Below are 55,488 nucleotides of genomic sequence, written 5' to 3'. Positions count from 1 at the left end.
TTTGCTTATGCACCCATTTATCTTCAGTGGTTGTTTCAGGGAGGTGAGCACACAATGATATGATTATTTTTGTTCTTTGATGCCTGATAAGTGATCCCTTCAGCATCTCGTGGTCACACAGGCTGGTGTGCTTCTTCCATGTGAACTTTATTGCTTCTGAGTCAGATGACCGCTTGTTTACATTCAAGCCTTTAAGACCCCAGACGCTATGTCTTTTGATAGCCGGGCACCATCAGCTTTCTTCACCACATTTAGTTGCATACCCACTTTGTCTTCAGTGGTTGTGTTGGGAAGGTGAGTATCATAGAATTTGACATTAATAGAAGAAAGTATTCTTGCATTGAGGGAGTACTTGAGAGGAGGTCCAATGTCCCGCTGCTACCTTAGTACTAACCCTATAAATATATGCACATAGATCTATTTCTCCATCCTCATGTATAAATATATTTGCATATGTACATGTCTTTATCTAGACCTCTATAAATGCCCTCTGCCTCCCAACTCTTTCCTCTATTTCCTTTGACTTCCCTCCTGTCCCACTTTCATGCTCAGTCCCCACCAGGGTTTCAGCATTTCCTCTTAGTTACATTACCCTTGGTCATGCCCAACCAGACCTCCCACACCCTCCTCACCATCGATTTGGATCACTTGTTGTTCCTTTGTCCCTGGGTTTATTAACACCACTACATTTCCCCCAACCTCCCGTCTCCCATGTCCCCATGGAACTATTGGTCCCGTTGTTTTCTCCTCCAATTGTTCATCCAGCCTATCTTATTTAGATACACCTGCAGAAATAATAACATGCACAAAAACAAGACAGAGCACAATCAAGCAACAATATACAACAAAACAACAGCAACAAACCAATGACAAAAACAAAACAAAGCAAAATACAACACAACAAGAAAGAAAAGCTTGTAGTTAGTTCAAGGATTGTTTGTTGGCCTTTAGGAGTGTTTTCCAGTCCAGGCTGTTGGGGCACCATGCCCTGGCCCCAAAGTACAACTTCAGCATTCCCTGGGGATCTCGCTGCTCCATTCCCTTGCTGTTCTGTTAGACCCCCTTCGTGTTTTGCAGTGAACAAGGTCTTTAAGAGCTGCTGGCAATCATCCCAGGTGGGCTGATGGGTGTAAAAAAACAGACTCTAGGAGAACACTCATGGCTTGGGGGTCCTCACTGAAGGGGGGGTTTTATTTTTCCAATTATAAAGGTCAGAAGTGGTAAAGGGACGTAGACTCTTAAATTTCGCCCGCGGCTGTCAACTTCCCCAACCTTGCGTAGTGGGAGTTGGGCAGCTGGAGGGTTGTCGCCAAAAGGGGCTCCTGGCCGGATATGGGGAGGACTAAGGGGATCGGGTTGGGTGGAGTTGGGGGAAACGGCTCAGGTGGCAGTGACTGGTGTACGGGTTCCCGGTGTAGCCGGTCTTGGATCAGCATATGGGGGAGATATGTCCCGACGGGCAACAGGGGGATCCTCTGGGGGTGAGGGCAAGACTGGTTTGGAGGCCCGCCCTCGTCCTGGCAGTTTTCCGGCCAGAAGGACTGGCCTTCGCAGGTGAGAGTCTAAGCGGTTTGCTGGGTACGGTGGGCACCCACAAGCTTTTAAATACTTAGGGTTATCATAAATGATATCAATCCAAATATCAATATAGGGAATTTGATCTGGGTGACCTGGAGTGCCATAACAAATCCGCTGGACTGATGAAGCTTGGAGGGGATTAAAAAAGCCCTCCGGGGGCCAGTCCACTCCAAAAGTGGGCCACTCATATTCACAGAATTTTCTCAAATTGAGATCGTTTACAGAAACACCATATCCGTCCCCTCGGCGCCTGAAATCAGAAAAAAATTTTAACAAACATTCAAGCGGGGTGGGCGAGCCCCGCACTAAACATTCACGGGTATTATCGGAACCCTTAGAATTTCCCTGGCCCATAATTAAGCTTAAAGAGAAAAATAATACAGACAATCCTAATAACAAAAATGACAAGCTTCCAGTCAGACAAACATACAAACTTCCTATCAGCATTCGTGGCCGGCCACATTCACTCTCACTTCAAAATTTGGGATTTCCAATAAATCAAGACCTCCACAGTCATCACTGTTTTGGTCAGACTCCCGGGCCCGCGACGGCGTCCCATCCCCCATAAGTCTCATTGTGGAGCGCTCCTAACCAGGAATCAGGAATGAAAACCGGCCTGACTACGGCGCCCTGCAGGCAGTAACCGGGCTGCTGGGTCTGGACCCTCCAGGAGTGAGTTGCAGGCAGGGACCCCCGTCCCTGGGGTCTGGGGGATCTCACTGGGGCCTCCAAATGTTAGCGAGCGAGACCCTCACCCAGACCACTCACTGAAACAGAAATGGAAACAGTAAAGCTTTATTCAGACAGATTCGAATCTGGGCTCTCACCAGCAACTGAGGCAGGCTCAGTCAGTAAGGCGAGAGCCCCGAACAGCTTCAAAGGGAAGTTATTATACATCCTTGTGGGGCGTCTTGCCAAGCAAGGGGAGGGGGAAGGCAAGTTCTTGTGTGAAACTGGCAAAACATTCTCAGAAAAGTGAAACAAAACAGTTTTTAAGTCTAACAAAGTAAGGTCAGTTTGTCTCCAGTGGTCTGCCAAACGATACTGTAGGTAGGCTAGGCTGTTTCTTGGAGTGTAAATATCCTGGGCTAGGCTACACCTGTTTCAGGCTGCAATTTTAAAATTTTCCATTTCTGACCAGGGGGTGACCTGCCTGTTACTGTTACAGGGCACCCATTCCTGACTGGGCAGGGGGGTGAGCTGCCTATTATTGTTACAGAGCACCCATTCCTGACCAGGCGGGAGGGTGAGCTGCCTGTTAGTGTTACAGGGCACCCATTCCTGACTGGGCGGGGGGTGACCTGCCTGTTACTGTTACAGGACACAGTGTCACAAAAACATTCTCCAATTCCACAACTTCTACATGTATAATTCAGTGCCATTGATTATACTCTTTATGTTGTACAGCCATTATTGATATTCTTTTCCAAATTATACCACCATCATTAACATAAACTGAATGTTCCCTAAGCAACAACTCTTTCTTATTCACCCATGGTAACCATTGGTCAAGTTTGGTTTGCTTTTTTCTTTTGAAGTATTTTTGATATAATATTCACATACCATACACTTCCATGATTAAATCACTTTTTAAAAAAATTGTATGTACATCATCACAATCAGTTCTAGTGCTTCCTCCCCCTCCTGGATTCATTGTTTGCTTCTCAAATCCCTTCACCCTCTCCACCACCACCCTCATCACATCCTTGATAAACCTTTGTATCAGTTATTGTCTCTATGCATCCATTCCTTCTGTGCTTCACAACCTGGAAACCCAACAGAAACAATAAGAAACAAAAAAACAAAATGGCAAGAATAAAATAATAATAATACAATGATAAAAATACAAATAAAATGTAATCCAGAAAAGACCACCAACAATACTTAAAAGGCCAGAGAAGAAATTTATGTTCTGGAACAGATGAGAAATACTTCAGCCTAGAGCAAATTCAGGTTGGGCCAAGAGGGAGGTCAACTAACCAAGTACATTATACCATGGTTCAATCCACCATAATGAAGTTTACAATAATCTCTGTCTGATAGTAAAGCTGTTCCAGCCCCTTGCCTGTGGCTAGTGGGGATCTGCCAGAGGCTTAATCTGACTAGATAATCTGCAGATGATGAATTTTGGGCTCCCACTGTCCTCCATAGCCTTCTACAAATTGGGTGTTCAAAAATTAAGCTCTGATATTTTTCCCTTCATCATATTTGGATTTTGTTATTGTCATCTATGGATCACACAGGCTGGTGTGCTTCTTCCTTGTGGACTTAGTTGATGCTTCACTTAGATGGCTGCTTGTTTGAATACAAGTAAAGTGAATTTCAAACTTATCAAGGGCATTTAGTCAGCAAAAACAAACCCACAGCCTGGGGGCTTAGGATCATATCTCAGGTCAAAAGTCCACAAAGACAAGATTTTGTATCCTATTGTAGTAACTAAAGACTGGGTCTTAAAAGGCTGTGAATAGCTATCTAAGGTACAATTTTTGGTCTTTCTCTCCAAAAATCAAAGACACGAGGAAACAATTAGTCCAAAGTATGACTGAAACCACATAAATTCCAGACTTTCTGAGACAAGAACTAGATGGTGCTTAGCTCCTACTGTTAATTCCTCTGAAAAGGATCACAATAGTAGGTCCTTGTTGAGTGGGAGGAAAATGTAGACCAAAACTATATATATATATATATATATATATATATATATATATATATATATATATATATATATATATATATAATGGAGACAGCTGTCATTAGAGACTAAGGCCCTTAGACACCATTCAAGCCTGGAACCAAACTTGCTCCCAAGGCTTAAAGACATCATCTAGATAGATAGGCCTTTAAGGTGAACAGTAACATCTGGGAGAGATACGAATTCCTTAGAATAATCAACCGCATACAATTAAAGGTCAGCAGAAATATTAAGCACAGGAAGTAGGGTTTGCATTAATGCCACAGATCAAAATGTGAAAAATCAAAATTAAAAGTTTAAAAATAATTTAAGAAATAACACTCAGAGCTATCATTATCCTCAAAGGAGAACGATTGAGAACATTCCACTAAGATCAGAAACCAGTCCAGGATGCCCACTCTTACTACTGTTATGCAATGTAAGGTCTAGCTAAATCAATTAAGCAAGACAAAGAAATAAAAGGTACCCCAATTAAGAAGGAAGATATAAAACCATCCCTTGTTGTAGACGACATAATCTTATATAAAGAAAACTCCTAAGCATCCACATGAGAGCCACAAGAACTAATAAATTGTCAGTAGAGTGGTTGATCAGTACACTAAAATCAGGAAAATTCTAATACACCTAAATGGGCAATCTGAAAAAGAAAATAATTCAGTTTACAATGACATCCAAAAGAATAAAATGCCTAGGAATAAATTAACACATGGAAGTGAAAGATTTGTACATAGAAAAATACAAAACATTATGGAAAGAAAATTTAAAAGACCTAAATAGATGAATGTACACTCTAAGATCTTGGATCAGAGAGAACAACATGGCTGGCCCCACTATGAGAAATGATGCCAATCAGTGACTAAGGGCTATTCAGGGGACAACACCGGAGACACAGTGTGGGAATTGCACCTGACCTGATCCCACCACACCGAGGCAAAGCACTGGGGGAGTGCAACGGAACAGCAAGGGAATGGAGTGGCAAGGTCCCCAGGGAATGCTGAAAGTGGACTTTGGGGCCAGGGTGTGGTGCCCCAACAGACTGGACTGGAAAACACTCCTAAGGGCCAGCAAACGATCCCTGAACTAACTACAAGCTTTTCTCTTTTGAAGTGTTTTGTTCTTTGTCAGTGGTTTGTTTTTGTTGTTTTGTTGTCTGGTTGTATACTGTTGCTTTGTTTTCCTCTGTCTTGTTTTCATGCATGTTAGTGTCTCCACAGGTCTGTCTGAATAGGACAGGCTGGATGAACTGTCTGGAGGAAAAACAACGGGACCGACAGTTCCGGGGGGACTTGGGGAGGGGGGGGAGGCAGGGGGTTTAAGGAAGTGGTGTTAACAAACACAGGGACAAGGGAACAACATGGGACCCAAAATGGTAGAGAGGGGGGAGTGGCAGGCCTGGTGGGAAATGATCAAGGGTAAGGTTGCTTAGAGAAGAGGTATACTCTAGCCCAGGTGGCGACGAAGCATGGTAGTAGGGCAAGAGGAATGTCAAGGGAGATGGAGGAAAGAGCTAGGAGTCAAAGGGCATTTATGGAGGTCTAGACAAAGACATGTACATGCAAACATATATAGGAGGATGGGGAAATAGATCTATGTGTCTATATTTATAGGTTAAGTATTAAGGTGGCGGAAGGACCTTGGGCCTCTACTCAAACACTCCCTCAATGCATGAATACTTTCTTTTATTAAATTGGAACTCTATGATGCTCACTCTCCCAACACAACTGCTGAAGTCAAAGTGGGTGAACAAGTAAATGTGGTGAAGAAAGCTGATGGTGCCCGGCTATCAAAAGAGATAGTGACTGGGGTCTTAAAGGCTTGAAGATAAACAAGCGGCCATCTAGCTCAGAAGCAACAAAGTCCACATGGAAGAACACACCAGCCTGTGTGATCATGTGGTCTCGAAGGGATCAGTTATCAGGCATCAAAGAACAAAAAATCATCATTGACTGCACACCTTCATGATAGGATCGCTGAAGACAAATGGGTGCATAAGCAAATGTGGTGAAGAAAGCTGATGGTGCCTGGCTATCAAAAGAGATAGTGTCTGGGGTCTTAAAGGCTTGAAGATAAACAAGCGGCCATCTAGCTCAGAAGCAAAAAAGCCCACATGGAAGAAGCACACCGGCCAGTGCGATCACGAGGTGCCAAGGGACCAGGTAAAAGGCATCATGCAAAAAATATATATATGTGTGTATGTATATATATGTATGTGTGTATATATGTATATAAATAAATAAATATATATATATATATATACACCATATTGAATGAAGGGGGAAGTGCAGAGTGGAGACCCAAGGCCCAAGTGTCGGCCAATGGAGATCCCCTCATAGAGGGGTTTAGGAGAGGAGATGGGTTAATTAGGGTGTGAGGTAGTACCAATGAAGAACACAGCTTTCCCCCAGATCCTGGATGCTTCCTCCCCCCAACTACCATGATCCGAATTCTACCTTGCAGGGCTGGATAGGGCAGAGGTTGTACACTGGTACATATGAGGGCTGGAGGCACAGGGAATCCAGGGTGGATGATACCTTCAGGACCAAGGGTGTGAGGGGCGATGCTGGGAGAGTGGAGGGTGAGTGGGTTGGAAAGGGGGAACTGATTACAAGGATCCACATGTGACCTCCTTCCTGGGAGAGGGACGGCAGAGAAGGGGTGGAAGGGAGACTCCGGATAGGGCAAGATATGACAAAAAAACGATGTATAAATTACAAAGGGCACATGAGGGAGGGGGGAGCGGGGAGGGAGGGAAAAAAAAAGAGGACCTGATGCAAAGGGCTTAAGTGGAGAGCAAATGCCTTGAGAATGATTGGGGCAGGGAATGTATGGATGTGCTTTATACAATTGATGTATGTATATGTATGGATGGTGATAAGAGTTGTATGAGTCCCTAATAAAATGTAAAAAAAGAAAAGAGGAGAAAAAAAGAAAATGATTAGGGCAAAGACTGTACAGATGTGCTTTATACAATTGATGTATGTATATGTATGGGCTGTGATAAGAGTTGTATGAGCCCCTAATAAATTGTTTTTTTAAAAAAAGATCTTGGATCATAAAACTTAGTACTGAGGTATAGAATTATCTATAGATTCTATGCAATCCCTATCAAAATAACAATAATCCTCTTGCAGAAATGGAAATGCCAATCTTCAAATTCACATGGTATTACAAAGCACCTTGAATAGCCAAAACAATGTACAAAAAGAACAAAGTAGGAAAACTCAAGGTTCCCAATCTCAAAACATACTAGAAAGCTACAGAAATCAAAACAGTGTTGAAGAAAAAACAAAACATTCTGGTACTGGTATAATGATAGGCATATAATCCAATGGAATAGAACTTAGAGTTCAAAAATAAACCCATACATCTATGATTAATTTCTTTTCAACAAGGATAAGTGTAGGGGAAGAAAACACCTATTTAATAAATGGTGCAGGGACAACTGGATCTTCACAAGCAAAAGAATGAAATTGGATCTATACCTCATGCTATTTATGAAAAGGAATTTGAAATGGATCAAAAGCCTAAAAGTTTGCTGTGAAAAGAAAAACTTAGCATACACCAAGGAGTATATAATGCCCCCCCAAAATGGAATCCCCCCGAAAGAAAACAATTAAAAAATTTTTAACAAAATAACCTTATCACTTTTAAAGTACTCTCCATTACACTTAATGCATTTGTCAAATCTGTGATTCCATTCTTTTTTCTGATTTAAAAAAATTTTTTAAACATTTTATTAGGGACTCATACAACTCTTATCACAATCCAAACATACATCAATTGTATAAAGCACATCTGTACATTCTTTGCATCAAGTCCTCTTTTTTCCCTCCCTCCCCACTCCCCCCTCCCTCATGAGCCCTTGATAATTTATAGATTATTATTTTGTCATATCTTGCCCTGTCCGGTGTCTTCCTTCACCCCCTTTTCTGTTGTCCGTCCCCCATGGAGGAAGTCACATGTAGTTCCTTGTAATCGGTTCCCTCTTTCCAACCCACTCACCCTCTACCCTCCCCGCGATTCTTGGATACATTTTTCAAACTCATCTTTTTGGATGGCTGACAGCACCTTCCTCGTTGTTTTTTTTCCTTCACCTCTTCTATGTCATCAAATTGCTGTTCTTTCATGTCCATCTTCACTCACGGAAACAAAAAGAAGTCGCATGGAACCAGGTCAGGTGAATAAGGTGCGTGAGGCAAGAGAGGCATGCTGTTTGTTTGCCTAAAACTGGCACACTGAGATGGCTGTGTGAGCAGCTGCATTTTCTTGGTGGCAAAACCAGTCCCCCATCTGCCACAAATCAGGCCTTTTTGTCTCACACTGTTTCATAATCTTTTCAGAATCTCTAAATAGAAAGCTTTATTAACAGTCTGACCTGGTGGAGCAAACTCCAAATGCACTACAAGTGGACATTTTTGTTCATTTGGGAAGTTGACGGATATCCAGAAAGAGGTTTGTTATCAATTGACATTTCACCTTTTGTGTCCTTATAAGCTGTGTTCAACATCACCACCATTTCTGTGGCATTTTTCCCAAGCAAGAAATAAAAATTCACAGCCACACACTTTTCTCTTAAACTAGCCATCATTAAAAAGAGAGGTTCGAGTGAAACTGCTTTTATGAAAAAATTCACTGTGATCACAGAGAATCTTCCCAGGTGACACCATTGGGTGCACTAACTCAGAGCAAGTTGCTTGATGCTTGCCTAGCATGAAAAAATGCGTACTACATAAGCTCCACTCTGCTGAGCACAATTCCGGTTCTTTTTGGGTACCCCCTCATATATGAGGAAACTTTTAGAAATTTTAATATGTCTCCAATTAGGCTTATCAAAGGCTCTCTCTCTCTTTCTTTCTTTCTTTCTCTCTCTCTCTCTCTCTCTCTCTCTCTCTCTCTCTCTCTCTCTCTCTCTCTCTCTCTCACACACACACACACACACACACACACACACACACAAACACACACACACACACACACACCACAAGATTAAGTGAAAAATATTGATGCTAGGGTTCCAGTGCATACATTTACTGGTTTATTTCAAACAAAACACGTTTAAACACACCTCTGCGATTCTTATCACAGAAGGCTGCAGGATGACTGCAGACAAGTTTTCTCAGTAATACATCTGTCTTAGTTGCCTTTGAATGCCTTCAAAACACTTCCAATCAAAACAGTGGCTTCTGAGAGGATCTGCTGGGCCAGTTAAATTTGAGACCGAGGTCAACTCAGAAGGTTATAGTGACTGTATATAGGGTTTACCAAGGAGTAATCTTGATAGAACTTCCTGAAGACACAGCATAATTACAGGGGCTTATTATAAAGGAGCTTTAGAAAAAGTGAAAGCTTCATTGCTGAGAAAGAAAACTAGCAAGTTTCACCCAGAATTTTTCCCTCCATCACAACAGTGCGCCTGCTTATGCTTCAAGGGTAGCAAGAGTTATCCTACAAGAATTTAACAAGGAACGCTTGCTTACCTCTTCACCTTACAGCTCCAATCTTTTTTTTTTTTTTTACAGCTCCAGTCTTTTCCCTTCACACATTTTGTACCCCTTTCCCAAACCAAAGAACATTGAAAAAGAACACAATTTGAGTCCCTCGAGTATGTGAAAATTGCCATTTTGATAGTATGTATATAGAAGAGTACAGAATTATTTGGGAAAGGTTAGAGAAATGGAATCACCGCTTTCAGAAGTGTATGACCTTAGATAGAAGGCAAACTGAGCAGCAATAGTTACACATTTTGGTATTTTTGTTTAATAAAACTTTCTATGATTTTTGTCACAATACTTATTTACTTATGTACACACACAAACATACAAAAAAGTTTCAAATAGTTCAAGGTAAAATTCCCTTAATTTAAAATTTCATTTTCCACAAATTTTTTAAGCTCATGCATATCGATTCAGTTATTCAGATTCAAAATATCTGAAAAAGAAAATAAATTAAGTGGACAAAGCCATCTTTCAAAGGCTGAGGGCATATGAAGTTCCATTTACATAGTATTTGTTTAAATTAGATGTTATAAGTAATCAAGAGATGATTTAAAGCGTACAAGAGGCTGTGCATAGGTTAAATGCAAATACTGTACCATTTTACATAAGGATTTGAACATCCATGAAGTTTTATATCCATGGGTGTCCTGGTGGCGTAGTGGTTATGTGTTGAGCTGCTAACTGCAAGGTCAGCAGTTCAAAATCATTTTCTGCTCCTCAGGAGAAAAATAAGACTTTCTGCTCTCATAAAGAGTTACAGCTTCAGTAGCCCACAAAGGCAGCTCTACTTTGACATTTAGGGTCATTATGTGTCAGTACTGACTCGATGGCAGTGAGTTTGGGGTCCCTGGAGCCAATCTTCTATGCATACCCCAAATGACTATTTAGATATATAGAAACATATATATATATATATATATATATTTACTTGTTTGTTTTAGTGTCAGGGTCATAGTATAGCAGTTTCTTCATGCACCATACAATTCAATGGTTTAAATATATTGAAATCTCTTTTATTACTCTTGACTTGTAAAAACTTGAGTTTCAGAGATGAAAATCACCTGTTTGCTAAAATCTTTCCTGGAGCCATTTGAAGACATTAAAAACACATGGTGTCGTGGTTAGGCAGACTGTTCCCCTAAATATTTAGTCTGGGGAGCCCAAAAGAGCATTTCTACTCTGTCCTATAAGGTCACTATGAGTTGGAATCCCTTTGTTTCCTTTGTTTGATTTTTGTGAAGACCTAACAGGGCTTGTAGAAAAGGAGCCTGACCTCATAGCTGTAACTTAGCAGAAGCCCAACTCTCCCATCACTTGAACTCTAACCTCAGTGGAACCTCTAGGCATTTAATATCTCACTTCACCAAGATCACTATCTCCCAGTTTAGTAGATCCATCTCGCATCCCACCCTCCATTTCAATGCTACTCTGTCCAGGGCCCCTGCCTCCACTGTCCTGTCACTGTCCCTTTCTGCTCCCAGAGTCCTAGAACACAGCTAAATCAACAGAAGTTCATGCTGTTCAGTTGAACTTGGCTTTTGCAGCTGCTCAGCAACCTTTTTATTTGTTTCATACATTCCCTGGCACTCCCCCACAGAGGCTGTATCAGACTTTTTCCTCTTCTCAAATACTAGCTCTTCCTGTTCCCACTCCTTCAGACTAAAACACACACTTTAATCAGATGTTTTACAACTCAATAGCATAATTTTTAAACTTTTAAAGAATTTAAAACATCTTTAAAAATCAGCAAAATAATATAATAGATCTTCCTTTGACAAACACTCAGCTTCAACTAGTATAAATTTTTGAGCCATCTTGTTTCATTGACTTTCTCCTTCCAATGTTAATTTTTTTTGGCTTTGAGAATTAGAAATTTATTTTCTCACAGTTAATGAGGCTAGAAGCCTAAATTCAGGGCATTGGTTCTAAGAGAAGGGTTGTTTTTTTTCTTCTCTCTCTCTTTCTTTCTGTTGGCTTTGAGGAAAGTTCTTCATCCTCTCAACATCTATTTTTTGGTTCCTTGGAAATCTTTTGTGGTTAAGCATTTACCTTTCCCCATCTGCTTCCTTATCTGCTCCCTTTTTATTAAATTAAAAGATCATTTTATCGGGGCCTCTGACAGCTCTTATAACAATCAATTGTATCAAGCATATTTGGCCATAATTATTTTCTAGACATTTGATTTCTATTGAGCCCTTGGTATCAGCTCCTCTTTTGGCCCTCCATCCCACCCTCATGACCCCTTGATACATTATTATTATTTTCATATCTTATACTGACTGCACCCTTCCCCCACAATTTCTGTTGTTCATTGAGGCGGGAAGTGGGTGGCAGTTATGTGTCGATCATCACAATCAGTTCCCCCTTTCTCCCCTCACCCCCACCTTCTTCCTATACTTCTGGTATTGCTATTCCCATTCCTGTTCCTGTATTCCGTGTGTTGTGAGTTCTTATCTCTTATCTGTACCTGTACACATGCTCCAGATTGACCATGTACATATATCTATAAAGCAATACACTGAGGTATAGGACAGACTTTGGGCCTCTGCACATGCCTTCCCTCAATGCAAGAACACTTTGCTATAACAAGCAGGCATTCTGTGATGCTCACCCTCCTGGCACAGTCACTGAAGACAAAATGGATGCATAAGCAAATGTGGTGAAGAAAGCGGATGGTGCCCAGCTATAAAAATATATAGTGTCTCAGGTCTTAAAGGCTTGAATTTGAACAAGTGGCCATGTAGCAGAGAAGCAACAAGTCCACATGGAAGAAGCACACCAGCCTATGTAATCACTAGGTTTCGCTGGGACCTGGTAACAGGCATCAGAAGACCCATAACAAACAAACAAAAAAAAACATACTGTTGAGAAAGAGGGAGATTGGAGCAGAGACACAAAGCCCATATGTTTACAATGGGACACGGGTGACAGGGAAGGGATGAGTCAATCAGGGTGCAGTAAAGTACCAATGAAACACACAATACTCCTCTGATTCCTTGAAGCTTCCTCATCCACCATTATCATGACCCCAATACTGCCTTTCACTGTGGGCTAAATCAGAGTATCTGCTTACTTTTTATTATCTTGCAAGAAATTGATTGGAGACACGCCCACACCATTCATACATTATTAACATGACAAGGAGAACCTATTTCCAAATAAGATTATAACTTTAGGCATAGAGGTTAGATTTTTTCTTTTTCTCTTTTAAATCATTTTATTAATCCATACATACACCCATTGTGTCAAACACATTTGTACATTTGTTGTCATCATTCTCAAAATGCTTTCTTCCTACTTGAGCCCTAGGTATCAGCTCGTTTTTCTCCTACTTGCCCCCCCCCCCGCTTCACAAACCCTTGATAATTTATAAATTATTATTTTGTCATGTCTTACACGTCATGTCTGACGTCTCCCCTCAACCACTTTTCTGTTGTCTATCCCCCAGGGAGGGGGTTATATATAGATCTTTGTGATTGGTTCCCCCCTTCTACCCAACCTTACCCTTACCCTCCTGGTATCGCCACTCTCATTATTGGTCCTGAGGTGTTTATCTTTCCTGAATTAGCCTGTGTTTCCAGTTCTTATTTGTACCAGTGTACATCCTCTGGTCTAGCCAGATAGGTTGTAAGGTAGAATTGGGATCATGATAGTGAGGGGGATGAAGCATTAAAGAACTAGAGGAAATTTGTATGTTTCATCGGTGTTATACTGCACCCTGACTTGCTCGTCTCCTCCCCTCCACAACCCATCTGTAAGATGTCCAGTTACCTACAGATGGGCTTTAAGTCTCCACTCTGCACTCCCCCTCATTCACAATGATTTATTTTTCTCTGATGCCTGATACCTGATCCCATTGATACCTGGTTGATCACACAGGTTGGTGTGCATCTTCCATGTGGACTTTGTTGCTTCTCAGTTAGATGGCTGCTTATTTATCTTCAAGTCTTTAAGACCCCAGACGTGATATCTTTTGATAGCCAGGCACCACCAGCTTTCTTCACCACATTTGCTTATGCACCTGCTTTGTCTTCAGCAATGGTGTCAGGAAGGTGAGCATCATGGAATGCCAGTTTAATAGAACAAAGTGTTCTTACATTGAGGGAATACTTGAGGAGAGGGCCAATGTCCATCTGCTACCTTATTACTAAACCTATAAATATTGCATATAGATCTATTTCCCCATCGTCATATATAAATATATTTACACATGTGCATGCCTATATTTAGACCTCCATACATGCCCTTTGCCCCCTAGTTCTTTCCTCTATTTCCTTTTACTTTCCTCTTGTCCTACTATCATGTTCAGCCTTCATTTGGGTTTCAGTAATTCCTCCATGTTTCATTGCCTTTGATCAAGCCCTACCAGGACTCCTACACCCTCTTCACCATCGATATTGCATCACTTGTTGTTCCCTTGTCCCTGGGGTTGTTAAAACCACTTCCTTTCCCCCACCTCCCCCTCTCCCGTGTCCCCCTGGAACTGTTGGTCCCATTGTTTTCTCCTCCAGATTATTTATCCCACCTATCTTATCTGCAGAGATATTAATAATATGCACACAAAAAACAAGACAGCAAATATTTTGTTGTAAATTATGTGAAGGACTCCCATGTTATTATTATTACTTTTAAAGATCATTTTACTTGGGACTCTTACAACTCTTCTAACAATCCATACATCAATTGTATCGAGCATATTTATATGTATGTTGCCATCATCATTTTCTAAACAATTACTTTCCGTTTGAGCTCTTGGTACAGCTCTTCTTTTATCCCCCTCTCCCCCTTCATCCCTTCGGACTCCTTGATAAATTATAAATTATTATTTTCATATCTTATACCTACTACTGTCTCCCATCACCCACGTGTCTGTTGTACATCCCCCTGGGGGGGCGGGTATGTGTCAATCATTGAATTGGTTTCCCCTTCTTCCCCTCTTCCCCCCACCATCCCCCTACCCTTGTGGTATCTCTACTCCCATTTCTGTACTTGAGGGGATTTTCTTACCTGGATTCCATGTGTCCTGAGATCTTATCTGTACTAGTGTACATGCTCTAGTCTAGCCAGAACTGAAAGGTAGGACTAGGGTCATGATAGTAGGGGATGAGGAAGCCTCAAAGAACCAGAGGAATATTGTATATTTTATCAGTGCCATATTGCGCCCTGGTTGACTCATCCCTTCCTTGACACACTTCTGTGAAGGGATGTCCTATTATCTACAGATGGATTTTGGATCTCTGCTCCGACCCCCCTCATTATCCAAAAATATGGGGGGTTGTTTGTTTGGGGTCTTCTGATGCCTGTTACCTGATCCCATTGATACTTCATGATCACACAGGCTGGTTTGCTTCTTCCATGTGGGCTTGTTGCTTCTCTACTAGATAGCTGCCTGTTTTACTTCAAGCCTTTAAGACCCCACCATATTATTATTTAAAGCAAATCTCAGACATATAATGCCATACCTAAATATTTCAGTATATATCTCAAAAAATATATTATTTTCTTTTTCAAAGAGTTTTAATAGCAGTAAAACATAAAATAAAAAATAGTAATTCCTTAATCTATCAAGTCAGTTTTCAAATTTCCCAATCTCATAAATGTCAAAATTTTTGTGGTAGTTTTCTTTTTGTGTGTGTATAAGAAAGGTGTTGTTTTCTTAACACTTATTGTTTGAATTATTGTTCAAATAAAATCCACGCATTGTAGTTGATAGATATGGATTATATTGAACCCCTTTTATCTTTTTTTTCTTGCAATTTTTTTCGAAGAAGCGTATAGTTTCATGTAGTCTTGATACTTTTGTTTGAATCTTGTTGTATAGATTGACATGTTTCTTTGACTTCTGTATGTTCTCTTTTCCCTTTCTTTTAAAACATTTTTTGTATGTTCTATATATTGGTAAAATTAATACCTTCTTTACAATGTTTCTTCTATACTCACTTTGTTTTTAATGGTGGTTAGAAATTGTCTACGTGGCCAAGAAAATAGAAGGCTTAGAGAGTGACTCAGAAACAATCTAGGACTTCTTGAGCACGACTGAAACAGATGGCTGGGGTCAAAGCTCAAAAAATAGTAACAGAGGCCCAGGAGAGATAAGACCGATGAGAGGCCATGTAGTGTCAGATTTCCACCCAGCTGGTATGATAGCAGGGCAAGCAGGGAAGCAAAACTGAGCTGAAGTTCGAAATGGAAAAGAAGTAGCAGTTGAGGCAGCAGCTAGGATTACTTCTCAGGGAATTGCTTCACTCACTATATCCTATTTTCAAAATACATCTTAATACATTTTCACTTCTGTGCCGCTGTTCAATATATTTCCTCTACTTGGAATATCATCTCCTTTCTTGCTGTCTATCTAAATCCTACTTATCTATAACACCTGCATAAGTTCCCTCTTCTCCATATTTTTGCTTCTGGAATTATGTAAAATATCTCTGGAAGAATAAATAGACAAATAATATTGGTTGTCTATTGGGGAAAAACTGAGTGGCCAGAAGAGAGCATTGGTAGGGAGAAAGATAATACTTATTTGTTGTAGAAGGGAGAGCTGAAAGTACCTAATATGAAATCTGTGAAAGCAGAAGCCGGGGAAACTGGAATTTAGAGAAAGAGGAAATTCTGGAACAGCTTCTGTGCAGAAAGTGCCAGAGAATGTATGAGACAAAACGTTCCAGAGCAGCTGCAAAGACCAAACATGAATTTATACCGGTCTAGCAGTGTTCTGGGACAATTGGGGGCAGGAAAACAGTGCAAGGGCTGTGCAGGCAGTAACACTGAAGTGAATGGCCATGGAGTGTGGAACAAGAGGAATCTAGTGTAACTGGGAGGAAATTACTGATTTAGATGGACTATCATTGCTGGTGGGATTATAAAATGGTACAACCACTATCGAAAAGGAATGGTGCTTCCGCAAAAAGTTGGAAATAAAGTACCATATGATCCAGCAATTCCTCTACTTGGCATATGTCCTAAAGAAATAAGAATTGTGGCATAAATAGATATAAGCACACCCATGTTCTTCCCAATACTATTCACAATATCAAAATGACAGAAACAACCTAAATGCTCATGAATAAAGATTGGACAAACTGGTATATGAGAAGGTAACCCCCAAAACCTGGAATCCCCCTCAAAGCTATGTATTTAATTTTTTTTACAAAACAACATTGCACTTAATACATTTGTCATATCTGCGATTCCAGTCTTAGAAACATTTTTTTTCTCAGAAACATTTTTCAAACTCACCTGTTTGGATGGCTGACAGCATCTCCCTTGTTTTTTTCATCACCTCTTTTTATTTTTTTTAAGACAACAAAGCCTGTTTTATTGCTCGGGGTGAAAGCAGCAGAGATGGGGCCTGGGGACAGAGGTGGCAAAAGCACTTGCCTAGGTGTCCCTGGGTTCTGGGCCTCGGCACCTGGACATGCTGGCCATTGGCTTGTAGGCTGGGCCCTCACTGAAGTCAAGTGCCCTCAATCCTGGGAGCCAGGTCCCTCCTCCTCTTCACAGTGGCCCGGGCGACTGCCTGGAGACTGGTCTTGGACGCGGGGTGTGACACTGGGCTCCACAGTGGGGGGAGCCTTTAGGAGGTCTTCTTGGCAGAGGCTACCCCCTTCTTTCTGGGGGCCTTCAGCAGTGCCAGCTTCTTGGGCAGACTGCTGTTGGCCTTCATCATGACGTCATGTTCGATCTTTTTCCGGATGCCAACCTCCAGGTCCTTCTTGAGCTTTCGCTGCTGCACCACGCGCGCCTTCTTGGGGGCGATGACCCGGCCACCCTTCCTCGGGCCCCGGATCCGCTCCGAGGCGGCTGCCTTGCTCTTGGCCGACTTCTGTGCCTGGAACTTGCGCTGACCCTGCGCCATGGCCCCGTGTGCACCGGCCTTTTCATCACCTCTTCTATGTCATCAAATCACTGTCCTTTCAAGTCCATCTTCACTTGTGGAAACAAGTGAAGTTGCTTGGAGCAAGGGCAAGTGAGTAAGGTGTGTGGGGCAAGAGAAGCATGCTGTTTGTTTGCCAATAACTGGTGCCATGAGATGTCTGCGTGAGCAGCTGAATTGTCATGGTAGCAAAACCAGTCCCCCGTCTTCCACAAATCAGGTCTTTTTGTCACATGCTGTTTCACAATCTTTTCAGAACCACATGCTGTTTCACAATCTTTTCAAGTAGAAAGCTTGATTAATAGTCTGACCTGATGGAATGAACTCCAAAACACTATAAGTTCATATTTTCATCCATTCGGGAAGTTGATGGACATCCAGAATGAGGTTTGTCATCAATCAACATTTCACCTTTTTGGAAATGAGAAAACCACGCATACACTTGAGTCTTTCCCATAGATCTGTCCTTGTAAGCTGTGTTCAATATCACCACAGTTTCTGCGGCATATTTCCCAAGCAGAAAACAAAAATTCACAGCCACACACAGTTTTCTTAAATCAGCCATCACAAAAATGAGGTTAGAGAGAAACTTCTTTTATGAAAAAATTCACTGTGATCACAGAGAACCTTCCCAGGTGACACCAGTAGGTGCATTAACTCAGAGTGAGTTTTTCTATGCTTTTCTAGCATGAAAAAATGTGTGCTATGAAAGCTCCATCCCGCAAAGCTTTTTTCCGGGATTTTTTTGGGTACCCCCTCACGTACACACAATGGAATAGTACAAAGTGTCAGAGAGTAGTGAGGGATCTGTGAAACACCTCAAAATATGGATGAACCTGGAGGGCATTATTCTGAATGAAATTGGTCAATCACAAAAGAAGAAATATTATAACATACCACTATTGTAGAAAGTTAAGAAAAGGTTTTTCACAATAAAAGAAACATTATTTTGAAGGTTAACAAGGATTGGAGGGGTTGAGTAAATCACTGGCTACAGGGTAAACGAAAACCAAACTCATTGCCATCGAGTCATTGCTGACTCATAGGGACCCACTGTGGGTTTCCAAGACTGTAACTGTTTATGGGAGTAGAAAGCCAAGTCTTTCTTTTGTAGAGCTGCTGATAGTTTCGAACTGCTAATTATGTATATCACAGGCCAATACATAAGCACTGCTCCACCAGGGTACCTGGCTACAGGATAGGCTTAGGTTAACTTAGGTGAAAGGGAAGGCAATATACAAACAATAAGAAGGAGGTTGGCAAAAAATGGTAGAGGCATGGAAAGACTGGGAGTAGCATAAGAGTTAATGCAACAAAGGAAAATACTCTACACAATCCTACAATAATGGTTATTTATGAGTAGATACATGGATAGACACAAGCTGAAAAGGTTTGGGATGGAGAGTGGGAGTATACTCAGATATATAGGTTTGATAGGATATGTACACATGATTTACCTTTGCTGTATATATATATTCATGAATGTAGTAGAGCATATGGGGGCAATGCTATGAAAACTTCTTAGACATAATCAAACTCCTCAAGGCAGTGGTTCTCAACTTTCCTAATGCCGCGACCCTTTAATACAGTTCCTAGTGTGGTAGTTACCCACCCCACCCCCCAACCATAAAATTATTTTCTTTTTTGGGGGGGGGAGGTTAAGAGAGGCTTTATTAGGGGAGGGAAAGAGCTCCAGGGAGGGAAGGGAGAGCAGAGAGGGACCCATAAAATTATTTTCATTGCTACTTTATAACTATAATTTTGCTACTGTTACAAATTGGGCGACCCCTGTGAAAGGGTTCTTCAACCCCCAAAGGGGTTGCGACCCACAGGTTGAGAACCGCTGCCTTAAGGGCATGAGCTCCTAAGCCTCTTTGTTCAGGGCCTAGGAGCTCAGGATCAACTGTCACGGAACACCAGCTTTCACAAAGTCAGTGTTCTCCATCCTGCTTTGGGGAGTAGCAATAGAGCTCTTAAAAGCTCATTAAGCGCTCTCTCTCTCCCTCCCTCTCCCCCTCCCCGTCTCCATCTCCCTCCCTCCCTTTCCCTCCCTCTCCCTCCCTCCCTTTCCCGCTCTCTCTCTCCCGCTCTCTCTCTCCCTCTCCCTCCCTTCCTCCCTCTCACTCCCCTCCCTCCCTCTCTCCCCCTCCCCGTCTCCATCTCCCTCCCTCCCTTTCCCTCCCTTCCTCTCTCTCACTCCCCTCCCTCCCTCTCTCCCCCTCCCCGTCTCCATCTCCCTCCCTCCCTTTCCCTCCCTCTCCCTCCCTCCCTTTCCCTCCCTCTCCCGCTCTCTCTCTCCCTCTCCCTCCCTTCCTCCCTCTCACTCCCCTCCCTCCCTCTCTCCCCCTCCCCCTTCAATAAAAAAAAAAAAGCTCATAAGCAGTCAGATCTCCCAGTCCAGAGAAAAGAAGAATGATAAAACTGAAACAGTCCAGTGAACTGTTTAGGCTTGCCTAAACACCAGCCTCCACCAGAGAAGAACTGGAAGGTATCTGACTACCACTACTAACTGCTCTGAAAGGGATCACCTTAGAAGGTCCTTGATAGAAAAGAAACAAACAAACAAAAAAGAAGATCCGGGATAGAGTGGGAGAAAAATACAAAACAAAAATCAAAATCACAAGAGACCAGATTTACAGGTCAAATATACTAAGGTCCTCATTCATCCTTAAAAATCTGGAACTGAACTTCACACAACCCCCTAATTTTCAGCTAAACAACAGACAGGTCTATAAGGGGGAATAACATTAGTGAGGTATGCACACCTCAAAAGGACAGCATTTTTGCAAGGCAAAATTCAGGAGGGTTAGGAAAGAAGGAAGACTGGAAGTGGAAATACTGAGATTTCAATGAATTTGACATAAAACAAAATATGAATTGTTGAATGTAAACCTGATGATCTACTATGTAAATGTGCACCCAAGTCACAATAAAAAGTTTTTAAAGGACAGGTGGAATATCTTGGGGTCCCATTAAGGTTGGGTCAAGTGATCAGAGGTATAAGTGTTAGAAAAGTATATGTCAATGTTAACTTGAGCAACCAAGGGTTTCTATGGTCTCCAATTAGACTTATCAAAGGGATTCTGGTAGGATAAAAGGCCAAAGGGATAAACCAGACTTGAACAGTTAAAACTTTGTCAGTTGATCCCCCCTCTGATGCATGCTGGACATGATGCATACTCATTTTCAACATGATGTGTATTTTCATTTTGTTTGTTAATATTAGAGTTTATCTCAGGGGTGTCATTGGGGTCACCCTCTTGAAGTTGTGTTGTTTTTTGGTATATGAAACACAGAATTGATGAACCTATAGGGACAGCAAATAGAATAAGGGCTTTGGGGGAGGAGGAGGCTACAATGGTAGTGGGGAGGTGTAAAGGGGGTAAGAGGTGGGGTCAAGGAGCCCAGAAAGGAAAAGAATGTTTGGAAATGGAGTGTGGTGGCAGTTGTACAATACTGCTTGATGTGACTGAACTATGGAATGATATGATAAATGTATTAACTCCCAATTAATAATATTTTAAAAGAAGCAAACACACGCACAAAGGGATTCTGATAGGTTAGAAGGGTGTGATATCAGGATCCCTTCTAATATACTTGTTGATTTCTTAGGTTTTAGATATCTTCAGATGCATCTACGATAACTCTTAAAAATGACTGGGGTTATAATCAGTAGCTCTATTACCTCAAGCAAGTTATTTTTCTTTGTGCATTGGTTTCCTCATCTGTAAAAAGTTGTAATAATACCTACCTCACAGGGTAGATATGTGTGGGATTAAGTAGACGTGTAGACACAGTGATATTCTATGCATACATTACTTCTTTAACCCTAAAGCTTATACAATTATGTGGTAAATATGTTATCGCTTTCCTGGTGGCTGTTCAGTCAGTTCCAACTCATGGCAACCGCCGCTCCATAGGGTTTTCAATGGCTGATTTTTTTCAGATGTAGGTCACCAGACTTTTCTTACAAGGGGACTCAAACCTCTAATCTTTCAGCTAGCAGCTGAGCACATTAACTGTATCACCCAAAGACTCCAGTATCACTTCATAAAAAAACAAATAAACTCAATAAGATTGAGTGGATTCCAACTCATAGTAACCCTATAGGACAGAAGTAAAACTGCCCTTGTAGGTTTCCATGAGTATCTGGTAGTTTTGAATGGCTGACCTTGTAGTTAGCAGCCCAACTCGAAACCCACTTCACCACAAGGGCTCCTATCACTTTATACACAGTAAAATTCGACTGCCAACCAAATCCTGTTTTCTTACCAAAGCATTATAAAATGAGATATTAAAGATATGTCCCACATCCACTGAAAACAAACCACTTCAATACTCCTAACAGGCTGAGGTGTAAACTTAGGTAAAAAGAGTCATGGTGTTAATACCAGTAAGAAAAAGTTCTATAGTATTTACTTTAAGTAGATACTGTTTCAAATTTAGTACACAGATCTGGACCTTACAGGAAAGATATGGCTTAAAGGAAGAAAAAAGTCATCAGTATATGCATGGTTTTGAAGTTCTATAACTAACAAACAAAAGTTATGCAAAAAAAGAAAGCCTAAGTACTGAGGAACTTCACCGAGTGGTCAGGGAGTACTGTACAGACAGAAAAGACAGGCTAAGTAAATACAAAGAGAAAATAGGATGGGTCACAAAAGCTATCACATGAAAGTACTTCAAAGAAGAAATGAGGCATGTTAAACTTCGCTTGAGAAGACAGGGATGGAAAATATCCTCTGTATTTAGTAACTTGGTGGTCAATAGTGACCTTTATCACTATTGATTGATAGGGTTGTAAGTCAAACTGGAATGTGTTTTGAAATGAGGAGAAAGGAAATAGAGAGTAAAATTATTTCAAACGCTTGATTATAAAGGAGAGAAGGTCGTAAATTAGAAGTTGGAGAAAATGGAAGTGAACATAGGCAATTTTTTTTGGTGGGGGAACTAAGATTGTAGACACTTAAGAATATTTTAATGTCAATAAAAATAGCCCACTGAGGTGTTAGCAAACCCAGGGACAAGGGAAAAACATGGGACCCCAAATGGTAGAGAAGGGGGAGTGGCAGGCCTGGTGGGAAATGATCAAGGGTAAGGTTGCTTAGAGAAGAGGTATACTCTAGCCCAGGTGGCGATGAAGCATGGTAGTAGGGCAGGAGGAAAGTCAAGGGAGATGGAGGAAAGAGCTAGGAGTCAAAGGGCATTCATGGAGGTCTAGACAAAGACATGTACATGCAAATATATATAGGAGGATGGGGAAATAGATCTATGTGTCTATATTTATAGGTTAAGTATTAAGGTGGCGGAAGGACCTTGGTCCTCTACTCAAACACTCCCTCAATGTATGAATACCTTCTTTTATTAAATTGGAACTCTATGATGCTCACTCTCCCGACACAACGTCTGGAGCCAAAGTGGGTGAACAAGTAAATGTGGTGAAGAAAGCTGATGGTGCCCGGCTATCAAAAGAGATAGTGACTGGGGTCTTAAAAGGCTTGAAGATAAACAAGCGGCCATCTAGCTCAGAAACAACAAAGTCCACATGGAAGAACACACCAGCCTGTGTGATCGAGTGGTCCCAAAGGGATCAGTTACCAGGCATCAAAGAACAAAAAATCATATCATTGGCTGCACACCTCCATGATAGGATCGCTGAAGACAAATGGGTGCATAAGCAAATGTGGTGAAGAAAGCTGATGGTGCCCGGCTATCAAAAGAGATAGTGTCTGGGGTCTTAAAGGCTTGAAGGTGAACAAGCGGCCATCTAGCTCAGAAGCAAAAAAGCCCACATGGAAGAAGCACACCGGCCAGTGCGATCACGAGGTGCCAAGGGACCAGGTATAAGGCATCATGCAAAAAAAACAAACAACGATATAAGTGTGTGTATGTATGTGTATATATGTGTATATGTATATATATACCATATTAAATGAAGGGGGAAGTGCAGAGTGGAGACCCAAGGCCCAAGTGTCGGCCAATGGAGATCCCCTCATAGAGGCGTTTAGGAGAGGAGATGGGTTAATTAGGGTGCGAGGTAGTACCGATGAAGAACACAGCTTTCCCCCAGATCCTGGATGCTTCCTCCCCCCACCTACCATGATCTGAATTCTACCTTGCAGGACTGGATAGGGCAGAGGCTGTACACTGGTACATATGAGGGCTGGAGGTACAGGGAATCCAGGGTGGATGATACCTTCAGAACCAAGGGTGTGAGGGGCGATGCTGGGAGAGTGGAGGGTGAGTGGGTTGGAAGGGGGGAACTGATTACAAGGATCCACATGTGAGCTCTTCCCTGGGAGAGGGACAGCAGAGAAGGGGGGAAGGGAGACTCCGGATAGGGCAAGATATGACAAAATAACGAGGTATAAATTACCAAGGGCACATGAGGGAGGGGGGAAAGGGGAGGGAGGGGGAAAAAAAAGAGGACCTGATGCAAGGGGCTTAAGTGGAGAGCAAATGCCTTGAGAATGATTGGGGCAGGGAATGTATGGATGTGCTTTATACAATTGATGTATGTATATGGATGGATGGTGATAAGAGTTGTATGAGCCCCTAATAAAATGTAAAAAAAGAAAAGAGGAGAAAAAAATGATTAGGGCAAAGACTGTACAGATGTGCTTTATACAATTGATGTATGTATATGTATGAACTGTGATAAGAATTGTATGAGCCCCTAATAAATTGTTAAAGTTAAAAAAATAAATAAAGAAAAGAAAAGAAAGCAAAAAAAAAAATAGTCCACTGAGAGTAAACAGTTTACTAAATAAGAAAGGAAAAAGGTAGGGGAGGGGGAGAAATGGTAAACCAATTGCAATAATTGACACATAACGTCCCCACTAGGGGAACAAACAACAGAAACTTAGGTGAAGGGAGACAGCGGACAGTGTAAGATATGTAAATGATAATAATTTATAATTTATTAAGATTTCACAAAGGTGGGAGGGAGGGGCAAAAGAGGAGCTGATAACAAGGCCTCAAGTAGAAAGCAAATGTTTTGAGAACGATGAGGGCAATAAAAGTACAAATGAGCTTGACACAATGGATGGATGTATGGATTGTGATAAGAGTTGTATGAGCCCCCAGTAAAATGATTTTTTTTAATTTACACACAAAAAGAAAGGGGATAAATTAATAAGGTAAGGTTTCTGGCTGGGCTCAATGCAAGAATAATTTGTTCTATTAAACTGGCATTCCATGATGCTCACCTTCCCCACACGATTGCTGAAGACAAAGTGGGTACATAAGCAAATGTGAAGAAAGCTGATGGAGCCTGGATATCCAAACATACAGCATCTAGGGTCTTAAAGACTTGAAGGTAAATAAGCAAGCGGCCATCTAGCTCAGAAGCAACACAGCCCACATGGAAGAAGCACACCGGCCTGTTTGATCACGAGGTGCCGAAAGGATCAGTTATCAGGCATCAAAAAACAAAAAATTATATCATTGTGTGCTCACCTCCCAGATACGATCACTGAAGACAAATGGGTGCATAAGCAAATGTGGTGAAGAAACCTGATGGTGCCCAGCTATCAAAAGATATACCGTCTGGGGTCTTAAAGACTTGAAGGTAAACGAGCAGCCATCTAGCTCAGAAGCAACAAAGCCCACATGGAAGAAGCACACCAGCCTGTGTGATCACGGTGTCAAAGGGATAAGGGATCAGGCATCATCAGAACAAAAAAATTATATCATTGTGAATGAGGGGGAGTGTGGAATGGGGATCCAAAGACCATCTGAACATCCCTTACAGAAAGGTCTCAGGGAGGAGATGAACAAGTCAAGGTGCAGTGTGGCAACGATGAAACATACAACTTTCCTCTAGTCCCTAAATGCTTCCTCCCCACCATCAGGATCCCAATTCTACCTTGCAAATCTGGCTAGACCAGAGGATGTACACTGGTACAGATAGGAACTGGAAACACAGGGAATCCAGGACAGATGCCCCCTTCAGGACCAGTGGTGAGAGTGGTAATACCGGGAGGGTGAAGGGAGGGTTGGGTAGAGAGGGGGAACCGATTACAAGGATTTACATATAATTTCCTCCCTGGGGGATGGATAACAGAAAAGTGGGTGAAGGGAGATGTCGGACAGTGTAAAATATGACAAAATAATTTATAAATTATGAAAGGTTCATGAGGGTAGGGGAGTGAGGAGGGGGTAAAATGAGGAACTGATACCAGGGGCTTACATGGAGAGCAAATGTTTTAGGAACAATGAGGGTAACGAATGTACAAATGTGCTTTATACAATTGATGTATGTACGGTTTGTGATAAGAATTGTATGAGGCTCCAATAAAATGATTTCAAAAATACAAACACACACACAAGCTTTCTGGATGGGAAGGTATGAGGGACTAGGACACAAAATATGTTGATATTAATGCCGTCAAGTTGATTCTGACTCATGTGTAAAGTAGAACTGCTCCATTAGGATTTTGAGACCTTTTGAAAGCGGGTTGTCAGGCTTGTTTTTGGAGGAGCTTCTGGGTGAATTCAAATTGTCTAGTGCTTAACCATTTATACCATCCAGAGACTTGGTATATAAAGCACAATTTCTCTGAATATTTACTTCTCTAATTGTGGTAGTTACATAATCTGGTGTCCACTTGTGGAGGGGTGGAGTCTAGCCTGTCAATCAGACCTCATTTGGAGGCTCTAAGGAGATAAATAGCTCACTCGAGGTGGGACACACAGACACTCTGTATGAGACATTCTTGTTGAGAAGACATGAGACATGCTAGTGCCTTGGAGCTGAAGGAGCCACGTAGAGACCCCTGCCAGAGCTGAGATGCTTCCACCACCACTGGATCCACAAGATTTTCTACCCACTGGCCTGTGATATTCCTGTATTTGGTATCTGTCATTGCATGTGTTTCCTGAGTCTGAAGAATTTATAGATTGGTAACAGACATATGGACCAATATCGGACTTATCGACTGGATCAAGACTAGGCTGTTTTCTCAATATTCAATTGTTGTTTCTTATACACGTGTCTATGAATTTGTTTCTCTAGAGAACCCAGACTAACGCACTAAGTATAAAAGGGTAGGAAAAGGATTTGTGCTAATGTCTGTCAGTGAAGAAACTCCACTGACACCTGTTTATTATCATAGCAACATGAAAGCCTCCACTGGCTGATAGGTGGTGGCAGCACTTGAAACATATTATCTGGGAAATATCTATAGAGTAGCAATGAAAGTTTATCAGTGGGGGCGTGGTGCCCCAACAGACTGAAAGTTTATCAGTGGTAGCTAAAAACAAGTATGAAAATAAAAAAAGGTTCTGAAATTGATTGTGGTGATTACAGAGCTCTTCTTTTAAAATTTTTAGAGCTCTTCTTAATATGACTGAAGAACTAAATTGATATGTGAAGTATATGCCAATAAAAATATTTTAAAAGTTTATCAGTGGTTATGAGGCTCTGGAGAAGTGGAGTGGTGGTGGGAGTTATTATTGAAGTTACTGTATTTCTGTTTGAGTTAATGAAAAACATTTGGAAAATGATAGTAGCCCTAGTAGGACAATATAGTGAATGTAATTAACGTCACTGAATTGAGCGCTTAAAAGAATGGCAAACTTTTGGTCTGGCCTGGTCATATAGTGGTTACATGTTGCTAACTGCAAAAATGGCAAGCTTTTGTCATATATACCTTACCACACATTACCACACATAAATAGGTAAGCTGGTACAGACATTAAGACGAGCCCTGAAGGAGTACAGTATAAAGAGAAAACTTTATTTGCATTTGAAATCCATAGATTGAAAACAGACAGCAGTCCAAATAGTTGGAATTCCCTGGATGACCAGGTAAACATTTTACCTCCAATCAAATTTCTCTGTAAGGCTGGGTTCATACCCCTAGACACATTCTCTAGTATTCCCTAATTTAGTTTTGCCTAGCCTATAAATTCACAGCCATTCATTGCTATAGTCCTTCATCTTAACGCTCCATGTCCATTATATTACCCCGAATTATTCCTAGTTCATAATGATACCTATGCTCCTATGAAAGTGCTATGAAAAAAAAGTGCTCGAGGATATGTGAAGTTTAGTGTTTCTTGGTGTTCGATTCTCCAGGTTCTTGGCCACACTGTTGACACCCTCTGACTCATGGGAGACAAAAGAGGTATCACTTTTCTGATGAAGAATCTACATTAAAAAAAGAAAACGGCTATAGTGCCATTTCTTTTTCTTAAATCATGTTAAAAATCCTTGACCTTGGATTTTACAAAGCTCTTCATAGTCTAGCTACACTCCACTTTAACTTTTTCATACTCTCCCTTAAATATAACTCTGATATATTAGCAGTGGTGGCAAATATAAGACTAAAAGGGAACATTCACCTTTTAATTCTACACTGAGTTTTCTTTACAGTGACAATGTGCTAATTGTACAATTGAAAATTTTAAAAAATACCTTCTGCTCCAGTCTGGCCCTCTGTAATCTTCCTTACTCATTCAAATATCCTATCCATCATATTTCCATTTACTCCTGAACCCTCACATTTAAGGACAATTGATTTTTCAGCTATAGTGCCAAGACAATTCAGAAGAGAAACAATTTTTCCCCCAACAAATGGTGCTGGAAGAACTGGATGTCCACATGCAAAATAATTATATTGGAATTCTACGTCACATACCACATACGGAAATTCAAACTAGACCCAAACCTTTAATAAATAGGTATACATCTTCATAGCTTTAGATTAGGAGGCTGTTTCTAGAATATGACCTCAAAAGTGCAAGCAACAAAAAACAAATACACTGAAATTCATCAAATTTTAAAACTTCTGTGCTTCAAAGGATATCAAGTATAACTTACAGAATGAGGGAAAATATTTGCAAACCATATATAAAATAAAGGACTTGTAGACAGTATAAATAAAAGAACTTACAACTCAAACAATACAAAGACAAATAATCTAATTTAAAAATGGGCAAAGGATTTGATAGACACTTCGTTAAAGGAGATAAATATGACAAATAAGCCTGTGAAAACATGCTCACTTCTCCTTACAGAAGGGTTGTGGGGAGAAGAGTCAGTCAGGGTGAAGTATAGCAACAATGAAACACACAACTGTCCTCTAGTTCTTCAATGCTTCCTCCCCTCCCACTATCATGATCCCAATTGTGGTATAGAGAAGAACTGGAAATACAGGGAATCCAGGACAGATAAACACCTCAGGACCAATAATGAGAACAGCGATACCAGGAGGGTAAGGGAAAGGTGGGGGGAGAAAGAGGGAACAGATCACAAGGATCTACATATAACCTCCTCCCTGGAGGACGGACAACAGAAAAGTGGGTGGAGATGTTTGACAGTGTAAGACATGACAAAAATAATTTATGTTATCAAGGGTTCGTGTGGGAGGGAGGGGAAAATGAGCTGATAACCAAGTAGAAAGAAAATGTTTTGAGAATGATGGCAACAGATGTATAAATATGCTTGACACAATGGATGTTATGTATGGATTGTGATGAGTTGTACGAACCCCCAATAAAATGATTTAAGAAAAAAATAAAACATGTTCACATCATTAACAACCCAGACCAGTTGCTGTTGACCTTAGAGTAGAACTGTGTGCTTTTTAGGGTTTTTCATGGCTGATCTTTGGAAAGAGCGCTATGTCTTTCTTCTGATACTGCTGTGGGTTTATTTAAATATCAAACCTTAACTGTTTGTACCAAGGAGCTACTCCTGTTAGCCATTAAACTCAAAATTCACTGCCATCACGTCAATTATGACTCAAGGGAACCATTAGCCATTAAGGAAATGCAAGTCAAAACTGCAATCAGACACCCACTTGGATGGCTATACTAAAGACAAGTGAAAAAAGACACCCCAAAATAAAAAAGGCAAGTGTTGCCAAGGCTGTGGCGAAACTGGAAATTTCACTCTAATTCAGATAAAAATGATACTGGGGTGGGTGGATTAAGGGGATTGGGAAGCAAACAATGAATGTGGGTAGAGAACACAAGAACTGATTGTGATGATGTATATCATCTCTATGTAAAAGATATTTAAATGTGGGAGCATATATACATGAATATTATATTAAGAAAACTACTAAAAACAAACCAACCAACCTGCACAATGTTTCCCATGGGTGAAGAAGGTTTGTCTTAGGCATGTCTAGCTCAAGTCACTGGGGGCGGGATACTTTGGCAAAGAATGGCAATAACGGTTGCACAACATGAAGTACAGCACTGAAGTACACAGGTGAACGTTGAATTGGAGGTTTTGTTGTGTATATCTCTGTCACAATTTTAAAAATATTTTTTTAGGGGAGAGCGCGAACGCAGTCTCCACTACCACAAGTTCTGCAGTCGAGTTTCCCACATTTGCGGAAATCACAGGGGTCAGCACATCCGGAGTGCAATGGATGAGCCTCGCCCTGGGGAAACCACCTTCCTGATCATGGTCTCTCTCCTGCCAGATAAGTATTACAAGAAATAACAAGTACAAGGAAGTAGAAAGTGTTCTAAAATTGATTGTGGTAATGATTGTATACCTCTTCTTGATATGGCAACTATTTAATTATATGATATGTTGATGGAGTGCCAATAAAACTGTTAAAAATGGTACAAATGCTTTAGAAACAATCTGGCAGATCTTAAAGAAGTTAAACAGTTACCCACCACAGGACCTAACAATTCTACTCCTAGTTATACATACAAGAGAAAAGTTATATATACGAGTGAAATGAAAAGACGCAAGGAGTTGGTAGAAAAATTCCATTGTTTTTTAATTTCATTTTTCTACAACCCTTTGGAGTTCCCTCATATATCCACACAAGAAATTGTTCACCAATGTTCATAGCAGCATTATTCATAACAACCAGCAGGAAGATGAAACCTAAATGTTGGTGAATGGATAAACAAGATGTGACATATAACATAAAATGGAATATTATGCAGCCATAAAAGTAGTGATATATATACATGGATGAGTATTGACCACATATTGAATAATTTTATACGTGCGCATGCGCATACCCCCTAAAAAAACACTGGAATTTTCTTCAAAGATGTGTATTTAAATTTTCTTTACAAAGCAACCTTCTAACCCTCAAAGTACTCTCCATTCCACTTAATTCATTTGTCAAATCTGCTATTCCATTCTTAGAAACGTTTTTTAAACTCATCTATCTGGATGACTGACAGTACCTCCTTCGTTTTTTTCTTCACCTCTTCCGAGTCATCAAATTGCTATCCTTTCATTCGCAGAAACAAAAAGAAGTCACACAGAGCTAGGTCAGGTAAGGTGTGTGGGGCAAGAGAGGCATGCTGTTTTTCCCCCCGATAACTGGCCCACTGAGATGGCTGCGTGAGCAGGTGCACTGTCAGGTGCATTGTGGCAAAACCAGTCCCCCATCTGCCACAAATCAGGTCTTTATGTCACATACTGTTTGGCAATTTTTTCAGAACCTACAAATAGAAAACTTTATTAACAGTCTGACCTGGTGGAATGAACTCTAAATGCACTACAAGGCGATATTTTCATCCATTTAGGAAGTTGACAGATGTCCAGAACAAGGTTTGTTTTCAATTGATATTCCCTTTTGGGAAATGAGAAAACCACTCATACACAAGTTTTTCCCCTAGCACTGTAAAGATGTGTTCAACGTCATAAGTTTCTGCGGCACTTTTCCTGAGCAGGAAACAAAATTTCACAGCTGTATGCTGTTCTCTTAAATCAGCCATCACAAAAAACAAGGTTTGAGTAAAACTGCTTTTACAAAAATATTCAATGTGACCAGAGAAAACCCTCCCAGGCAGTACCACTGGGTACACTGAGTGCTGTTCAATGCTCACCTAGCTGGGGGAAATGTGTTCTATGAAAGCTCCAGGTGTACCCCCTTGTATATGTAAGTGTTCAGAATAGGAAATCTATAGGGATATAAAATAGATGATTCATTGACTCAATCTATAGGTTTAAGGGAGAACACAAAGAGTAATGAAAATGTTCAAAAATTGATTATGGTTGTATAGCACATGAATATACAAAAAAACTTCTGAACTGTATTTAAATCACCTGGGCACATAGATACGCAGTAAATAATTGATGGATGTAAAGAACAGACTAAATGTGTTTGTGGGCTTTTTCACACGTGTACTGAACATACATAGAAGTAGAGGGGAATTAATATCCCAATGACATAAGAAAATAACACTGTACTCCTGCAGAATACAAGATTTATTTAAAGAAAAAAGTTTGGTTTGGACACTTTTGTTCTCTCCTCCTTCAGCCCTTAGCTGCTTAAGGGCACCACACAGCCAATAACTATCCTGATCTCGGAGGTCCTCAAGAAGTCACCGAGGTACTACCTAGGCATTTGGCTGTCTGATGTTACTATTCCCCCATAGCTTCCTCCTCTTCCTCCTCTGTCCAGCTCAGATCATCATCTGAATCCTGAGATTCTTCCTTATCCATTTCTAACCCAACCCTAGCCCTATCCTTCTCAGCTGTAGCACTGGGGTGCTCCAGCTGGGCCCAAGATCCTGGGTCTGCCTTTCGCAGGGAGATTTCAACCCGAGATGGCATCAAGGAGACAGAGCTCTGTTCCACGTTTATAACCTGAGGAGGAGAAAGATAGAGGACTCAGAGAAGAGAATGAAGGGATGGGGGGGCGGTGAGCGCAAGAGGGGTATTAATGTGTGACAGGGAGAAAATGTAAATAGGAAAAATATAAATGGGAAGATAGGATATTACAGTAAGGTGGAGAGCAGACAGAAAAAAAAAGCATTAAAGCAAATGAAGAGAAAACCTCCACTTTCCCACAACTTCTTCCCTCAAGACAACTTAAGTTTATTGCAGTCCAACCCTTATTTTTACCCCATCTGCCTGCCTCCCCCTCGTGCCCGCTTAGCCTCACTTACCCCCCACAGATTTATCTGTGCTTGGAACACACGGTTATCATTAAAGACAATGTAGACATGAAGCTAAAAGGAAAGAATTAGAGAAGTAATAACAATCCCAGACAACCTAAACAATTCATGATTGCAAAGAAGCTGATGCCAGGGACTTAAGTGGAGAGCAAATGTTTTGAGAATGATGAGGGCAATGAATGTACAAATGTGCTTTACACGATTGATGTATGTACAGAATGTGATAAGAGTTGTATGCGCCCCTAATAAAATGATAAAAAGAGAACCAGCCTAGGTGTGATCGCTACATCTAAGGGCCAGCCAAACAACAGAGCTGATAACATTACCCACCCCTCAAGGAACTGTCATGTCTGAAGGATAATGGCACATAGTAACTCTGCCTGTAAAATGATGGTTATCACCCAATTCACTAGCCTCCCCTCCTCACCTCAGTTTGACTGGCCTTCACCCAGTTGAATGCAGGCAGTGGAATCTGGCCATACACAGTCACCACTACTAAGGAATCTGTCTGGTACCAATCATGGCGGCAAGATGTTGGCAACTAAAGGTAAGATGTGAAATGAGGATGGTTGAAAAGGAATTTTTTTTGGGGGGGGGGGGCTCATACAATTCTTATCTCAATCCATAATACATCAATGGTGTAAAGCACATCTTGTACATTCATTTCCCTCATCATTCTCAAAACACTTGTTCTCCAATTAAGCCCTTGGTATCAGGTCCTCATTTTTCTCCTCCCTCATGACCCCTTGATAATTTATAAATTATTGTGTCATACCTTGCCCTGTCCAACACATCCCTTCACCCACTTTTCTTTTGTCCATCCCCCAGGGAGGAGGTCACATGTAGATCCTTGTAATCATTTCCCTCCTTCCAGCCCACTCTCCCTCTACCCTCCCAGTATCGCCACTCACACCCCTGGTCCTGAAGGGATCATCCAGTTTCTATCTGTACTTGCAAGGTAGAATTCGGATCATGACAGTGGGATGGGGGGAAGCATTTAGGAACTAGAGGAAAGTTGTATTTTTCATTGGTGCTACATCGCACCTTGACTGGCTCGTCTCCTCCCCTAGACCCCTCTGCAAGGGAATGTCCAGTGGCCAACAAATGGGCTTTGGGTCTCCACTCCGCACTCCACCCTTCAGAGAATGAATTCTTAACCCAAGGTGAGTCCTCACAGTGTGGGTACAAAAGAGCCATCAGTTTAAGAAATATTATTACTTCATCATATTCTAAAATCTCTAGGACGTTGAAGTTAAGGAGAATTTTACTTGATCTGTACAAAGGGGACAAGAGAGGGAGCTAGGCTATATGTTGTAGGGAAATTGGACTTTAATCAAGAGTTCAGGAAAGTTAGGGCTTACCTGCTTGCCCCAGTCATGTCTACCAACTCTGCATCCTGGCTGTACTAGGAATGCCCCAAAGTCCAGGGTCTGGATGCCACAACAGCTCCAAGATTTCATCCTTATGTAGGAAGATTAAATTAACTGAATCTTCTATTCCCCTCATAAACACCCATTCCCATATTATGTTCCATACTGGTTGGGTGAAACCTATCTCACAGCCCACTCAGTCCCCTTGCCCACCCTTCATGGAATTGAGGTGCTCCTGGGTGGTAGATACATGGTGTAGCATCACTCTCGGGTCCTTGGTAAACCTAACAAAAGTAAGGAAGAATCAGTAATTAAGTCATTATAAGGTGTATCCCACTAAGTCTCATATCTATACCCAGCCATCCCTCAGGTATAGCACCTTTCAGCCACAGGTTTGAGCCCCCAAAACTCACTCACAGCATCACATCCTGGGTTCTGGCAACTGGAACCAGTCTGGAACAGGCTACTGTCAAGTCCTGGACAAGGAAGAGTGGGTCAAGAGCCTATATATGCATCCCCCCACCCAATGGCCACATCTACTAAATTCCAGTCTGTAAGAAGTGTCCTACTAAGGGCCCACCTACCTGCCCGAGGCTCCTGGTCTAGTTCCTTCTGTTCCAATGCCATTCCCAGGGCTTGGGATATATTTAGTGGCAGCAGTTTCATAGGCAACTCTGATCTAAAATTTATGGGTGAGATGATTTAGTCTTGAATCATTAGCCAGCTCCAACACTCCCATCAGTTACAATGGAGTTAAAGAAGTCTGGTAAATGTTGGGCAGGGTTGGAGGTATTGGGTAGCAACCTCATTGCCAATGTGGACGTCTTAAATCCTTGACCAGAGGAAACTCCCAGGGCTTCTCTAGTTGCTCTAAATCTAACTATATTGCTCTTTAGAGCTGTGTCATTTCCTCTTCCTCTCCAGCCCTTTAACCCACTACCATCCAGTAGATTCCAATTCATATTGACCATATAGGGCAGAATAGAACTGATCCATAATCTTCACAGGAGCAGACTGCCTCATCCGTCTCCCATGGAGCAACCTTACAGTTAGCGGCCCAACACATCACTCCAGCCCTTTCAAAACTCTAAGACCAAACCCACTGCCATTGAGTAGAGTCTAACTTGTAGTGACCCTACATAAGGCTGCTGAGATTTTTACTGGAACACACTTCATCTTTCTCCCAAAAGGTAGCTAGTAGGTTTGAATTACAAACCCGCGATGAGCAGCCCAATGACTCACCCACAGCATCAGGACTCCTTCCTGTTCTTTAGACCCTCCCCCCCCAAAAAAAACCCACCCCAACTCATTGCCATGTAGTGAATGACAACTCAAAGCAACCTTATAGGACAGGGTCGAACTGCCCCTGTGAGTTTATGAGCTGTCAGTCTTTATGGGAGTAGGAAATCCTATCTTTCTCCAATGGAGTGGCTGATGGTTTCGAACTACAGACCTTCCCGTTGGCAGCCCAACATGTAACCATTATGGAACCAGGGCTCCTTCCCTTAGACCCTAGTATTTAATAATCTCAGATTCTTATCTGCTTTTCCCTGTAGTCATCCTCACCCTCCTTTGTAAATTAACTGTAGACTTAATATTTCAATACTTATTCTCTGCAACCTCTATTAAAAGGACAATTCTCAACAACCCCTAAATACATACTAATAATATATTTGTGAGAGGCTATCTACTCTGTTGACATGAGCTATCAAACCCATCACCACCCCATGACATCCTGGAGCAAAGGAAAATATTTCTGGACACATTAAACCTAAGGCACAGATTATACATCAGCCTGTCCCTTTTCACATCTCTGCTTCCTAGTTGATATTTCAGTGACGCATTCATCACTTCTAGCAAGCTGCATAAATACATGAAAAACCCAGGAACCTCCTCTTTACTTAGGCCTCTCCTGGTGCAAATTCTCTGTTGACTTTGGATTTGAATTCAGAGGTTTTTGCTCCTGAAGTGAACTGCTTGTGGCAGGGCCTTCAGTTTGTGGGGCCTCAGGGAGCTTCTCAGCACAATGTGGTCCCATAGTACAGCCCTAGTATAAATAAGGAGATAAGGATTAGGGATAGATCCCACTAAAAACAGATTCCAAGGAAGAAAAGGATTTACCTTGATGCTTAAGAATTCAGAGAAATCTACAGTGCGTTTCTGGCAGCAGGACCAACCCTAATAAACAAAGACACCCATCTTGGCTTAGATGCTGGAGTGCATTTCCTTTGAGAAAGGTTCTTGCTAACCCATCCCCCACCATTACCTACTCCTCACCTTAAGTGCATCATGGAAGATTGGGACACCAGGGTGATGGCAACAGGAATCTGGACACGAAGTAAAGATCAAGGAAAGGTAACCGGAGCATTGTATATCTCACCTCTTCTCCAGGTTTATACCCTAGTTTCTTTCCATATAATGTAAAAGTAGCATCCATAGCGGGAAATCATTCATCCAGACCAAACCATACACCTCTTCTCCAGGTTTATACCCTAGTTTCTTTCCATATAATGTAAAAGTAGCATCCATAGCGGGAAATCATTCATCCAGACCAAACCATACACTAAGCTTCTGAATTTCCCACATCTTTATCATGCTTCCCCCCAACTGACCGCCCAACACCCAAAGATCCCCTAGCAAGGTCAAGATAACTCACTCACCAGGAAGGTTGGTATTGGGGTCAAAGTGTTGCCCACAGCCTTTGTTAAAGCACAGTAGAGACATGAAGGTATTGGTGGAATTACAGAAAAGGGTATTTCAAGGAGTCCACTTGCCGAGTGAGGAACAACTTGGTCTAAAGGGTTTTAGCTGCCTAGAAGGGCCAGCTGTTTCTATCTTTAGTTCAGGAGGCGTATACCTCCTAACATGGGCAAGGAACTTCAGTTGGTCTCCCGAGCCAATAGGGAAGAGCTCAGGAGTATTTAGCTGTAACGCTCAGGAAAAGGGGATCAAGCCAGAGCAAAGCTTAGAACTTGAGATGAGTCAGCTAGTCACTGCTCAGCTTTAGACTCACACTAATCCAGGCATATTAGAAGCTGCTCCCAAATTTATACGAACTTTGAAATATACTTCAGGCTCCAAGGCAGCAGCTTTACTCCTATGTATTCTGTAATTTTTATCGATCTTGGCAACAGTATGCATTTAACCCCTTCTTCCCCAGAATGACTTAATAGTTTCAAAGTCAGTATTTTCCTTATAATTTCCAACTCCTAAGACAGAACTACCCTCCACCCTCCCTTCCCCTTCAAAAATAGCACAGAAAATTAAAAGGCTTAAAATGCATTTTAATAAGGTGATGCTGCATTTCTGCTCCATTTCTCAGGGAACTCCAAATTAAATGTACCAGGGACAAATCAAACATGGTATAACAATAAAAAATGCACAGCATAACTACCTAAGACAGGCAAGGCTAAGAGCTACCGTCAGACCTTCAAGACACAGCAACCCTGTTCCCAAGACTGTACTAGGCCTATCCAAAAAAAAAGCTGTGAATCGCAACATCGTAAGACACAAAAGGGCCATTTCTGGTTTGTCCTCATCGAAGAAAAAGATGGAGGCAAGTTACAGGTTTTTTTTAAAAAAGATATACTAAAATGAATATCTATCAGAGAAAATGTCTCCGGTAGGACACGATGGGGTAATATATAGAATACAACAAAACCGTATGTATGTATGTATATATGTATGTATGTTGTCAGTAACCTCAATGGACATTTGCTTGAATTCTGACCTAGGAGTGAATTGAGCAATGGAGCTAAGGTCATTGGGGGAAGTTTGTTTTTTTTGTGGTATATGTGGCAGTGTCTTGGGTTGGGAGATGGAAGGATGAAAAAGAAAAAACCCAACAAAACAAAATGGACTAAAAACGGAATGATCAAGATCAATAGGGTGCTAACTAGATCCATTTCTTGGCCAAGCTTTCCTCTAGGCCCTTAACATCCATTACAATGTGACTTCAGGAATGCACCACATGGAATTGAGTTGACTTGTTAAATAATATACCACACAGAACTGATTTGTTAAATACTACCCCTCCCTCGCCCGCTGCCTCCAGCATACTCCCTAGAGTAGAACAGGCAGGAAAGACCTAACTACAGGGAGGAATCCCTAACACTCTTCCAGAGTAGAATTCTGGCTAGTCCAAAAGGGGTCCTTCTTTTACAGGTTTGGGGGAAGTAGATCACAAATTTATTAGTATCGACGACGCTTGTTTGGAGCAAATTCAGCTCCAGGAGCTGCACGATTAAATGCAGGCGGGGTTCCACCAATGGCCCCAATTCCTTCCATTGTAGCAGCTTGGCCAAAACGTTCAGTTGTAGGTGGAGTCTTAAAGAGAAAAAAAACACATGTTATTACAATAGAATCTTTGTCCTAAGCTTCACACACAATATAATCCCTCCCCTGGAAGCCTTTTAAAACGATTGGGAAGGAACTTTTAAAACAAGGGTCTGGATGCTAAAATTGGTGGGTAACCCTAAATTGTCTGGACTAGAACCCATCCACCACCTAATCATCCATTCCTCACTATTAGGCAGTATCATGTACTCCATATACTAAAACCCTGGGTTGGACATGGTACAAACAGAAAACATATATCTGCATTGTACATTTAAGAGATTATTCAAGGTGTATATGACCTGTTTTATATATTCTTTAAGAACAAAATATAAAACACATAAGTTGTTAATTATTATTCATGGCAACTTCATGTGTTTCAGAGTAGAAGACAGTTCCACAGGGGTTTTTACAGGCACACCCTTTAGGAAGCAGGCACCTCTGGGCCGATTTGAAATGACAATCCTTCAGTTAGCAGAGTGAAATTACCATTTGTACCACCCAAGGATTCAGGACAAGTTCTAGCCAAATCCTTTTTCCTAAGCTAAGTAGACAAGGATAGCCCATCACTATTTGGGAACCCAGACCTTTAAAACAACACCCCAACTCACTGTATTGAATCAATTCTGACTCAGAGTGACCTTGTAGAGCAGGGTACAAAGAAAAAAAGTACAAGGTAGAAATGCTCCCTAGGGTTTTCGGTAAATCTTTATGGAAGCAACTGATAAAGTTTTCTCCCCTGGAGAGGCTGGTGGATTCAAATGACCTACTTTCCCATTAGCAACTTAACTACTGCACCTTTTGGGCTCCCAATTTAATCCAAACATTTTGACACTAGAACCTAAGCCTCAGGATTTTACAAGCCATACAATCTTTGAATTCAGACATATTTTAATTTTCTAGCCTTTACTGTCTTCTCTTCCAAAGAATTTCCCCCCAAAGGTAACAGCTAACCAGTCAAACCACTCGACTTTAACTATTAGACAAAGTACTTTAAACTGGATTTGTACAAGATTGAAAAACAAACATCTGGGTTGGGATGCTTTCTTAATGTACACTTGCCCTTCATATAAAACTCAAAAAAAATCTTCTTACTTTTAATGGATATCAATAGTACTAAAGATTGTTATTTGTAGAAAAATCAAGGTATCCCCAGGGGCTTTGAAGACAACGCCTTTCCATTCCAACTATCAGGGTTAATGTGAAGGCCTGCAGTTTATTACCAATCCTAAGGTTCCATCTGGCATCATAGTGGCAGGTCCTGGAGGAGCTGGGGTACCAGCCGGCACAGGAGCAGGAGGCATGGCGCCTCTGTTGTTTATGCCCATAGCACCTAAAGCAGAGAGAACAGTGTAATCAGTACGGGATCCGGAGACTGTTAAGCAAACAAATTCCTTAAGAACTGTGTTAAAGTCCCTCAAATCTGTACTGGAAACCCTTTAAATCTGAAATAGGTAGGAGAAATTATACAGATATATAAGCTCACTAAAGCCAGGCACAAAAATGTCTTTAACCTCCCAAATCCTTACCTCCCATGGCCATCTGTCCCATCCGTATCTCTTGCTCTCTCTAAAAAACAAAAATGCACAAGACAATCCATGACACAATTCCTTCTACCACAATCCATTAAGACCACACACTAAAAATAGTGACAGCAAGTTGAACACCAAAAGCCTGCAAGTTACCGACTAAGTTTAAAGTCAGAGATTCTAGGACACAGGCCCAGAGTCCTATTCGGAATGAGAGGAGAAAGGATGCTGGAGTGTTGGTTTCTCCTGGGTCTCCAAACAAAAAAGCTGTAAGAATCAATTTAGCTCATCCTACAGTCAGAGTATTAAAAAGTAATGACCTCAACTTTTCATCTTAATTGCCTATGAGGAGATATAAGCTCCCTTCCCAACTTTACAGTTCATTCCTAGAAATTATTTCAAGAGGGACTGGGTGGGAGGGGGAAAATGAGGAGCTGATACCAAGGGCTCAAGCAGAAAGCAAATGTTTTGAGAATATGATGGCAACACATGTGCAAATGTGCTTGACACGATGGATGTATGGATTGTGATAAGAGTTGTATGAGCCCCCAATAAAATGATTAAAAAAATGATTTCTCAAAGTATGGGCAAATTGGTCAAACTGAAATATTTTGTGGTCCTTAGTGAACAATTTATGGTGGGTTTTTCATGTCACAAATGGTGTGATACATAAATGGACACATGAGAAATATACCGCATCAGGAAAGGTTCCCTTGAATCCTTCCTGCTGTCGCCGCATCATTTCTTCCTGTTGCCGCCGCATCTCTTCCTCACGGCGCCTGCGCTCCTCCTCCTGCCTACAGTCATGAAGGCATTGAAAACCAGATTCATAAAGACATTTAAGAGACCAGAATTTGAGCAGGCTCTTTTAAAAAATAGTTTACTTTGAACAGTTTTGCTGACACACAATTCACATTTTCAATAATTCAGTCACATTCCTAAAAGATGTGCAGCCGTCACCACAATAAATTCCATGATATTTCTTCTTCCTTATACTGATTGGTGTTCGTGTCATTGCCCACCAGCTTCCATGAGCAGGCTTTCTTAATAAAAGACTGTACTCTGAGCTAAGTTAACTCTATGACTAATAGTCTACTGAACTCTCCGGAAAACTCACTATTAAATGTACCCAACTCTAAGGTCCTCCCGAAAAAAAGCTCTCTTCCCAAAGGAGATTCATGGGACCAGCGCTTAGCTACTTCCTCTGAGAGTAAATCCTAGAGCCATGGGCAGCTAGAACATGCCGCCATCCAGGCATCCAAAGGACAACCCAAGAAGTCAGGAAATTTTGCCAACTTATTTACAAACGCACCAGGTAAGAATGGTGGCAGAAAGCAGGAATGAGATTTTCCCTTTTAGACTTTCATGAATTACGTTCAAGAAACTTACCTGAGCTCCAGTTGCTTTCGTTTTTGCACCTCTTGGTTGTGCAGCTCTTCCATCCGCCGAAGTTCTTCTTGGCGTCTCATCAAATCTAGAAAAACAACAAAATAATTCAGAGTATTCTTCATGCTCTTCACACAGATACAATTTTTCTCTAAATAAAGATCCAGAAAGCAAAGGGAACATTATCCCTGAGTGGTTGTCTGAGGTATCCAGATTCCAAAAATAAAGTCAAACCTATATTTCCTTCTCCACAGAATCCAGTATTTTCTGTCACATCTCCAAGATCATTTGCCTACCAAGATCAACAAAATATTTCAGAGAATAAAAGTAGAGATTCAGGTCTTTCTCTACTGATTAATATAAACTCCTGAAAACTTTCACTTTGTTTTTCTAGCTTTGAAACTTATATAGGCCGATACTCACCCTGCCTCATTAGCATGACCTGGTGCTCGTGGCGAGCAGCCTCCATTTCCATCTCCAGCTTCTCTCGAGCTTCTTTAATGTTGCGGTCCACTTGGTCCTGCTGCTGCTTTTCCATCTCAATTAGTGCCTTCCAGCGCATGGCATATTCATACTCGAAGGAGCCAGGCTGTGCGAATCTGGGTGGCTGCTCTCGTTCCCTATAGACAAGGGTCTAGGGTGACTTAATTCTGTCTAAGATTCCTCCAACTAAGCATTGCATTCTACCTAAGAACCAAAATCATGCCTGTTTTCAAACACATCAAAGATCTATCTCTTTCACAAATCCCTCCATACAAACTTCCTTAGGACTTAGCAAACATAGAATCTGTCAGGAACACATACTTGTGAAATTGCTGATTCTTTATAACCAGCTTCTCTGGAAGTCCCTCTTCATCATCTAACTGGTCCATGGGCTCCACAGTCACAGGTCGAGGAAATCTGGGAGAAAGGACGTTCAGAGCTAATCAGATCATAGTTTACTAGGTTTTCCATCTCTAGGGTCTAGGAGGTCATGGTTGAACAAGTAACATACTTTTGTTTTTTCAATTAACATACTTCTGAAAAAGTTCTTCTATCGAGCTCTCGGAACCAAATCCTATTAATGGCATTAAGGAGAAACTGGGGTTGATAGAATGGAATCAGGCTTCAGATCTCCTAGCTACAGTTTCAAAAAGATCAAAGGTAGTTTAATTGTCCATTATCTGCAGAACTACTCCAGAAAAGGACGTAGGGGAAATACCAAGCCGTTACATGCATAAAGCAATTTTTCAGAGTTCAAAAACATTACAAAGTAGAGGCTCAACACTGATTAAGGACATTTTTAATTAAAGACATATTATCAAAATTACTTTAAAGATACACTTGAATATGCATTGGAAAACTGAAATTAGTATTATCTTTAAATGCCTGGTTACTGAAATCCACCCACAAAAAAAAATTTTTTTTTTTTACAAAAAATTTTAAATGATCCCAGAACATAGTTCCTAGTGGCTAACTTCCTAAGCCCACAGCAAGGAAGTAGCAAACTAAGGACTTCCTGAAAACGGTCCCTCACTTACGTGGTTAGCAGGAAGGAGCCTTCACTGCATCTGTCTAGAGCTTTCCGAGCAGCTGGCTTCCCTGAGAATTCAACAATGCCTTTTCCGGAAGGCCTTCCTCGATCATCCACAATGACCACAGCCCTCTCAACTTGGCCAAACACAGAAAAAGCCTCTTCCAGCAGTTCGTTGGACACATACTGAGGAAGGTTTCGGACTGTAAGGGAAGCACTATGGCAGGCAAAGCGCACGCGCAGCTGCTTTCCACGGAGTGGCATATTATCCAGCTCCACCTTGGCAATCTCCGCTAGAGTTCGTGTTTCCTAGAAAGCATTAGAAAGTTAGAATAACTCAATCTGGCAAAAACTATGCATGTGTCCATCAACACTCAAAGTCACCAACACTCAAAGTAGCAAACAAAGCTCAGTAACAAAATGTCTCCAAATCAATTTGGCAACAAGTATATAAAGAATCTGGGTAGAACTGAAAGAAGGGAATCATGTTTCAGATGAACTCTTTGATTATAGTGTAATTGCTCTGGTAACCTGTCAATAAATGGGATATAATTGTAAATTTTAGCAATACACTATCATCAATTTTGTTATTTTTCAAGAACAACATAAAATAACAGATAATCTAAAAAACAAAGACCACTCTAATATTTACTTATAAGAACAGCACCCAGAATATTTATACAGTTATACATGTTTAACCAAAATCAGTTATGATCTCCAGAAAGCTTTAGAATCAGACCTTGAAGGGACCCTTGAATCTTAACGCCAGAGAAATGAACTTCCTATATGTAATCTCAGGAGTTAGTAACAAATGCAAACTGAAAACTAGTTCTGCTTGCTCCATCATTACGTTCCTCATATAGAAGATAGACAATGCCAAGAAAGTTTCCTTCCCATACACTTAAATCTTTATCTAAATCAAATCAACTTAAAATAAGACCTGATATACTAAAATATTTATGTTGGGTATGGGGAGGAGTATCTAAGAGGAAGGCAGGTGAAAGTAATTAGTCATAAACTGGTAATTGTTGAAGCTGGGTAATGGATACAGGAGAGGAAGGTTTATTATACTATTCTGCTTTATGTTTGAAAATTACCAAATGAAACAGTTCTCAGACATTAGCTCTTGCTATTATCTTGGGCAAATAAACATTTTATCTTAAAAAAAACCCACAAGAGTAGCAAACATAAATTATGCATTATTGGTCCTGTTTCATCAACTACCAGGTTTTGGCAAGCAGACTATTTTAGAATTATTTTCATTGCCTGCTGTTCCATATATCATTCCCAGCTCTCTCCATTTGTTTGTTTAAAAAAAAATGACATGCCCAAAGTCCATAATTGCTCACCAAGCGGATAAAGCCAAAGCCTTTATCCTTATGAATGAAGACTTCGCCAGCCTTTCCATATTTCTCAAACAGTTTCCGCATTTCTTCCTCAGTGATGTCAGGAGGAAGATTGCCCACAAAGAGACGGCTACGTTGGGTGAAGGTCTTCTCTCCTGGTTTTCTAAAATTCTTCAGATCGATAGTCAAGCCTTCATCTAATGGAAGACACAGGAGACATGTTACTTACACACACGCGCGCACGCACACACAACCCCCCAGCAGAGAAAGAGAACTACAGTGTTACTTTTTAAAATAATGTCTTTCTGTATATGAAATCCAGTATAGAAAAGTCTATAGACAGTAACTGGGTTAATGGTTCCTTGGGAGGACATGGGGAGCTATTAACAATGTGTACAAGAACAAAGAAAATGTTCTAGAGCAAATCCTATGAATAAGAAATGTGACATTACAACAAAACCAAATGAGATAAAAACTGCCCTGCTTGATGCTTGCCCTCATAAAGAGATCAATGAAGATACGGTGCTGTAGCCAAGTATGGCCCCAAAACCCCAAAAAACTAGATGGTGTCCATCATCTGGGCTCGTAAAGGCTTCTCTTTGAATTAGCAGTCATCCGAGTGAGGCATCAACTAGGACTACACAGAAGCAGCACACTAGCATGTTTGATCCAAGGATTGTGAATGATAAAATCCTAACCTGAAAGAGGGAATAGTATCAGAGTTTAAATTGCGAACATCCATTTTGCAAAAGGCTATGGATGACAACAGGAGCCCAAAATCCATCTGCTGAATGCACACATAGATTAAGCCTCCAGTGAATACCCTCTGACTGACCACAGACCAAGAGTAGCCTCGCTATCAGTCAGTGCAGTGGGTATTTTTGGTTTTGTTTTCTCTGTACAGAGGTTGTGACTGTATTGATGGTTTTTTATGGGGGGTATGGCAGGGGAGGCTGGGAGCTGATGACAATGAGTCCAAGAGAGTAAATGTTCTAAAATTTATGTGGAGATGATTGCACAATGCTTTTTAATATAATTAAACCACTGAATATGATTTGTGAATTATATGCCAGCAAAACTGTTAAATTTTTTAAATGGTAAATTAGCATATACTCAGTACCAGCCTTCTCCAGCAAGTCTTAAAGACGTGTCTATGCTCTTCCCTGCCAAGCCCTCAGGACAAGCTCTGAGATAAAACATTCAGGCATCTGTTTAGCAGTAGAATGTGCCAATAAAGCTGAGTAACCAGTACTCAACTGCCGTTCTATACCATATCTACTTCTTGGTTTCAGGAAATAGCCTTTCCCATTATATACACATTAAGAGGTAAATAGGGGGGAAAAGATCAAGGGTGTGCCATAAAGGTCCATCCCTTCACAATCCCAAGAGACAAATATCTGAAAACTAAAGAATCATTCCCAATAGGAAACCTATTTCTACCCCATTTCCTAGCATCGACTCACTTTGGCTGCTGGCCTGTTGCCCATTTGCCGGTACTGGCGGGGGTAGTGACTGCTGCTGGTGGTGGTGCTGATGATGCTTCCTTGGAGTATGGTTTTGCTTCTCCAAGTTAAAGGTTTTATTGCTCTGCATTTTTGTACCCTATATGGGAAAAGCAGATTGTCAAATATATCCAGTGTTAATAATACACTAAGAATCATCTTCCTGATGACTTATTACCTAAAATCACGCTATAGCAATTAAGCTATACATAGGAACTAAACAAGCACCGAATGAGAACCACTTGAGACTAGTAATGACTCAAGAAAACTTCCAGTTCAATAAGTCTAAACATTAAAGGAAACCACTTTCCCAAGAGAATCTTAACCCTCACCAAATGGCCCTATCACATATTAAAAGGAACCCTTGTGTTGCTAACCAAAAGTGGCTCTGCAGAAGACTTGGTGATCTGCTTCCATAGATTATGGCCAAGGAGGCGGCTCTATTCTGTCATGGGGTTGCTATAAGTTGGAACCGACTCAATGGTACCAACACCGCTTAGTAAAGAATATTGTAAAGACAAAACTGGAATGGGTTAATAACAAAAATGGAATAGACTGGACAGTTCAGAAATTTGCTAATTAGCACAGGATAAGGAGTAATCAGTGTTATTCTCTGGTAGAGTCCTAGCCCACAGGAGATACTGTGGAATGAACAGTGGGCTATGGAGTTAAGACATACTTTTGAATCATAGTTCGCAATACACAATAGCTATGCCCTACTTAGTAAGATTCTTCAATTGTTATAAAGGGAACAATAAAAATATACCTCTCAATACTACGAAGATTAAGTAAATGTGCAAAATTACTAGCTCAATACTGATATATATATATATATATATAATGATTGTCATCAAGTCAATTCTGATCCATGGTGACCTGATGTGAAAGGCCAATTTTAAAATAGATTGACAGGCCTTTCTTACAAGGCACCGTGTGTGGGGTGGCCTCTAACCTCCAATATATCAGCAGTCAAGAATCTTACTAGTTTGCACCATTTGGGGACAATGTCAGAGTAAAGATTGTTACTGAACAAAAATAAAATCATAAAAGCCTACAAAAGTAAAAAAAGACTACAAAAGCAATATAAGAAAATAGAAAAAGACGGCTATACAATCATCTGTGATAAAAATCTGTCACTTAAAATCAACATAAGATTGAAACGAAAACAAAATTGAAATTCCTGGTATAATCCAGACTGAATATTTTATATGCCTAAACTTGTAAAGTTTTGAAATGAAAATTTTCTTATTGATCAGGTTAATAAGAGGCCATCTTCATCTGCGTCATTCAAAAATAGTTCGCTAAAAATAGAAAAAGACAAAGTCAATCCTGATTCCCCACCCCCAATCCCAGACCCCATAGTTATAATTGTTTATATAGACCCCCTTTAAAATAGAAAACTATATTCATGTGAAAACAATGAGATAAAAGTTTGAAAGCTAATTATAAATAGTAAGTATATGGGAATACTTTTGTGTATAAAAAAACTTTCCTCAAAAGTTCAAAATATCCCCTCTGACTATAGTTGAGGGATGTAAACTGCCATGTCATCAGAGAGCATTAAAAAATCTATTATGAAATAAATAGTTAAAATGTAATATCATTTGCTCACCTTTTGACCCATTTTAAAGTTATTCTATTTTTAATATTTTCTGCTTTCTTTTCAATTGAGGGTTTTCTCTATTTTACTTTGTTATGGTTTGTTCTTTTCTTTTTGTTTTTAGGTATGTGAAATCCATGATGGGTGAATCTATAGAGATAGTAACTATAGAGATAGTAACATGGTTGCTTGATGGTATGGCTGGGCAGGCTGGGGGGAACGGGAAGCTAATAGCAAGGCGTATCAAAAAGAAAAATGCGTATCAAAAAGAAAAAAATACTCTAAAATTGATTGTGGTATTGATTGTACAACTCTTCTTGATATGATCTTCCTGTTTTTCGCACTCTACCAAATCTGATGTCCTTTTCCAGAGACTGTTCTCTCTTAATAGCATATCCAAAGTGTGGGAGTCAAAGACTTGCATCCCTGCCTCTAAGGAGCATTTTGGCTGTACTTCTTCCATCAGATTTGTTCTTTTGGCAGTCCAAGATACTTTCAATATCTCTCCCCAGCACATAATTCAAATGCACTGATTCTTCTTCAGTCTTCTTTATTGAGTGACCAATTTTCACATGCATATGAAGTGACTTAAAATACCAGTTTTGGGTCAGGTGTACCTTAGTCCTCAAAGCAACATCATTGTTGTTCAATATTTACAAAGAGGTCTTGTGCAGCAAGCAGGTCTTCTGTAGGTAAATCCGCCGCACAACACCTTTTGTTATATACATTTTACCACATTAAAAAACTTCCTGATAAATTTAACACATTCTATATAAACAGAAAGCACCATTATCCAAATTTGCATCAAAGTTATTTTATAGTAACAAGAGCTATCATATTTAATTTCTAAACATAGAAATTTTATTTCTAGCTTTTCATAAGAAAAGAATTTCAATATTAAAAGCTACTTACATGAACATAGGAGCGCTGGTGGCATGGTGGTTTTCTGTTGGGTTTACCAGTTTAAAACTACCATCCACTCTGAGGAGACCGATGAAGCCTTCTACTCCTATAAAAAGTTAGTCTTGGGAACCTACAGGGGCAGTTCTACCCTGTCCTATAGTGTCACTATGGATCAACATAGACACGATGACAGTGAGGTTGGTTTGGGTACATGAAAATGTTCACTGTAATGGCCCCTATGGTAGCAGAACACTAAAAATGACTTAAGTATTGTAAATTAAGGAACTTGATGTGAGTAAACTGTTACACCAATACAATGGAATGCTATACGGCATAAAGTGCAATGTTTTAAGAGGGAAGGTTAAAAGAACATTATCAACAGAAGGTAGGCAAAAATTAAAACAATCGCCTTATATGTTGCTTATTGATAATTTTCCATTTGATTAACTCAGTAGGGGTAAGCATTGAACTGCTAACGCAAGATTGGTGGTTGGGAGAAAGATGTGCCCCTTAAAGATTTATAGCCTAGGAAACGTATGGTTCCTATTGAGTTGGAATTAACTGGATGGCTGTGGTTTTATATTCTAGGGGCTTGGGATGTCTCAGTGAGCAATGCAAAAAATCTTGCTGTCAGAGTTTACATATGATATAAGGCAAAGATGTATTTTAATGGGGAGAGGAATTAAACTTTAATGGGGAGAGGAATTAAACTTTCTTTAAATTGGGGAGAAGAGTTAAAGACACAGCTAGCGGAAGGGAGCATATTGCAATTTTAACTCGCGCTGTGACGTTTAAGCCTACACTCAAATTTCTCATCTCATGAATGTTGCAAAACCTCAGATGTTATAAGGTATGTAACACAAAATATATTGTAATATATAAGTTAATAATCACTGTCGATATTTTGGTATTTACTTCTAGTCATTAATTTTTTTTAGTCATTAATTTTTATATGCAAAGTATTTTAACTTCTTTTCTGAACTTTTTGACATAGCTTAACAACTTTCTTATTAAATCTACACTTACTGTTAATGGACACAGTACTTAACTATATGCACGAACACTTGGGCTATGCTCAGTATCTTTGGGCATACCCACTATTTTCATATTTCTATAACTTCCAAAACATGCAATATTGTGTCAATGCAATATTGAAACTGCAAACACAACACACCATTGTATACTCAGCTTTTGCTCATTTCAAATGTTGATTTAATTTTAAAAATTAAAGTCCATCTGGGTACACATTTACTCAACTACTCCCTATTGAGACATTCAAGTTGTTTACAGATTTTTCCTATAACACTACAGTAAATTCCTTCTTACTTATACCTTTATTTCCTTAGCATCAATTTTTAGCATATTCTTAAAAATAGGATCCCTGAATCTGTGACTCCTGTTACACAGTACAGTTTTCTACATAAATTATAATTTTAAATGCCATAAATAAGTGTAGAACCTTCATGGTAAATGAGATCCCTTAAAAATTGTGAAAAATACCAAGAGATAACATGAGCATTAGTTTTAAGTCTTTTCCTATTTGGATCCCAGGTTTTTAACTATCTCCCTACTGCCCCAAAGTGGTTAGGTCCATGGCAAAAACTTGGTTGTCCTCAGATATTTCTTCCTTTAGTTTAGCCAAGGCACATTTTTCCCTCCAGCCTTAGGAATCAGTGGTACCAGCTTCGGAACTCTGCATCCCATCATGGCTCTGGCTATTACTAAGGACCTCGAGTTAAATATCCTATGCCATATACTTACATCCTAACAGACACTTCTCCGTCCCATTTTTAAATGACCATTTTAGCGCAACTGCCTGGAGTGCAGAATTGTAAGGACTATTTAAGATTATTTCAAGGCAGGTTATCTTTGTCCTGTGTACCTCTTTATTACATAAAAAGAAATGATCCAGGCTCATAATCCTAGAAAAGTGTTTTCACCTGGCAGCCTGAGGCCATACAAAATATGTATCTGTAGCTTTTTTATTGCTGTAAAATACACACAAGGGGGGCTTCCAGAAATCATGGAAAATGAAATTAAGATAGGAATTTCCCCATGAACTTTTGGAAGGCCTCTGAAATATCTCTATGTATAGATGGAACACATTTGCCAATTCAGTATGTTTTAGTGCTATGAACTACATTAATCCTGCCGTGGGGCAGAATCATTGCCACATTTCTATCACCTCAAGGAAGTTATTTTTGACTTCTCAAACTGCAGCCTAGGAGTAAAGATAACAATACTGGGTATTTATTGACCATTATATGCCAGACACTGTGCCAGGCCTGCATTATCTCATTTAATGCTCACAACTACTATACTTCTGCAAGAGGAAACTGATGCCTAAAATACTTGGCCCATTCAAGGTCACACAGTGTGATGGAGCACGGGACAACACCCAAGTCTGCTGCACTCTAGTTCACATCCATCACTGCGCTAGACTTTGTAGTCATACAGACCGTGATTTCCAGTCACAATAAATTCACCAGCAACACACGTCACACCTCACTTCTAAACCTTACTGTCGAATGGGATAGAACTATCCACCTCTCGGGCTGGCTACTTTTGAAGCCTAAAATGATAATGCACTTAAAGCACTTAGCTCCCATCTAGATTGTAGTAGGTATTCGTTCCCGCTGACAGGTTCCCTTATTTATGCATGTGTTGGATGCTCCATCTAGGCAAATGGCATCAATTCCGATCTTCTTTCCTCTCTTCTGGATTTTCCTTTTTTGGCATTCCGTACAGTGCTTACAATACAGCATGTACTTTTGATGATCGCTGGCAATATAATTTGGAAATGTGTGCACAGGTTCTTTTGAGTAATAAATTCATTGCCACCTAACCAGTAGACCTTGAGAAGAGAACAAAGCACAGATGAGCAGCAAGGATTTCTGTCCTAAAGAACAACAACTCTGGTGAAGAACTTTGAGAAAACAGGTACCGTTGCATGATCAAAGCTGTGGCTTTGGGCATGATACACAGCAGTTGCACAAATATAACTTTGGATACAGGACCCAAGACTACCTTATACGACATAGCAAGCCCCCCACCCCCATAGTGTTTTACGGTCTTTCGTTTAATAATAAAGAACTTGGGCAAGGGCACTCCATAAATCTGTCCAGTGGTTCCGTGCTCGTGTGGCCAGATTTAGCAAATAAAAATGCATGACATAGTCAAATTTAAAGATCCGATTTTGAAATGAATACTATTTTGCTATATGCATGTGCCATAAAAGTAACTCGTTGTCTAGCTGAAACTCAAAACTAGGCAGGCATATGTAGCCCCCTCGGTCTAGCAACCATATCCTTCGCCCATCTCAACTTCCATTTAAGTCAGCAACGTGCCCCCCGGGCTTCTCTAAGCTCAACTCCTGGCAATAGAAAGGGGCCAACGTATGATAATAGCTTCAGTGGAAAAAAACCACTAGGAAATCCATAAAACGGGCTTGAATTTGGGAAAGCGAAGGGCAACGAGGCAGCAAAACAAGAAAATGAGCACACAGAAAGAAAGCTGACCGTGAACGTGGTGGGATTGGGAAGTAGAAGAAGTTCACGGCTTAGTTTTGACAAAGAACGCTCGGGTGGGGGGGGCCCCACTTTCCTCTCCGGAACTGCGGGCCTCCAGAAGCCGGACAAAGCGCCTCCTCGTACAACGCCGCCCTTGGGGGCTCTCGGGTAACAGACCCCACGCCCGCGGGCCGAGGACGCTGCGAAGCCTAGGAAGTCACTGACAGGGGCCGGGTTCCAAGAGGAGCCTTACAGAGGGGCCGGTAAGCGAAGGGCGGGAGGCTAAACCAGAAGGCGCCGCGAGCGGCGCGCGGGCTCCACCACGGGTGGGCCCAGGAGGCCGCCGCACCGGTGGCGCGGACGAGGCCTCACGGGGCTCTGAACAGCCATCCACCCAGCAAGGCTCGCCTCGCCCTCGTCTCCTCCGTCGCCGATTACAGCAAGGAATCCCACACGCCTCCCCAGCAAAACCCAAAGCACTCGAAAACTCACTCGGCACCGACTGTTCTCTCCTCAGAGTAACGGCGACGCTGCACGGCCTCTACCGTCCCGAGAAAAGAGCGCGCGACCGCCGGAAACGAGTCGGCGGAGCTCCGTGCCTCCCAAGGGGTCCGAGATAGCGACTTTGATTGGTGCACGTCACTGCCAATCAACGTTTATCTCCAGAGGCGGAATCATTTGTCCACCATTTCGTAGTTTCTATTGGCTACCGAATGAGAAAGCTAGGCGTTTGTGTGACCGACAGATGGGGGACAAAGAGCGAGGCTTGGTAACTAATGCGCATGCTCCGGTGGCCAAGCGCGTGAGAAGGAAAAGGAAAGGGGGCTGGGGGTGGGGGTGGGGTAATAAAGAGGTGCGGTCGGAGCGGGGCGGAGTGGAGTTTCCCGAAAGGGAGACCGAAACACGTTAAGGAAAGAAAGACTGAACGACCAAATACTGGGTTGGGGGGGGGGGGGGGAAAGAAGAGGAAAAGGGGAGGCAGAGGAAAGTAGAGAAGGGGAGAAAATGTGCGCGCGTAGGCGTACTCGAGAAGTCCTGCACTGCGCTTGTGCGAGGACCAGAGCAACAATGGCATTGTGTTTAAGGTAGTATGTCGCCTTTTCCACTGAAAACAGCCCCGCCATGTTTATTTTTTCACACTTCCTCTTTAGGACTGGCACCCTGGCACTCCATACTTAATCAGATTTCTACTTGCGTCGCCAGGCTACTCAAGAAACCTAGCATAATTAGTGGAGGAGCCCTGGTGGTCGTCGGACTGCGATCAGTATGGTCGGCAGTTCGAAACCACCTGCAGCTTCGCGGGAGAAAGATTGAGCTTTTTACTCCTTTAAAGAGTTACAGTCTTGAAAACCCACAGGGACGCCCTATGAGTCAGCATTGACTCAAGGCAGAGAGTTTAGAGTTATAGAAAGGGGCGGGGGTAGGACACCAATAAGATAATCAATCAACTTCCTTATTTCACTAATGCATCTTAAAGCTCACTGCCATAGCGCCAACGCCAACTCCTAGTGACCCTGTAGGATGGGAGAACTGCCCCTGAGAGTTTTCAAAATAATTCTTTGGGGGACTAGAAAGCCCGATCTTTCTCCCCCAGAGCAACTGGTGGCTTAATAACTGCTGGCCTTACAGTTCACAGCCCAACGAGTAACCACTAGGCTAACAGGGCTACTCATGGTTAACTAATTGAGGCCCTCTTTGTAGTTAATTCTAAGTAATTCAAGGCTCCCTGGTGGCGTGTAGTGATTATAAACTGGGTTACAATCCACAAGTTTGAAATCCCAGCTTGCTACGTGAAAGGCGGGGCTTTTTATTCCTGTAAATAGTGTTGGAAACTCACAAAACATTTGCCATTGGAACCATTTTACACGTACAATTCAGTGACATTGCTTATGTTCTAACGCATGGAGACCCACATATTACAGAGTAGAACTGTTCTATAGGGTTTTCTTGATTATAATATTCATATAAGCAGATTGCCAGGCCTTTCTTCTGTGGCTCGGCTTTGTTGTTTTTAGCTGCTGAGTCGGTTATAAACCATAGCGACCCTATGCTCAACAGAAGGAAATACTAACTAGTCCGGCGCCTTGTGCACAGTGGTTCCAATACCTAAGCCCATGGATTCAGCCACCGTGTCAATCCATCTCATTTGGAGCCTTTCTCTTTTTCTCTGCCCCTCTACCACACATGGTGTTCTTCTCCAGGGACTATTCTCTCCTAATACATTCAAAGTATATTTGCCAAAGCCCTTGACTCTAAGGAGCACTTCTTCCAAGACAGATAAATATTCGTCCTTTTAGCAGCCCATGGTACTTTCAATATTCTTCTCCAGCACCACAATTCAAATGCATCAATTCTTCAGTATTCCTTATTCAATATCCAACTTTCACATAGATATGTGTCAATTGAAAATACAACGGGTTGGGTCAAGTGTATCTTAGTTCTCAAAGTCACATCTTTGCTTTTCAATACTCTCAAGAGGTCTTGTCCTCACATTGGCTGGGGTCACTCCTTCAAAAAGGGGGAAAAGGGAGAAGACCATCCACTTGATGCTATACAACATTCCGACAAGGCTGCCACAAATCAGCAGGCCCTCCACGGGAGTGAGAGGAGAACCTGACTGGGAAATCAAATTAAGACCAAGGGAGGGGAGTAGCTACATTTCAGAGGAGGCACTGGTATTTTTGTTGGTGGGTATGGTGGGTGAATGGGGAGGAGCAATTTCATATCAGAAAGGGATGCTAAACAATCATTGTAGGGACCTAAGGGGAGATTAAACCAGGTTCTATGGTCCTGGGTAGACCCTTCAAATATGCTCTATCATCAAACCCTTGGTGAATCCTGCCATGAACTAAGCACTGTGATGGCTTTAGATGCTGGCCTTACAGGGAAAGTGGCATCTCCCAAGGGGCATACCAGAAGGACTCAGCATAGAAGCCCGACTGAATGAACTAGGCCCTACCTCAAAACTACCTATACCCTTGGAGTTAGGACTGAAATACTCCGATGGGAGAGGAAGCAGAGTATCACCCACCCCAAGACTATGGAAATGGTGGTCATTGGACTACCATTTGGGTGGGTCCCTTGTCTTAGTGGATATACAATGAAAGGGGACTCGGGACCACCATTTATTTAGTACCACAATGGTGCCCTTGCGTTAATATGACAGGTTTTAATCTGATAGGCAATGATCTGCACTTGAAAGAAATGATACAGGAAATTTTCCCCTAGTACCAATCCCCATGCTCAATGTAAACAGCTTAATCAGTTAAGAAATCAGTTTGCGCAAAGCAACAACACATGGACTGCAGCTCCAAGTTGGGCTATGCACACATAAACTCAGCAACAGTACCTTAAATTCTATGCCATTCGATAAAATATTGATGTTATCAATGCAATCGCCTTATACCCCAGGGGGATGATTGACGCTGCTTTCTCTTGTTTCTTTTGCTGTTTTGACTTTTTGGTTTTTGTTGTTGTTATTCTTAATGATTTTTGTTTTTGTCATAATATGACTGATGAAGTAAACTGGTGGTATTAATAACCCATGGAGAAGCAGATGGGTTCTGGGATCCCGCTTAATTCTAGCCCCAATCCAAGAACAGTTATATCTTAGAGCATGGCCTTGCTCCATACTGGCTTTCATGAAGAGATCACTGAAGATGAGGGTGCCACAGCAAAGTGGGGGGAAGAAAGCACATGGTGGCTGACTAGTCATTGGAATAGTGTCTGGGGCCTTAAGGCTTGTACTCAAACAAGCAGCCATCTAAGTGAGGGGTCAGCTATATCCACATTAAAGAAGCACACCAGCCTGTGTGATCCAAAGATGACAAAGTCTAAATATGATGAAGGGAAAAGTATCAGAGCTTAAGCTGTGAACACTCAATTTGTAGTAGGCTATGGAGGACAGTGGGGGCCCAAAATCCATCTGCAGAGTGTCTAGTCGGTTTAAGCCTCTGGCA

At 41.2% G+C, this 55,488-nt stretch overlaps 2 protein-coding genes, 1 non-coding gene and 1 pseudogene across 4 annotated transcripts; all 4 read right to left on the bottom strand.

The window, feature by feature from the left end:
- Window positions 1-17,329: 17,329 nt before the first annotated feature.
- Window positions 17,330-17,626, bottom strand: LOC142434288 (leydig cell tumor 10 kDa protein homolog pseudogene; annotated as a pseudogene).
- Window positions 17,627-27,438: 9,812 nt separating this feature from the next.
- Window positions 27,439-37,059, bottom strand: ITGB1BP2 (integrin subunit beta 1 binding protein 2). Its single transcript, XM_075539406.1, has 11 exons — window positions 36,567-37,059; window positions 36,184-36,233; window positions 36,028-36,084; window positions 35,808-35,953; window positions 34,491-34,585; window positions 34,324-34,382; window positions 34,120-34,190; window positions 33,898-33,997; window positions 32,964-33,077; window positions 32,528-32,590; window positions 27,439-32,225 (listed from the first exon to the last, which is right to left on the bottom strand). The coding sequence occupies exons 1-11, from the start codon at window positions 36,628-36,630 to the stop codon at window positions 32,001-32,003; spliced, it is 1,044 nt and encodes a 347-aa protein (XP_075395521.1). The 5' UTR covers window positions 36,631-37,059; the 3' UTR covers window positions 27,439-32,000.
- Window positions 29,930-30,092, bottom strand: LOC142435090 (U1 spliceosomal RNA). The gene has a single exon (XR_012781238.1). It is a non-coding gene; the product is annotated as a U1 spliceosomal RNA (small nuclear RNA).
- Window positions 37,060-37,169: 110 nt separating the features above from the next.
- Window positions 37,170-52,179, bottom strand: NONO (non-POU domain containing octamer binding). Of its 2 annotated transcripts, none has more exons than XM_075539404.1 (11): window positions 52,022-52,179; window positions 45,479-45,617; window positions 44,019-44,212; window positions 42,677-42,978; window positions 41,961-42,056; window positions 41,580-41,776; window positions 41,160-41,244; window positions 40,465-40,567; window positions 39,771-39,810; window positions 39,465-39,574; window positions 37,170-38,232 (listed from the first exon to the last, which is right to left on the bottom strand). In XM_075539404.1, exons 2-11 carry the CDS (start codon window positions 45,606-45,608, stop codon window positions 38,098-38,100), a joined length of 1,392 nt encoding a protein of 463 aa, XP_075395519.1. In that variant the 5' UTR covers window positions 45,609-45,617; window positions 52,022-52,179; the 3' UTR covers window positions 37,170-38,097. The 2 variants fall into 2 exon arrangements, with proteins under 2 accessions (XP_075395519.1, XP_075395520.1); XM_075539405.1 differs by lacking the exon at window positions 52,022-52,179 and adding an exon at window positions 48,030-51,915.
- Between the last annotated feature and the right edge of the window lie 3,309 nt (window positions 52,180-55,488).

This window comes from Tenrec ecaudatus, chromosome X, assembly GCF_050624435.1.
Source record: "Tenrec ecaudatus isolate mTenEca1 chromosome X, mTenEca1.hap1, whole genome shotgun sequence".
NCBI lineage: Eukaryota > Metazoa > Chordata > Mammalia > Afrosoricida > Tenrecidae > Tenrec > Tenrec ecaudatus.
The sequence above is the reverse complement of the archived record's forward strand: the minus strand, read 5'-3'. Positions and strand labels throughout refer to the sequence as shown.

What these genes read in the sequence shown, in the direction of transcription:
- ITGB1BP2 (XM_075539406.1), bottom strand. Translation starts at nt 36,630, where the DNA reads ATGTCTCTACTGTGCTTTAACAAAGGCTGTGGGCAACACTTTGACCCC. An exon ending in TCTTCCATGATGCACTTAAG is followed by an intron (nt 36,085 to 36,183) that starts GTGAGGAGTAGG and finishes TTTGTTTATTAG; the next exon opens with GGTTGGTCCTGCTGCCAGAA. An exon ending in AGAACCCAGGATGTGATGCT is followed by an intron (nt 34,191 to 34,323) that starts GTGAGTGAGTTT and finishes TACTTTTGTTAG; the next exon opens with GTTTACCAAGGACCCGAGAG.
- NONO (XM_075539404.1), bottom strand. Translation starts at nt 45,608, where the DNA reads ATGCAGAGCAATAAAACCTTTAACTTGGAGAAGCAAAACCATACTCCA. An exon ending in GCTTTGGCTTTATCCGCTTG is followed by an intron (nt 42,979 to 44,018) that starts GTGAGCAATTAT and finishes AATGCTTTCTAG; the next exon opens with GAAACACGAACTCTAGCGGA. An exon ending in GGCTCCTTCCTGCTAACCAC is followed by an intron (nt 42,057 to 42,676) that starts GTAAGTGAGGGA and finishes CCTTTCTCCCAG; the next exon opens with ATTTCCTCGACCTGTGACTG.